The sequence below is a fragment of the Hippoglossus hippoglossus genome, chromosome 11, assembly GCF_009819705.1.
Source record: "Hippoglossus hippoglossus isolate fHipHip1 chromosome 11, fHipHip1.pri, whole genome shotgun sequence".
In the NCBI taxonomy this organism is placed as follows: Eukaryota; Metazoa; Chordata; class Actinopteri; order Pleuronectiformes; family Pleuronectidae; genus Hippoglossus; species Hippoglossus hippoglossus.
In genome coordinates, this window is record NC_047161.1 from 1,784,041 (window position 1) to 1,854,043 (window position 70,003).

Here is a 70,003-nt window from a genome sequence, read left to right on the forward strand (position 1 = left end):
TGGCTGATGGAAACATGATGAGAAACAAAGGTCACATTTAAAATACACTTTAAAAACACAACTTTAGATCATCACAGAGAAGAATGTGATAGAAAGCTTTAAAAAACAAAGGGTATTGGTTTTACCAGCCCATGAAGTGTTTTGGAGACTTGCACCAGCTTCTCCCCCTGATGGATCATTGGTCCAAACATCGTACAGAGGGAGGAGGTGTTGGCGGGACGAGACGATGACGGGACAAACAGCTCAGCCAATAGCAGCAGGTGGAGAAGACACGGGATGGAGTCATGAATCACTGAAAACACAGATAGAACACACAAAACTTTACTTGATAGTTTTAGTTTTAGTTTTAGTCACATTAACCCGAAGATGTTTCATTCTTTCTTCATTTAGCTTTCAGGCCCTAAATCCAACCTTAACCCACAGCAGCTCTGAGGCTCGTGGAGAAGGGAAAAGGTCTGAGAAGTTCAAATCTGCAACTTGACTCCATCCACCATCTTTATGGATTGAGGGTCGTGGGGAGAGTGGGAGCAAATCCCAGCTGACGTTGTGTATCACAGCGCTGAGGCTTAAGACCTGCACTGAACTCTGGATAATGTCCGGAGAAGCTGAATGTGAGGACACTTTGAGGGACTTTGAGGGCCTCATGTGAAAGGAACCTGGGGTCCTACATCAAACCAAACTGAATTTAAGGGGGTTCTGACAAAACTGTCTTTGCTGTGGACTAATGTCTTCATCTGTCCTCCGGGTGAGCGCCTGCTTTAGCTTCTGCGTTGTGACGCCTCACAGCTGCAAACAGGTGGCTGCGGAGCTTCATTCATGTCGCAACAGGAAGTGAAACAACTCTGATTTCCTCCTCGCTCATTGACCTGCTGCCAGTGAATTACAGAGAAAACCCACAAAGCTGCGTGGACACAGTTTGATTTCCAGCCGAGATCTGGACCAAGTGATACGAGGCCTGAGATGAATCCTGAGGCAGCTGCACCAGCGTCTGAGATTAATGCTTCGACCTGGAGGAAAGATTTTGATCCGGACAATCTCCTGCTGGGGAACTCTGGAAAAAGTGCCGACCCAATTTGATCCAGAGTTCATGTCTGAAAACAGCTGTAGAGAAATGAATCAAATGCTCCTGCAGCACAAGCACCAACAAAGTGAAGTGAACCAGTGACGAGTGTCTGAATGTCTGAAAAGCTCCTACGGAAACGAGAAGCATCATCTGTTTGTCTTTTGGATCCTTTCACTCAACCCGACAAAGAATAACAAAGATCATTATTCCCTCAAATCCTCTGTGGTTTGTTTTGTCTTGGTCTCTATTCAAACACTTGACACCTGAACCATTAGTTCACGTCTGTAAATCTATCCGCCGGTTTATGCAACTTCAAAAGTCCCATTACGCCGCTCAACAAAGAAGAGAACTGTGCGTTAGGGTGAGATCAGGCAGAAGGAATGTGAGGTATGCTGTGGGTTTTTTCCTTTTTTCCCAGCCTGCTCTGGGCCTCCTGTCGGGGAGAGGGGAGCCGGCGGAGCGGCGTGACTCAGGCGGATCTCACTGCGGTGACATCAGCGGGCAGACGCCTCAGGCTGCACTTCACCGAGGAAACGTCCACTTTGTGTCTGACACTTTAGACTAAACGTTGAGCAGTTGTCTGTTTGATTTAAAGACTCTGAATCTCTGATGTTTTACCTCCTTCTGATCATTTTCACCGCTTGGTTGATCACCGCCTCATCAGTGTTTGTTCGTTTGTGAACAGGATTACACAAAAACTACACAACTGATATTCATGGGACTTAGTGGAGTGGTGGGACGTGACCTAACATAGAATCCATTAAATTATGGTGATTTATGTCTAAGAAATGTGTCATGCACATTTGTTTTTCTCTCTTTAAACTCATCAGAAGTGTCCTGTCACTTTTCATTTTCACCCTGAGCCAAAACGAGTAGTTTGACCAAAACATCCTTAATTAAAGTTTAATCATATTTTCCTCCACAGCTTTAAACTGCACCTCTCTGTCTTCAGCAGACGATTCTAGCTGTGATAAACATTTTAGCAGCTGAGGACTAAAACATTTCCAAGTGACTTCAAATGGTTTTCTGGAAAATTACTGAACAAGACATCAGCAGAAATCCTCTGTCACTGTAATAAAAACATGCCGTGCAGTGCAGAGTCCAGTCATGAGCTTGGCAGAGTAAAGGCTGCGGCAGCAGAACAGCTCAGCACAAAGCTGCTTAAGAAGCAGCAGTGAATGGTTCATCTCTCATGTATTTAACAGGTCATTTCGTCAGCACGCTCACTCACACACACTCACACACACTCACAAACACAACACATCCATGCACACACAGCGTCTCACACACTTCCACAGTTTTGGTTCCAGTTGGCCTCTGTGTTTTTGCTGAGTCAGAATCTGAGCAGAGACGCTGCAGTTTCCTGTGTTTTTCTCTCTGACAGCGAACGCCTCTTTGCCTGAGCGGGAACTTTTACTTTTAATCACAGTGAACTACTGGGTGTCTGTCAACTTCCTCCAAAACCAGCAAATCAAGAGAAGCTTACCAGTCTGTGATCTCGTTGAATGTGAGTGCTGAGTTTTAAACATTTGTGTTTCAGGATCAAAGTGTTTTAAAATGACATGTGAGGAACTTTATATATTATTTAGCTTTATAATTATTATGCCAGACTGATGAGATCAAATTCAAGCTGCACTTTAGTTTCATATGTCCAATGGATGAAATGATCAACGTCTCACGTCGGCTTTACGGAGAGTTTTACTGACTTTTAGCTCAATGTTTTGGTTTTTACAGATTTCAACATAAATGTTGCATATACATCTTGTGCTGCCCCGAGTGGACGATAAAGAAAGTGAATTAATAAAGGTTTCAGTTTTTCCATAGCTCTTGAAAGGCTGAAGATATGTTTCTGAAGAAGCAGTGAGAGAGACACCTTGTTTTGCAGCTAAATATTAATGTTCAGAGGTTTATGTTTTGATGAGTTTAATTAACTGAAACGTCTGATTCCGGGATCGTATGTTTTAGAAAATGGTTTTAAATAATATTAAAAACAACAATAAAGGATTATCTCATCTATTATCTTATAAATACAAACTTTCCAAAATATTTGCAGAAGGAAGTAGGAAGTGGCTTCATTTGTTGGAATCCACCTGTAACTTGGCAGCAGATGCATGTCCTGTGTTTCAGGAAGTGTAATCTAAGCCCGTCTACATCACACTGAGATAACTTTTTTTTTTTTAAATCAATAATCAGTGACAGTGTATGAGTCATAATAATCTTGTTTGTTGTCCATGATCCTCAAAGTGTTTAACTGGTTTACTTTGTGAAGGTTCATGAATAGAAACTAATAGAATAGGTTGTTTGAGAACAGGATCAGTTCACATGTTACATCTCATCCTGGACACACAACACTTCCCCTGATGCTGCAAAACACACAAACGCCACAAATTTTTAAATAAAAATGTTCATTGATTAATTAAGAAATCAAGTACTGAGCAGCAACCTCTGTCCACACTAATGTTGATATTTAGCAAAACATTTTGTTCCTATGTTTGAGCCTCTGGTCAACAGATTTTTACAAACACCTTTCAAGAGATTTTGCACGCTCACAATACTCTTCTCTTTTATTAGGCGATTCATCGATATACAATTATCGCCACCTACTGGCCAGACATGCTAGTTTGAGCGATTGTGGTTATTTTTGTGTATTTTCTAAAACAAAGCTCGTTTGGATGAATATTTTTTCACAAACCAAGATAACAATATCTGTCGTAGTGTAGAAAAGACCTTAATCATGACACATTTCTCAAGTACTTGTATATGTGCATGAACCACCCTGTGGCTGTGATGATTTATAATGATTGTTGTCTGTTGTTATCTGGTTTGGTTTGTGTCGCTCGTCTGTATGTTGCTGATGACGCTGTTTCTATTTTGTTATGTAATTGTGAGACATGACGGGACCCCTCAGATACGAGATGGTACGTCTCAAGAGGTTTATCCTTTGAAATACATTGATCTTGTTGTTCACTGCGGCAAACTGGCATCACCGCTGACTCACTCGCTCTCACTCGCTCTCACTCGCTCTCACTCGCTCTCGTCTGATCAATCAATGATTTGCTCTGAACTGTGACTCTGCAAATTACAGCAGCGAAACAGATAGAGGCCCCGGTTGTGTGCGATGATGACATCACCGTCTGCTCACCTGACTCACCCACAGGATCTCACCTCACTCTCCCTCTCTGTCTCACTCTCTGTCTCTGTCTCTCTCACTCTCCGTCTGTCTCTGTCTCTGTCTCCCTCTCCCACTCCGTCTCTGTCTCACTCTCTGTCTCTCTCACTCTCGGTCTCTGTCTCACTCTCGGTCTCTGTCTCACTCTCATTCTCTGTCTCTGACTCTGTCTCTGTCTCACTCTGTCTCTCTTTCTCTCTCTCTCTCTCTCTCTCTGTCTCACTCTCTGTCTCACTCTCTCTCTCTTTCTCTCAGTTTTTGTTAATCAATCACCAAGTTTTGTCAAAATCAAGAAGTTATTGAAGTGGGACAACGCAATGTGAGGATGATGGAAATGATCGATCACATCATAATCATAATCATCATCATGATCATCATCATGATCATCATAATCATCATCATCATCATCATCATCATCATCATCATTGTTATTTGCCTTAGTCCTGAAGTGTCCTAATCTCTGTTTATTCATGCAAAGCACTTGGAAATTTAGTTTTTAAAATTGCTGCATAAATAGTTTATTATCCTTATTACCATTAATATAAATATTATTATTATTATTATTATTATTATTATTATTATTATTATGCACCTGAGCTTTTAAAATAAGTCTATTATTCAGTGTCTCATGTAAAGTGTTAGGAGGACTTCAACTGGAAGAACAGACATACACAAACACACACACACACACACACGCACGCACGCACACGCACACGCGCACACGCACACGCACACGCACACACACGGAATCAACCAATCACAACCCAGTCTGACACCAATCAGTGGGTTGTTGGCGAAATTCAAAAGAAACTCAAACATTTGTCACTTTAAACTGCAGCCACAAGAGACACACACACACACACACACACACACACATAAACACACACACAAACACACAAACACATACATACAAAGCCTTTCCAAACTCTCAGACTGAAAGTAAAACCACGTGCAATAGACCCCCTCCACACACACACACACACACAGAGCACAAACACACACACACACACACACATTATTAAAGTGCCATAAACAAACTTACATTTCATCTTTCTTCTTCTCCTGCTGCAGTGAACCGACCTTCTCTGACTCCAGTGTGTGTACAGTGTGTGTCTGTGTGTGTTTGTGTGGACAAAATGTAAAAGTTCCCTTTTATAGCTCAGAGTATGACACATCACCTGAGTCATCAGCCATCGTCGCCATTCAAAGCATCGACGCCCACGCTGGACAACCCCCCCCAATACACACACACACACACACACACACACACACACACATTGGAAAAGCTTTGAATTTCTTTTGTTTTTTGAATGAAGTTATTACAAATAATCAGAAAACACCAAATTGAGCAATCACCAACTCATCTTCCTCCTCCCCTTCCTCTGAAGCCTTATCTCATCACCTCTGTCTCTTCTTTTTCTTTAACCACATTAGGTTTATAAACTTTTTCTGACTATAAACTAAATAAAATGAAAAGGAGGAAAGACCCTTAAGAACTTTTAGTTTCTATAGGCCTTTGTAAGACAAATAGAAAAATGTAAAACTTATCTGAAACATACAAATGAGGCGACGCTACATATGTAAAAAAAAAGCTCTTTCTAAACTCTGAGGAAGTTTGACATAAATCAAACCTTCTTGGATCAATAATCAGTAATTATTTGTGTGTGATTAAGGTTTCCTATCAAGGATCAGAAAAATGCATCCATCACATTTTACACCACAAAAGTTTTTGGGGGGCTAGAAAAGAAATGAAATGAAAACACAACATGAAGGAAAGTCACAAAGAGGAGGAAATAGTATTTGGATGATAAAACCCTCTTATGTACTTTCAGAAGGCCTATTTCAGAAGGTGAACAAAACAGAGGCAACCCCCCGGCAGCTCAGTCCGTTAATAATAAACGTCTGAAAGATGAAAACGTGGAGTAAACAAAGAGCCTTTACCCACATCACATGCTCCTGAGCCGCTCCAACTGTCACTTGTAACAAAATGTAATGACTTCCTGTCTCCTTTCCAAAGAGATGTGATCCTTGTTCTCGGGAAACTGACTCCCAGCTGAAGACATTTCTGCAGAGATTCCTCTTCACGTCACTTCCCCATGAAATCATCACGGTAGAAAACTAGTAATGAAGGACTCGCTCACAGAGTGAATCACCTGGATCCGCAGCTCCACTCGGCTTGAGTTGTTTTTAACACAAGTATCTAAACTTCTACTTGTGTAGGAATGTGTGTACTTTTACCACCGCTTGAAACCAGGCAGCCACTAGAACACTTGGACTGGGAGAGATTGTGGTTTTGGTTTAATACTTATTGCCTCGTGTCAGTGTTAATATTTAACCGAGACCACAATCATTCCCTAACGTCCACATTGATTTCCTTAAACACTCTGGAAATATGAATCATGCTTCAGGAGGAGCTGGCGCAGAAAAAATGATGTAATCAGTTGTTAGTTATTTTGCAGGTGCACATTGTGCTGTGACAGAAATATTTAGCCTACTATGTTATGTTATAGTAAAACCTTGCAACTAAACCTGTTTGCGTTTGCAAATCGGAAATTAGTGGCAACAGGGTTCAGCTTCTGTTCAGTATGTCACCACTTACTCATTCTGTTTCTGTCACAGAGGGAAAGTGTCAGCTGAAAAACAAATAGTAAGTAAAGTGGAGCATCATTATCTTACTCACTTCATCCATTAAACAGCGGTTTGGCTCAAAGCTGCATCGTGATTAAAGCTGAATCTGACGTTTCAGCGTTTCCAAGAAGTTCAGGTTTCCTGCTTCTTAAGAAAAACTTTTTTGAGGTAACGTCCACCCACCAGGATTCAGAGGAGGTGACATATCCAAGAGGATGTGACATATGACCACTGCACCACTTCCCCCCCCCACCCCCTCCAAACCTTTTTTCTTAATGTATATGTTATAATCATCATCTTTACTGATCACATGTGTGTGTCTGACATCAGATGCTGAAGTTGCTGCTGGTGAAAGTGATGCATGGAAACAGGAGAACGTCATAACAGTCTCAGTCTGACTCGATCGCCCTCCTTTTGTCATCAGAAATAACACCATATGGGGTAATGGAGAGGCTGTGTGTGTGTGTGTGTGTGTGTGTGTGTGTGTGTGTGTGTGTGCATGTGTGTGTGTGTGTGAGAGGAGGGGTTGAGGGTGGCTTATCCTCAATAGTTGTTTTCACAGTCCCACCCACTTGTTTCATCATTTCCACAACCACCCACGTTCCGGATATCTCCTACTTTTATAATCTCTCTCTCTCTCTCTCTCTCTCTCTCTCTCTCTCTCTCTCTCTCTCTCTCTCTCTCTCTCTCTCTCCTGACCTCTGCACTCACTCCCTCTCTCTCTCCCTCCCTCTCTCTCTCTCTCTCCCTCCCTCTCCTGACCTCCGTTGAACAGAGGAATGTGAGGAATGCAGCAGTGAAGGGCAGAGTGGGAGCGGCAGCCTGTAAATGACTGAAGGATGCAGGTTTTTCTTACTGATTTCTTTGGCTCGCTGAGTGCGTCGTGACCACACAGAGATCTGCTGAGGGCGTGATCATATTGCATCACGTCATCTTATTCCATTTATCACTGGCACCAACAGAGCATGCTCCGAAAGAAAGAAACACGCAGCACGTAAGAAACAAGCCGGCACCTGCACCTTAATGTACTGTTAGAGGACGTATTCTAATCTTTAACTCAAAGAACCTACATCACCACGAAAAATGTGACTGGTCAGGTGCAATATAGTAACTGCTTTAACTGTTAATACTGACTCATCCATGTGTTTTCACACCTGCTTCTCTTGGTTCAGAGCTTCAGACCTGAACATCAGGTGTGAAAGGTTCCTCAGAGCAGAAGAGGTGTTCTGGGTCTGGAATCAAACTGAACCATGCAGAACATTGGTTTGCAGAGCGAAACACTTTGTTGGAGAGTTTGGACTTTTGGACCAATCACAGGAAGTAGAGACAGAATTAAACTAGAGAAGAAGAAGAAGAAGAAGAAGAAGAAGAAGCAGCTGCAGTCTTCGCCTCCAACGATATGTTTAAACCACGAGGACGTTCATTTAGTAAAACCATCAAGATATCACTGTGGCAACAAATTTAACAAAGTATAAATTTTCTCCATTTAAATAGGTAAAACTGAATGCACTTTATTCAACAGTTTGCAAACACAGCAGCCAAGTTGACAAAGTGCACGTCGACCACGTAGGTGATGACGACAGGACGCACAGATGTGAGACAGAATTCTTTAGTCCCTAAATTCAACGTGAAACCAAAACTAACCAGAAACAATGAAACATGGAACAAACACATGAAGCTTGTTCAGACTTTCATCTGAGAAAATGTTCCAAAGTGCAGACGATCCAACACCAAAACATCCAGAAAACACACATTTAACAGCTGTTTTTTATGGTTTATTTATCTAAATTGAACAAAAAACATTTTTTCCTAAATATAATCATGTTTTTGAAATCCAACCACAGATGGTCTCTTGTGTGAATCTTGTGCTTTGTCATCCACTTCCTGTGCATTTGTTTATTCATTAAAAAATTCCTGCTTCTGGATGTTATCCAGTGATTACATTACCACCACTACAGTGTAGTGAAGGTCATGTGAAGGTCATGAGAAGCATGTTGAGCATCTGGTGCAGCCGTGGGGCCAAGAACATTAAAATCCCTCCAGACAAATGAGCCACATTTGAAAACTTCTGAGACAGAGAAGATTATATACATGTGCTTTAGTTTGGAAGGAACGACGACTGCATAGCATGACTCTCTATGTGATGATGTAAACCTCCCCAAGCAACCGTTAGCATGAGATCAAAGATGGTGTCGGAGTCTCAGACCAGAAATTCCACAGGAAACACTCACACGTCAGTTACTTCAAATCCCGGCTTTGATTTCACGCCTCACTTCTCGTCTATAGGGAGCTGAGCTGTTGTCTGGCAGCCGCGCCACATTCCTGCCTAATGTAATTGGTTAAATTGGCGGCGGTTTCGTCTGATGGTTGGAAACAAACCAAGCCACCACCGGAGGTTTGATCCCTAAAAATAGCTCAGTGTCAAAACAACCGCGAGCCCCAGTCCATCAGTGGTGCCATGTAACTAAGTACTTTTACTTTACACAACTCAATACTTCTACTCTACTACATCTCAGGAAGAAGTACACACAGATATCCCACACAAAAGCAGCTGTTAGAGAAAGTCTGAGCATGGTGACAAACTCATTATTATTATTAATAATAATAATAATGTGGCATTATTAACGTTTCACCTGATCACATGATGAAGCCTCTGATGGGGCTTTAATGTTTTTAATTCATGGTCACAACTTATTTGAATCACCAGGCGGCTGCGTATTAATCATCTCATGACTCCTTTCCATATCAGTTGAACATGATCTAGGTCAGGAACATTCTCTGTGGTCCATTATTACTGTCTGCTGATTGGTTGACACCATTACATTACAGAGGCTTTAGAAAAAATGTTCCATTAACCATCAGCAGCGGTAAATTCCCCAACACGGTGTCACAGATAACACAACCTGCACGTCTCAGCTTTCGTGTGTTTATTTCTCAACGGATGGAAAATGACAGTTAACGTCATTGCTCAGCATCATTCTGCGTTTTTAAACCTGATCTGCAGACAATGTTGTGAAGGTGATTCATGCCTCTAAGGTAAGAGGTCAGCGTGTGGCTACACGAGCACCGTTTCAAACCCTCATCAATAACCTACAAGGCAGTAACATTGAAAGATATTAAGAATTCAATCCTCTAAAGTTGTTATTGTTTTCTTAGTGAAGAAATCTCCTTCCGTACGACTTCTGTTTTACAAAATATCTCAAGGTCAAGTCCGTCAAACATATGATGAATGTGTGCAAAAGAATTCTACAGCAGAAACAAACAAAACCGATGTAAATCTGAAGCCACTTAACAAACACGTATATTTATACATTTAAAAACACGTTGACAAAAGCGGTAACTCGTCCTTTCAGCGTCTGTTGGGCTGCGGCTGATTTTTGACTTTGACCTGCATGATGCTGCTGTTCTCATACTCGGGAACTTCAGGAGGAGGCTTTGGTTTCAGCCGACAGGAAACAAAAAGACACAGAATGGAATAAAACACAGGACATAAGAATTCAGATATTTAGATGAGACAAAACATAATGAAGACACGCGGAACATTGAGTTGGTCCAAACATCTCTGACCCATCGATTAGAAACAAGGCGGCTGACGTGTCTCCACTTCCTTCACTTCTCTCTTTAATAAAGTACTTAAGATGACTTAGCTACCTTGTATTTACTTTATCTGCTGCAGAATCGTGGGCAACATATTCAAAAAGTTAAGTTTTCTAATGATAGGAGACTTTTAGATAATTGTAGTGACCCAACTCATTATTCTTGGAAGATCCCATTTAACACACAATGTCGAATGAGGAAATCCAAATGTTACACTGGTAAAAAAGAGTGAATAGTTTCCAGATACCTGGAGTTGGTCGTAGTCAGAGTTGACATGGATGGTCTTCAGATCAGTGTAGGTGGGTTCCCCCTTCAGCTCAATCTTCTACAAAATATATATAAAAACATTTTGATATATTATTGTAATTTATATTTCTACGTCTTCCTTGATTTCTCAGAATATTGTGGTTTCATAGGAGACTGTGGGGCCTCGTGGGCGTTTGTGCTTGAGCACCACCTCATCTTCCCATTTCAACCTGCTGCCAGTTCCTTCTCATGTTTCCTGCATGTGCTCCAGGGAAACTGTTTATCCCTCTTATCATGCAGTATATTTATAATTGCCTTTTTATGACACTTCACTCTGACACTTGAAAATGAGCCAGATGCAGATTGATTCGCTCTTTAAAAGGAAAATTGACCAATTACATGTTTAAAGGTTAGTCACTTTGACTTCCTGCCTCCGTGGAGCAGAGACGACGAGGGCGTCGGCGTGACGAGACTCTGACTCGAGCGTGACGTGTTGAGGTCAAAACACCTTATCTAGTCTAGTCTACTGTGTGTCAGTGTCGGACAGAAAACAGTATTTCACTTCGCCTGTCTCACACTTTCTCTGTCTGAAGGGAAAGAAAGAAAAACTCTTACCTTCAGCCTCGTGGAGAGACTTGTCAGAAAAAGAAAAACAAACAGAGCGAACATTAACCAAGGTTACCAGGAAGCACAGAGGGGATAAACTGGTACAGCAGCGGTGTGTGGGGATTTCAAGAACAGAGCGTTTCTGAGAATTAATCAACAATATCCTGATCTAATATTTAGCTTGGAATGAAAAGTGACACCTCGAAAACAGAAGTAATAGAGATGATATGAAAGGAGGCGGTGACGGCGGAAAAAACCCCAAAAGATACCCAACTCTACTCATGATGCAGGAAACTTATCTTTACCTGTGGTACTTGTACAAAGCGACAACGACCGTCAGGATGTAGAGGACGGACACCACTCCACACAGGATGTAGGGCATCATCACCAAACCATTACTGCGGCCTGCGGGTGCCACCAGACAAAGAGAAGGTAAAGGAGTTTTCACTGTTCCTAAAATGTGTCTCAACTTGTTTACATAAGTCAGCAATAGTCTTCACGATAGACGCGCTCGACCAATCAGGAGTCAGCTGTCAATCATGATGCTGTTTTAATACCCTTACTCAGTACAACCAAACTTTTCACTTGAACATACATCAGCGTGATAAGAATTAAAATGACAGAAACCATCTTTGAGAAATATGTATTTAACGTCTACTTTACTTTAATTCTTTGGTCTGGTCCATGTCCCATCTGCTCACATGGAGGAGGCAGTTTTTTTTATTTTTTTTTAAACCACATCCAGCCACAGAAGTTCATATGTGCCCAGGGATCATCTGGGAAACAAATTACTTTCTGTATCTTCATGTGATTAATTACTCTGTCTCTGTGTTTGCAGCCTCACTCATTTCTCCGAGGTCGGATCGAGACACTCTGGCTTTGATCTCGGGAGCTGCCATGTCGTCCATTCTTAACTACGTCAGTGATGCACGTAGAGAAGTTTACCTTGAGTGGCGCCGTCCGCCAGAAAAACAAATGTGCTCCTCTGAGATCCTCTGGGAGATTGAGCCTGACACTGATACGCCCTGCTGTCCAGCAGGCTGACCTGCAGCTCCAGAGTTTGTCCTGGTGCAATCGCTCTGATCTGGGATGACGACAAATGTGAGGAGGTGAGTAAATGACTCGGTTAAAGCAAAAAAAAATAAAACACAGATATGTCCTCAGTGTTCGGTGTCCGATAGCAGGAGTATGAAGAAGGTTACATCCACACATAGTATTAAAATGCATCACTGTTGCTATGGTTACATCGGCATAAAAGTGGCGGATCCTGTATCGTGTTGGCATCTGATAGTGGTGGTGGACCACGGCCGAGGTGGCAGCTGATGGTGGATCCTGATCGTGGTGGCTGCTGACCATGGACTATGATTACAACAAGACTATTTGATATATAATATTTCCCTCAGATACTCGACCGTTACTGACAATAATCCATCAATTCATTGACCTTCAGTTATGCTACAAACTGTTTATTCTAACCAATGCTGTAAATACTCTGATCTTGATGATGTTCTCCTTTACACGTGACATCTATTGCACTTCTGTCCGTCCTGGGAGACGGATCCTCACATGTCTCTCTGAGGTTTCTACCTTCTTTACCCTGTTAAAAGGGTTTTAGTAGTTTTTCCTGACTCTTGTTGAGGGTTAAGAACAGAGGATGTCACGCCTCGTTAAAGCCCTATGTGACAAATTGTGATTTGTGAATATGGGCTATACAAATAAAATTTGATTGATTGATTGATTGATAAAAGTGTGTAAATGCTGGTGACCCCGTTTTAGTTTAAAAACGGACAGAAACACAGACGTATGATCAATGACGAAAACACCCGCATCCACTTCCTGATGGATGAAGGCTTCAAAGAAACCTTGGGTCCATACATCACACATTATTGCAAAAAGTATGTGGACACTCAAAGTTCCAGAAACGTCCGTTTCCCCATCACCTACTGCACAGGAACTTGCCCCAGGGGTGAAAAGCTCCTGCAGCACATTGTGTTGTAAGTTTTCAGCGCCGGGCCAAAGCCACAGGAAGATGAAGTGAACTCGATGGATGACAAGTGCAGCTTCATCCTCGTCCTAATCTGTCAGAAACTACAAATATTACAATGTGGCCCGGACCTATAACAATGCTAGTAGGAAAAGCCAGGGCCCGTACTTTGCAACTACAACAGCTTCTGCTCTTTCATTCGTCTTCATTCATAACAACATAACAACTCTTCACCTTCCCTCGGTCGTCTCTGAACCAGGTGTAGCGCGTCACTGGAGGGTTTGCGTCACTCGAACACGTCAACATCACGGTTTCTCCTTCGAAAACCGGTCCAGACGGGCTGATTGTTGCCCTGGTGAATCGAGGAGCATCTGTGGGGAGACGGACAGCGACACCTGCAATTTACTTTTCATGTGCCTCAGAAAGTCGTCTCCGGATCTACGAACGCTGTTGTCTGTGTTATTTTTTCCTCTTTATTCCAGAGCATTGTCTTTTAGTTCAAGAGCAGGACTTGTAGATTTTTAGATTTTGCAGAACGTTCACTCAAAACCCTGCGCTTGCGATCAAATAGTCCTGCTTGTGCTCAGACTTTGCATCACATAGCATCACTGCCTGCAACACAATGGCAGCTTGTGTTTGCTTCATTCATTTCGTCCGTCAACGCCAAGTTAAGACAAGTTCAGTTTTTCCAACTCAGGATCAAGAAAAACCAACGAAAAAATCCCCCTCAGGTCGTGTCAGGCTGAAACATGTTGACTGTGCAATACATTAAAGGGTAGTAAATAAAAGTGAGTGCTCGTATGAGGAAGACGAAGAAGAGGAAGAACCTGTCAAATGTGTCAGTAATTAAATGAATAAATCATCGATCATCAGATCATCGGAATCAGAATTAAAAGAACGATATTTCCCTCCCAAGAGTAGTGAGGTCCACGTTTAAAGAAACTGATGATTTTTGATACTTTTACTTAAGAAAGTTAAGTTTATCAAAGCGTTTTTTAATGAGTATCCTAAACATGTGGGCCAGCAGAGGGCGCTGTTTGCAGACAACACTGAGTCTCTCACACAGGATGCTGAGTTTTCGACTTGTTGCGGCCGGCGAGCTGCTGCCCCCGTTCGACAGCGGGTAGGAGACAGAACAGATGATGCTCTGGTTGTGATGGTCGGCCGAGGCGATGAAGGTCAGCGTGGACGTCATGATCATCGACCCGTCTGTGCTCTGCTTTTAGAAAAGTAAATAAAACCCAGTGAAACAAAAACACCCAGTGTGGGCCAGTCTGCCGTTTGGATTTCATGATCTGTTGAATTGCACAACGACAAAAGAACTGAATCAGTTCAGTTTGATCCAGACCCAGAACACGTCTTCTGGTCGGAGTTCATTTTGGCCAGTTGGTCTGGACCCTGGTTCTGAGGAATGAATGAATGATGGTTCGTCACCTGCTGCATGTGTGACTCCTCCTGGCTGGAGGCGTCCCGCGGCGACCAGGTGAGGGAGGGGGGCAGGACGGAGCAGGACACCGGGGTCTCACACTGCAGCTGGGCCTGGCCTCCCTCTGACATCTGACCCATGACGGTGAGCTGAGGAGGAGACGGCTCTGTTGTTGCAGAGGACATCAAACAGCGAAGAGCCAGTTAAAGAAAGAGGGTTTTTACACAGACAGGAAGTTAAACAGTCATCGATCATTCAGAGACGTATTCTACTTATCTTCAGGTAGATCATTTAAAGGATCAACTAGAAAATCCCTCAGTAGAGCACATCCTCATCAGTCCCATTATTAAACATATCCAGGCCTCGTCTACACGATTTCCTCCAGTCGTACCTGTTTGAGTGATGATGTCGACTGCATCAGGGAAAGTGAATTGGACCTTCAGACAGTTGAGTCTGAAGAAGTACGAGTCGTTGTGGATGTTTGAGGAGCCGCTCATCACCGTGGTGCAGTTGTTCTTCGTTAAGTCGCCGATTATTTCTCCCTATGAGAGTTTTGGGGAAAATAAAGTTTAAAATGTGATCCATCCACCCAATGTTCGATCCTTTGATCCACCAACCCATCCCTCCACTTATCTCTTCATCTATCCACCTAGCATCCATCTATTGATCCTTAGATCTATCCATCCACCTATCCTTCCATTAATCTAGCCATCCATTTAGGAATGTTGTCATATTTAATTCAACTTAAGTGATGCTCATGAGTTTTGTGAAGTGAAAAAATAAAGAAAGACTTCCTACCTGTGCGGTGTTTGGACTTAAATGTGTTCCTCTCCTCCAGAAAGACTTGTTGGAGCAGTTCAGGATGTTTGCCTCCTGGTTGTCAGGGACCTCGAAGTGACATGGGACCGTGACACAGGAGTTAGTGATGCTCACGATTCTCCGAGGCACCGTCAGAACCCAGGTTTTACTGAAGACGCCTGAGACGCAGAACACAGGACTTTAGATTTATCTGCAACAGCTCAAACTCTCCACCACCGACTCTCCTCCAACTTCATTTACAACACACATCTTGATGGAAAGTGTCTTTGTACATTCACCCAAGTACAAAAATTCACTGCAAATATGAGAATGTTTTCCTTTAATGCTAAAGCTAAATATCGTACATCTTAGCATAATTTAAACATGTTTGTATATAAGGTAGAATATGCAAGAAAAGAAAGGATAAGAAAACATAAGAAAAGATTTGATATGAAACAGTATTAAAAACCATATGTTTATAGTATGATATTCATATTTTTACTCCGTCCACCACTGTTTTAACTTAACTTCCGCATCTACAAATACCTGAATTGAGTAAAATCCAGAAACTACCAACCTTGCATCACAGCGAGGAGCAAACCGACGTCCGTCACACCAACACCCATCTCAGCTGGATGAGAAGAAGCGTTTCCACGACAACATAAAAACAACAACTAACAACTACTTTATAAAAGAATCACAATTTGCATGTAATGAAATAAAGATTGTATGAGGACAAAAACTAATATCCCCCTACATTTACTGACACAACGGTTTAAAACTCGGGGAAGCAGATAAAAACAAGACATTTTGAGTGAATGCTGCCATCTAATGCAACTTTAACACTAAGGAATCGAACCTGTGACACAAACAGACACACACATTAACTTTACCTGTCCAGTGATGGTGAGCAGTTCCGTGTGTGAGTTTGCTGGGAAAGAGGAGAGAATATTTAAAAAGAGGAAGAGTTCACAGAACTTCTGTTTGTGTTAAAGTGATGAAATTTGTCGAAGCAGCGTCGGGGGTGAAATGTTGACAGAAAGATTCTGCAACAGATGTTGTCACGTTTCAAAGTGTTGCAAAAACACACTTTGTAAAGTTTTCATTTTATACTAAATTCTTATTGTGATTATGTAGAGATGCAGGGACACAGTGTTTGTGTGTGGGGGGGGGGAGTTTTGTAGCTATAGAAATATTTGTGACATGGGTAAAAATAAGTTTTGACTCTGTAGAAATATTGTTTGTGTGTAAATAAGTTGTGCAGCTTTAGAAATATTTGGTGTATGTGTAATTCACATTTGTCCAGAGATATTTTCAAGTGAAGAAGTATCTTCTGGAACGTCTGGCGTGCTTCTGTCTCCACCAACCTGTCGTCCATCGTCCACGTGTCCAATCACAGTCGTCCTGACGTCCTCCATTTTGTCTGTCTGGTAACGAGACTGAAAACACCTGGGCAGGATTTTTAGCTGCAGTTGAAATCAGCTGTTTGGGATTTAGTTTTTATTGTACATTTTCTGCTCAGACTCTATATTTCTATGTGGTTCCTGCACAAATGTATAAAATGTCATCATTCAATCATTTTGAAAACAGTGTTGAAGCATTTGAAAAACCTAACCCTCGGTGTAGGACGAGTGAGGAAAGAGTTCCTGGGTCTGTGTTGTGTGAAAACACTGAAACAGGATTCACAGTTTGGTTCTGATTCACTCACTGTGTGAACAAAACACATGATGAGGGACACACTTCGAAATCAGAGGAGTCCCAAGAAAACCTCAAAAACAAATTCACTTTATGACACTAGTGGGCAGCATAAGCAAGAGGATCTGTCTGTCTCTCTCTCTCTCTCTCTCTCTCTCTGTCTCTCTCTCTCTCTCTCTCTGTCTCTCTCTCTCTCTCTCTCTGTCTCTCTCTCTCTCTCTCTCTCTCTCTCTCTCTCTCTCTCTCTCATACACACACACACACACATAAAGACACACACCTGTCCCACACACCAAGAGACACACTGACGACGAATATATTTTTGTGCACATGCTCGATTCACATACATGTTTACCAGTGACGTCACTGATGACGTCATCAGTGACGTCATCAGTGACGTCACTGATGACGTCACTGATGACGTGGTTCATGATCTTGAACCACACACTGAAACTCAACCTTCATCTTCAGGTGCATCACACCAGCTCTTCTCCATCTTACTGTAAAACCCACATCAGACCTTCTCAGAGCCTTTTCCTTGAAAAACTTCCTCCTCAGTGGTCAGGGGATATTTCTGTCGTGACCCTTTGCAACATCAGTGACCTGAGGGCCAGAGAAAGGAACTGGTTGAAGAAAATTATTCAACGTGAAGTGAGTGGAGCCGAGAATTAGCAGCAACAGTTTGATGATAAAATCGAGTAAAAGTCCAAAAAAGGATGTGACTGTTTGTAGAAGTTTGTTCCCTGTGGAATAATTAGAATTATTTATGAGGTCTTTGACCCAGTTCAGAGAAAACACATGTTACTCATGAGCTCTGTGTGTGTGTGTGTGTGTGTGTGTGTGTGTGTGTGTGTGTGTGTGTGTGAGAGAGACAAGGACAGGGAGATAAAGTGAGTGTCAGAAAATGCGGAAGGCAAAGTCAGATACAAATGAAACAAAAAGGAAGGAGAGAAAGAGGAAGGGTCTTTGTCTTTGTGGGTGTCTGTGTGTGTGTGTGTGTGTGAGTGTGTGTGTGTGTGTGTGTGTGTGAGTGTGTGTGTGTGTGTGTGTGTGTGTGTGTGTGTGTGTGTGTGTGTGTGTGTGTGTGTGTGTGAGTGCAGCCCATGAAGATTCACTTCACTTCTGCCTCTGACCACTGAGACACTGACCTCCGAGCTGTGAGATCCGTCAAACATCTACAAGTAAGTAACCAGGACATTTTCTATTGAGCTTTTTAGTGACGACATTGAAACAGATATTAATTATTAATTAATGCACACACTCATATTTTTTATATTTTGCAGTTTGAAGACAATTCTCAAACGTTGTGTCAAAGAACAGACGTTTGAAACGACCTGTTGAATCACGTTTATTTTGATGGTTGTGTTGTGATGTCAATGCAAACCTGCACATTTCAGCTGAAAGGGACATTTTCACCCAGAGCAGGTTTATCTTCTCTATCACAGGAAACAGAAAGAATCACTGAAGTGATTTTTTATGTTTTTTAATGGTTCTGAGTATTGTCACAGATCAGGGGCGTTTCAAGGGACTTTAGGGGCCACGGGCAAAAGGGATCAGGGGGCACCCTACATCGAAATAAAACAGAATCCCGCGATACCAAACCACATCAATCCAATCTTCAGACGCTTCTTTGAGTATAAAAAATACAAAGAAAGTTCTCGTCTTCAACTCCTCTAAAATTAATGTTTTCTTTGAGCTGTGAAATCGTTGCTGTGAAAAAGTAAAACTGCTGTCGGGTGCCTGAAGAGAATGATATTTTATATTTATATCATATTTATATAATATCATTTAAACCACGTCTATTATTATTGTTTAGTTTGTAGAAAGCTGTAGAATTGTTTTCTGTCGTCGTCTTCATTTCCCCTTTGAGGGCAGAGCCTTCCTTCTGTAAACTGCACAAACTATCGACTCTGTTCTACTGAATCTACTTCCACTGGCATGACTCAGTTTCGATGGATGAAATATCACCTACATCATCTCGGCCTCTCTACTCAGAATTTCTTCTTCTTCGTGAGGCTATGTTTTCACCATTGTTCCTCTCAGAGGTTTAATTTAGTTTGATGTTTTCAGGTTTCACTAAATGTCTGAGGACTGGAAGAAATTCAGCTGTTTCCCATTTTCCTCTATTTCTATTTTTCCACAGACGTGAGGAGACAAATCTGAAAATAGACATGGGTATAGACAGGTTTGTGTGTGTGTGTGTGTGTGTGTGTGTGTGTGTGTGTGTGTGTTGTGGACAAGTCAAATGTACCCAGCTGAGTCATTGTGTCTGAGCATGTGTCAAGGTGTGTGTGCATAGGCTTATAATAAAACTCTGTGTGTGTGTGTGTGTGTATTGTCGGACAGCTTATAAAAAGTGTTGGTGTCATGTCACAGTTCTGTTGTTTACTTATTTAGGGTCAGATTTGTGCATCTAATAAAATGGACGTAATTTACCTCAAGTGAATTTAGAAATCAGATGAAGTATTCAGGAGTTGTTGCAACTGAAAAACAGAAGAAAGAAGAAGAAACAGGAAAACTATAAATGTGTCTTTAATACATTAAAATATTATAAGTCTTAGATATGGTTACAGCTCTGAAGTATGTCAACGCTCCTTCAGTCGGGGTATGAAATAAATATATCTTTTCTTTTAGACATACTCAGTAATGTCTCCATGTATTGCAGTTTTTTCTAGAAGATACAGATATTCACATACTCAAGTAAAACTACAAATAGGACCAGCATGGACCTGATGATGGAAGTTTGTTTCTGTGTCTGCAGCCTCACAATGTCTCCTAACACCTCCGTGCCGCTCCACATCCTCAAGTCCTCTGAGGACGACCACAGGACAACGGTGGACATCGACACCATCATGGACACCGTCAGCATCGTCCTCTACACACTGACTGTGGTGCTCGGCATCACCGGGAACTCCGTGGTGATCTGGGTTGCTGGATTCAAGCTCAAGGTGGATATAACGTGTCGAGGCTATGAGCCATGAGTGTATTTTATATGTGTTATACTGTAGATATACTTACACTCACAAGAACTCTCTGCATTGGGTTCGTCTGCTATAAATACTGTCAACACATTATCCTGAAACTTTTATGTTCATTAACTGAAGTAAGATGCTTCACCTTTATTTTAAATTTACGTATTAATACTTTTGCCTCCTGCACCACAGGGTTTCACGACTCAAGAGTTTTCTGCAGACCCTAAATATCAGTTGTTTCAGTTGAGTTCACTCAAACGCAGAAACTTGAACTTCATGGTTCAGTTGAGAAACCTGATATTTCTGCTCTTTTCTTTTCTTCCTTCTCAGCCGAACGCCATGAACGTGTGGCTGGTGAATCTGGCGATGGCCGACCTGATCTTCTGCTTCACTCGCACCTTCTCCCTCATCAAGAAGTTATTCTTTGGCAAATGGCCCTTTGGCATCTTCCTCTGCAAGTTCAACGGCTTCTTCAAATACGCCAACATGTTCTGCTCCGTCTTCCTGCTGGCAGTGATCAGTCTGGACCGAGCGCTCTGCGTCTGGCTGCCCGTCTTCACCAAGCGACGGCGCACCCTGTGGGCCGCGAGGGTGGTGGCTGCCTGCGTCTGGGCGGCGTCGATCGTCCTCAGCAGTCCGTACTTCGTCTACCGACAGGTCTACCTGGGGAAGAACAACAAGACCAAGTGTTCTTTTGAGGTGAAGGAGACATCACAGGGCGACCAAAGCATCAAAGCTGCTCTTTACTCCATCCGCTTCATATGTGGCTTCATGCTGCCTTTCCTGGTCATCATCATGTGCTACTTCCTCACCGGCCTTGGCATCCGCCGCACACGTCTGTCTGGGAAAAAGCGTCCTCTACGTATATTAGCGTCCTTAGTGATTGCGTTCTTCCTGTGCTGGGCTCCGTACCACTGCCTCCAGCTGGTGAAGATGGTGGACAGTGAGAACAAGGTGGTGAAGATATGGCACCCTGTGGCAAAGAGCATCGCCTACTTTAACAGCTGCATCAACCCGCTGCTGTACTTCTGCATGGGGCTGAACGTGAGGGGGCGGTTCAGGCAGAGTCTGTCGGGGGTGTGCAGAAAGGCTCTGGCGGATGACGTGGAAGGACAGATGACCCAGTCCAACGACCTCTCCCTGGACTACAGTGGAGGATCGAGACAAACCGCTGCCGTGGCGACAAGAAGGAGTCAGGCAGCAGTGGACATAGCTAAAGTTTGAACCTCTCAGACTGATCGGTCAGATTTAAGGACCAAACACGTGACGTGGTTTAAATCACTGTGAAGAGGAAGGGGGAAGTTGGACAGTAAATGTATTTCAGAGTGAAAGTGAAGGAAATATATTCAAATATAATCGAACTTTTGGAATCAGTTCATCGTCTCCGTCTGCAGCTGCGACACGATGTTTTGGCAACAGTGACAGTCCAGGAAATGTCCACTAGAGGTGCTAACCCTAACCCTCACCAAGGACAGACTCTAATTGTCTCATGTTCAAATATTCAAGATAATTCTTAAAAAAGGGATGTAAATAAACATATTTAGAGAAAGGAAACAAAGCAATTAGCCAATTAATTCACATCTCTCAGCTCACACCCCCACTCAACAGGCTCCTTGTTAAACCACGTTTAAATCTTTATTTGGATCTGCACCAATTTCCACACACTCATTAATATCAGTCGTCTGTTACAGAAAGAGAAAAAGAAAAGGATGTGTAGTGTTTGCAGTGTATAATTCAAGAGATATATTTTAAGTTTAATGTACATATCTTTTTGTCATTTAAGATTCATTTAGAATATATGTAGGGTTCAATAACTTGTTAGATTCTGTTGTACTCACACCTTCCACCAAGTTATTGTGTAATCCTGCTTATGAATAATGAAAGGGGGATGAAAACATATTCTCTTTGGCGGAGGTGACAATGATAAACATTGACAGATTTTCTAAAATCAGGAAATAACCCCAAAGAAACGAGGTTACTAGTTTGATGTGTTATGTATAGATCGTGTTTGTGATAATATAACTTCTGTATTCGAACTGACCGAGTGTGAAAGTTGTGATGGAGCAAAAATAGCATTCAGATGTTTGTGTTAAAATGTTGCAAGTAGAAAATCCTAAATAAATACTCAAGTAAAGTACAGATACCTGAAATATCTACTTAACGTAACTTTACAGAAGTATTTCTACGTCTTCTACGTCAACGCCAAGTTAAGACAAGTTCAGTTTTTCCAACTCAGGATCAAGAAAAACCAACGTCTGTGCAAAAAGGAAAAAAATCCCCCTCAGGTCGTGTCAGGCTGAAACATGTTGACTGTGCAATACATTAAAGGGTAGTAAATAAAAGTGAGTGCTCGTATGAGGAAGAAGAAGAAGAAGAGGAAGAACCTGTCAAATGTGTCAGTAATTAAATGAATAAATCATCGATATCATCGGAATCAGAATTAAAAGAACAATATTTCCCTCCCAAGAGTAGTGAGGTCCACGTTTAAAGAAACTGATGATTTTTGATACTTTTACTTAAGAAAGTTAAGTTTATCAAAGCGTTTTTTAATGAGGATCCTAAACATGTGGGCCAGCAGAGGGCGCTGTTTGCAGACAAACACTGAGTCTCTCACACAGGATGCTGAGTTTTCGACTTGCTGCGGCCTGCGAGCTGCTGCCCCCGCTCGACAGCGGGTAGGAGACAGAACAGATGATGCTCTCGTTGTGATGGTCGGCCGAGGCGATGAAGGTCAGCGTGGACGTCATGATCATCGACCCGTGAGTTTTATAAGTAAATAAAACCCAGTGTGGGCCAGTCTGCCGTTTGGATTTCATGATCTGTTGAATTGCACAACGACAAAAGAACTGAATCAGTTCAGTTTGATCCAGACCCAGAACACGTCTTCTGGTCAGAGTTCATTTTGGCCAGTTGGTCTGGACCCTGGTTCTGAGGAATGAATGAATGATGGTTCGTCACCTGCTGCATGTGTGACTCCTCCTGGCTGGAGGCGTCCCGGGGCGACCAGGTGAGGGAGGGGGGCAGGACGGAGCAGGACACCGGGGTCTCACACTGCAGCTGGGCCTGGCCTCCCTCTGACATCTGACCCATGACGGTGAGCTGAGGAGGAGACGGCTCTGTTGTTGCAGAGGACATCAAACAGCGAAGAGCCAGTTAAAGAAAGAGGGTTTTTACACAGACCGGAAGTTAAACAGTCATCGATCATTCAGAGACGTATTCTACTTATCTTCAGGTAGATCATTTAAAGGATCAACTAGAAAATCCCTCAGTAGAGCACATCCTCATCAGTCCCATTATTAAACATATCCAGGCCTCGTCTACACGATTTCCTCCAGTCGTACCTGTTTGAGTGATGATGTCGACTGCATCAGGGAAAGTGAATTGGACCTTCAGACAGTTGAGTCTGAAGAAGTACGAGTCGTTGTGGATGTTTGAGGAGCCGCTCATCACCGTGGTGCAGTTGTTCTTCGTTAAGTCGCCGATTATTTCTCCCTATGAGAGTTTTGAGAAAATAAAGTTTAAAATGTGATCCATCCACCCAATGTTCGATCCTTTGATCCACCAACCCATCCCTCCACTTATCTCTTCATCTATCCACCTAGCATCCATCTATTGATCCTTAGATCTATCCATCCACCTATCCTCCCATTAATCTAGCCATCCATTTAGGAATGTTGTCATATTTAATTCAACTTAAGTGATGCTCATGAGTTTTGTGAAGTGAAAAAATAAAGAAAGACTTCCTACCTGTGCGGTGTTTGGACTTAAATGTGTTCCTCTCCTCCAGAAAGACTTGTTGGAGCAGTTCAGGATGTTTGCCTCCTGGTTGTCAGGGACCTCGAAGTGACATGGGACCGTGACACAGGAGTTAGTGATGCTCACGATTCTCCGAGGCACCGTCAGAACCCAGGTTTTACTGAAGACGCCTGAGACGCAGAACACAGGACTTTAGATTTATCTGCAACAGCTCAAACTCTTCACCACCGACTCTCCTCCAACTTCATTTACAACACACATCTTGATGGAAAGTGTCTTTGTACATTCACCCAAGTACACAAATGCATAAAATGGCATCATTCAATCATTTTGAAAACAGTGTTGAAGCATTTGAAAAACCTAACCCTCGGTTGAGGACGAGTGAGGAAAGAGTTCCTGGGTCTTTGTTGTGTGAAAACACTGAAACAGGATTCACAGTTTGGTTCTGATTCACTCACTGTGTGAACAAAACACATGTTGAGGGAGACACTTCGAAATCAGAGGAGTCCCAAGAAAACCTCAAAAGGGCACCACCCTTCAAAGGAAGGGAAAAGATAGCCAATTTATTGATTAAGTCTCATAAAGGTACTAACTACAAATTTGGAACTCTGATTAACAATTAAATTAATAACTATAACCAAAATTACCATATAGATAGTTAGCTAAGTTGAAGGATATGGAGTTCTTGACAGTGTAGAGGTTGGCAAAATTCACTTATGCAACATTAATGAAAAACATTTGTGAAAGAAAAACATTTATTATGAATATAATAAAGTATCAAAACACAAATTACTAACGGTGTACTTCCTAAACAAAGACAGGTATGTGAGTATGCATGTGTGTGTGTCTGTGTGAGTCAGCGTGCTCTCAAAATGGCGGCTGGCCAATTGAATATAACACCCTCCCCCCTATTGGAATGTTTACGACCTGTAGAGCTAATGAGGTGAAGAGTAATGCGTGTGTCTGTGTGTGTGCCAAATTAGAGAAGGTTGCTAGATGTATGCAAGGAAGGACTGAAGAGCATAACTAGCATTAACTTTCTCAACAACTTGTAACCACAATATCACAACACAAATCAAACTTATAAACATCACACAGAATCGAATAAACAGTCTTGCTTAGCCTAGTATAATTATTAAGCCCAGTTGTGTTATCTGTCCGTGGAAAGGGGAAAAAGGAAGTTGCTGTGCAGTTCGAAGTTTTGTGAAGTCGTCTGGCTGGTTGTGGCTCCCGCCTTAGTGATTCTGTTGAGCTGTGTAGCTCAGTTGCTGGCTGAAGTTTGCAAGCAGGACGTCGAGTCGCTGCTAGGAGGTTGGTAGAGCTTGGAGTACGAGGAGGTTTCCTTGGTGAGATGAGCTGGAAGCTGCACCTTTGTGCTCCTCTCAAAGAGTTGGATGGGAAGAGAAGATGTATATATGTATTTTTGTGCACATGCTCGATTCACATACATGTTTACCTGTGAGGACCATCAGTGACGTCATGATCAGTGACGTCATCAGTGACGTCATGATCTTGAACCACACACTGAAACTCAACCTTCATCTTCAGGTGCATCACACCAGCTCTTCTCCATCTTACTGTAAAACCCACATCAGACCTTCTCAGAGCCTTTTCCTTGAAAAACTTCCTCCTCAGTGGTCAGGGGATATTTCTGTCGTGACCCTTTGCAACATCAGTGACCTGAGGGCCAGAGAAAGGAACTGGTTGAAGAAAATTATTCAACGTGAAGTGAGTGGAGCCGAGAATTAGCAGCAACAGTTTGATGATAAAATCGAGTAAAAGTTCAAAAAAGGATGTGACTGTTTGTAGAAGTTTGTTCCCTGTGGAATAATTACAATTATTTATGAGGTCTTTGACCCAGTTCAGAGAAAACACAGGTCACTCATGAGCTCTGTGTGTGTGTGTGTGTGTGTGTGTGTGTGTGTGTGTGTGTGTGTGTGTGTGTGTGTGTGTGTGTGTGTGTGTGTGTGTGTGTGTGTGTGAGAGAGAGACAAGGACAGGGAGATAAAGTGAGTGTCAGAAAATGCGGAAGGCAAAGTCAGATACAAATGAAACAAAAAGGAAGGAGAGAAAGAGGAAGGGTCTTTGTCTTTGTGGGTGTCTGTATGTGTGTGTGTGTGTGTGTGTGTGTGTGTGTGTGTGTGTGTGTGTGTGTGTGTGTGTGTGTGTGTGTGTGTGTGTGTGTGTGTGTGTGTGTGTGTGAGTGCAGCCCATGAAGATGCGTCTTCACTTCTGCCTCTGACCACTGAGACACTGACCTCGGAGCTGTGAGATCCGTCAAACATCTACAAGTAAGTAACCAGGACATTTTCTATTGAGCTTTTTAGTGACGACATTGAAACAGATATTAATTATTATGAATTAATGCACACACTCATATTTTTTATATTTTGCAGTTTGAACACAATTCTCAAACGTTGTGTCAAAGAACAGACGTTTGAAACGACCTGTTGAATCACGTTTATTTTGATGGTTGTGTTGTGATGTCAATGCAAACCTGCACATTTCAGCTGAAAGGGACATTTTCACCCAGAGCAGGTTTATCTTCTCTATCACAGGAAACAGAAAGAATCACTGAAGTGGGTTTTTTATGTTTTTTAATGGTTCTGAGTATTGTCACAGATCAGGGGCGTTTCAAGGGACCTTAGGGGCCACGGGCAAAAGGGATCAGGGGGCACCCTACATCGAAATAAAACAGAATCCCGCGATACCAAACCACATCAATCCAATCTTCAGACGCTTCTTTTAGTATAAAAAATACAAAGAGAGTTCTCGTCTTCAACTCCTCTAAAATTAATGTTTTCTTTGAGCTGTGAAATCGTTGCTGTGAAAAAGTAAAACTGCTGTTGGGTGCCTGAACAGAATGATATTTTATATTTATATCATATTTATATAATATCATTTAAACCACGTCTATTATTATTGTTTAGTTTGTAGAAAGCTGTAGAATTGTTTTCTGTCGTCGTCTTCATTTCCCCTTTGAGGGCAGAGCCTTCCTTCTGTAAACTGCACAAACTATCGACTCTGTTCTACTGAATCTACTTCCACTGGCATGACTCAGTTTCGATGGATGAAATATCACCTACATCATCTCGGCCTCTCTACTCAGAATTTCTTCTTCTTCGTGAGGCTATGTTTTCACCATTGTTCCTTTCAGAGGTTTAATTTAGTTTGATGTTTTCAGGTTTCACTAAATGTCTGAGGACTGGAAGAAATTCAGCTGTTTCCCATTTTCCTCTATTTCGATTTTTCCACAGACGTGAGGAGACAAATCTGAAAATAGACATGGGTATAGACAGGTTTGTGTGTGTGTGTGTGTGTGTGTGTGTGTGTGTGTGTGTGTGTGTGTGTGTGTGTGTGTGTGTGTGTGTGTGTGTTGTGAACAAGTCAAATGTACCCAGCTGAGTCATTGTGTCTGAGCATGTGTCAAGGTGTGTGTGCATAGGCTTATAATAAAACTCTGTGTGTGTGTGTGTGTGTGTGTGTGTGTGTGTGTGTTGTGTTAGATGTGGGTCAGCAGAATTATCGATATTGTCGGACAGCTTATAAAAAGTGTTGGTGTCATGTCACAGTTCTGTTGTTTACTTATTTAGGGTCAGATTTGTGCGTCTGATAAAATGGACGTAATTTACCTCAAGTGAATTTAGAAATCAGATGAAGTATTCAGGAGTTGTTGCAACTGAAAAACAGAAGAAAGAAGAAGAAACAGGAAAACTATAAATGTATCTTTTATACATTAAAATATTATAAGTCTTAGATATGGTTACAGCTCTGAAGTATGTCAACGCTCCTTCAGTCGGGGTATGAAATAAATATATCTTTTCTTTTAGACATACTCAGTAATGTCTCCATGTATTGCAGTTTTTTCTAGAAGATACAGATATTCACATACTCAAGTAAAACTACAAATAGGACCAGCATGGACCTGATGATGGAAGTTTGTTTCTGTGTCTGCAGCCTCACAATGTCTCCTAACACCTCCGTGCCGCTCCACATCCTCAAGTCCTCTGAGGACGACCACAGGACAACGGTGGACATCGACACCATCATGGACACCTTCAGCATCGTCCTCTACACACTGACTGTGGTGCTCGGCATCACCGGGAACTCCGTGGTGATCTGGGTTGCTGGATTCAAGCTCAAGGTGGATATAACGTGTCGAGGCTATGAGCCATGAGTGTATTTTATATGTGTTATACTGTAGATATACTTACACTCACAAGCCTCTCTGCATTGGGTTCGTCTGCTATAAATACTGTCAACACATTATCCTGAAACTTTTATGTTCATTAACTGAAGTAAGATGCTGCACCTTTATTTTAAATTTACGTATTAATACTTTTGCCTCCTGCACCACAGGGTTTCACGACTGAAGAGTTTTCTGCAGACCCTAAATATCAGTTGTTTCAGTTGAGTTCACTCAAACGCAGAAACTTGAACTTCATGGTTCAGTTGAGAAACCTGATATTTCTGCTCTTTTCTTTTCTTCCTTCTCAGCCGAACGCCATGAACGTGTGGCTGGTGAATCTGGCGATGGCCGACCTGATCTTCTGCTTCACTCGCACCTTCTCCCTCATCAAGAAGTTATTCTTTGGCAAATGGCCCTTTGGCGTCTTCCTCTGCAAGTTCAACGGCTTCTTCAAATACGCCAACATGTTCTGCTCCGTCTTCCTGCTGGCAGTGATCAGTCTGGACCGAGCGCTCTGCGTCTGGCTGCCCGTCTTCACCAAGCGACGGCGCACCCTGTGGGCCGCGAGGGTGGTGGCTGCCTGCGTCTGGGCGGCGTCGATCGTCCTCAGCAGTCCGTACTTCGTCTACCGACAGGTCTACCTGGGGAAGAACAACAAGACCAAGTGTTCTTTTGAGGTGAAGGAGACATCACAGGGCGACCAAAGCATCAAAGCTGCTCTTTACTCCATCCGCTTCATATGTGGCTTCATGCTGCCTTTCCTGGTCATCATCATGTGCTACTTCCTCACCGGCCTTGGCATCCGCCGCACACGTCTGTCTGGGAAAAAGCGTCCTCTACGTATATTAGCGTCCTTAGTGATTGCGTTCTTCCTGTGCTGGGCTCCGTACCACTGCCTCCAGCTGGTGAAGATGGTGGACAGTGAGAACAAGGTGGTGAAGATATGGCACCCTGTGGCAAAGAGCATCGCCTACTTTAACAGCTGCATCAACCCGCTGCTGTACTTCTGCATGGGGCTGAACGTGAGGGGGCGGTTCAGGCAGAGTCTGTCGGGGGTGTGCAGAAAGGCTCTGGCGGATGACGTGGAAGGACAGATGACCCAGTCCAACGACCTCTCCCTGGACTACAGTGGAGGATCGAGACAAACCGCTGCCGTGGCGACAAGAAGGAGTCAGGCAGCAGTGGACGTAGGTAAAGTTTGAACCTCTCAGACTGATCGGTCGGATTTAAGGACCAAACACGTGACGTGGTTTAAATCACTGTGAAGAGGAAGGGGGAAGTTGGACAGTAAATGTATTTCAGAGTGAAAGTGAAGGAAATATATTCAAATATAATCGAACTTTTGGAATCAGTTCATCGTCTCCGTCTGCAGCTGCGACACGATGTTTTGGCAACAGTGACAGTCCAGGAAATGTCCACTAGAGGTGCTAACCCTAACCCTCACCAAGGACAGACTCTAATTGTCTCATGTTCAAATATTCAAGATAATTCTTAAAAAAGGGATGTAAATAAACATATTTAGAGAAAGGAAACAAAGCAATTAGCCAATTAATTCACATCTCTCAGCTCACACCCCCACTCAACAGGCTCCTTGTTAAACCACGTTTAAATCTTTATTTGGATCTGCACCAATTTCCACACACTCATTAATATCAGTCGTCTGTTACAGAAAGAGAAAAAGAAAAGGATGTGTAGTGTTTGCAGTGTATAATTCAAGAGATATATTTTAAGTTTAATGTACATATCTTTTTGTCATTTAAGATTCATTTAGAATATATGTAGGGTTCAATAACTTGTTAGATTCTGTTGTACTCACACCTTCCACCAAGTTATTGTGTAATCCTGCTTATGAATAATGAAAGGGGGATGAAAACATATTCTCTTTGGCGGAGGTGACAATGATAAACATTGACAGATTTTCTAAAATCAGGAAATAACCCCAAAGAAACGAGGTTACTAGTTTGATGTGTTATGTATAGATCGTGTTTGTGATAATATAACTTCTGTATTCGAACTGACCGAGTGTGAAAGTTGTGATGGAGCAAAAATAGCATTCAGATGTTTGTGTTAAAATGTTGCAAGTAGAAAATCCTAAATAAATACTCAAGTAAAGTACAGATACCTGAAATATCTACTTAACGTAACTTTACAGAAGTATTTCTACGTCTTCTACGTCAACGCCAAGTTAAGACAAGTTCAGTTTTTCCAACTCAGGATCAAGAAAAACCAACGTCTGTGCAAAAAGGAAAAAAATCCCCCTCAGGTCGTGTCAGGCTGAAACATGTTGACTGTGCAATACATTAAAGGGTAGTAAATAAAAGTGAGTGCTCGTATGAGGAAGAAGAAGAAGAAGAGGAAGAACCTGTCAAATGTGTCAGTAATTAAATGAATAAATCATCGATATCATCGGAATCAGAATTAAAAGAACAATATTTCCCTCCCAAGAGTAGTGAGGTCCACGTTTAAAGAAACTGATGATTTTTGATACTTTTACTTAAGAAAGTTAAGTTTATCAAAGCGTTTTTTAATGAGGATCCTAAACATGTGGGCCAGCAGAGGGCGCTGTTTGCAGACAAACACTGAGTCTCTCACACAGGATGCTGAGTTTTCGACTTGCTGCGGCCGGCGAGCTGCTGCCCCCGTTCGACAGCGGGTAGGAGACAGAACAGATGATGCTCTGGTTGTGATGGTCGGCCGAGGCGATGAAGGTCAGCGTGGACGTCATGATCATCGACCCGTGAGTTTTATAAGTAAATAAAACCCAGTGTGGGCCAGTCTGCCGTTTGGATTTCATGATCTGTTGAATTGCACAACGACAAAAGAACTGAATCAGTTCAGTTTGAACCAGACCCAGAACACGTCTTCTGGTCGGAGTTCATTTTGGCCAGTTGGTCTGGACCCTGGTTCTGAGGAATGAATGAATGATGGTTCGTCACCTGCTGCATGTGTGACTCCTCCTGGCTGGAGGCGTCCCGGGGCGACCAGGTGAGGGAGGGGGGCAGGACGGAGCAGGACACCGGGGTCTCACACTGCAGCTGGGCCTGGCCTCCCTCTGACATCTGACCCATGACGGTGAGCTGAGGAGGAGACGGCTCTGTTGTTGCAGAGGACATCAAACAGCGAAGAGCCAGTTAAAGAAAGAGGGTTTTTACACAGACAGGAAGTTAAACAGTCATCGATCATTCAGAGACGTATTCTACTTATCTTCAGGTAGATCATTTAAAGGATCAACTAGAAAATCCCTCAGTAGAGCACATCCTCATCAGTCCCATTATTAAACATATCCAGACCTCGTCTACACTGCAGATATCTTTTGAACCGATATTTTCCCCTGTGATATAAAAACAAATCTCCATCCACATGACTTTCGTTTCATAAAATGTCTGCGTCCAGACATTAAATGACTATAAATACTCAATACTCAGAAGAAGCTGTAATCCGAGTAATTTAATTTGATGCCTGGCACCAAAGGCTCAAAGATTTGAGAAATATGAGACAGATCAATAGTGTGGGGAGAAATATTTGCCCATTTGATCACTGTTGATTTCCTCCAGTCGTACCTGTTTGAGTGATGATGTCGACTGCATCAGGGAAAGTGAATTGGACCTTCGGACAGTTGAGTCTGAAGAAGTACGAGTCGTTGTGGATGTTTGAGGAGCCGCTCATCACCGTGGTGCAGTTGTTCTTCGTTAAGTCGCCGATTATTTCTCCCTATGAGAGTTTTGAGAAAATAAAGTTTAAAATGTGATCCATCCACCCAATGTTCGATCCTTTGATCCACCAACCCATCCCTCCATTTATCTCTTCATCTATCCACCTAGCATCCATCTATTTATCCATTTCCCCATCCACCCAACAATCGATCCTTTAATTGATCCATCTATCCACCCAATGTTCGATCCTTTGATCCACCCACACATCAACCATCCATCCATCTATTCATCTATACACGCAATGATTGATCCTTAGATCTATCCATCCACCTATCCTTCCATTAATCTAGCCATCCATTTAGGAATGTTGTCATATTTAATTCAACTTAAGTGATGCTCATGAGTTTTGTGAAGTGAAAAAATAAAGAAAGACTTCCTACCTGTGCGGTGTTTGGACTTAAATGTGTTCCTCTCCTCCAGAAAGACTTGTTGGAGCAGTTCAGGATGTTTGCCTCCTGGTTGTCAGGGACCTCGAAGTGACATGGGACCGTGACACAGGAGTTAGTGATGCTCACGATTCTCCGAGGCACCGTCAGAACCCAGGTTTTACTGAAGACGCCTGAGACGCAGAACACAGGACTTTAGATTTATCTGCAACAGCTCAAACTCTTCACCACCGACTCTCCTCCAACTTCATTTACAACACACATCTTGATGGAAAGTGTCTTTGTACATTCACCCAAGTACACAAATGCATAAAATGGCATCATTCAATCATTTTGAAAACAGTGTTGAAGCATTTGAAAAACCTAACCCTCGGTTGAGGACGAGTGAGGAAAGAGTTCCTGGGTCTTTGTTGTGTGAAAACACTGAAACAGGATTCACAGTTTGGTTCTGATTCACTCACTGTGTGAACAAAACACATGTTGAGGGAGACACTTCGAAATCAGAGGAGTCCCAAGAAAACCTCAAAAGGGCACCACCCTTCAAAGGAAGGGAAAAGATAGCCAATTTATTGATTAAGTCTCATAAAGGTACTAACTACAAATTTGGAACTCTGATTAACAATTAAATTAATAACTATAACCAAAATTACCATATAGATAGTTAGCTAAGTTGAAGGATATGGAGTTCTTGACAGTGTAGAGGTTGGCAAAATTCACTTATGGAACATTAATGAAAAACATTTGTGAAAGAAAAACATTTATTATGAATATAATAAAGTATCAAAACACAAATTACTAACGGTGTACTTCCTAAACAAAGACAGGTATGTGAGTATGCATGTGTGTGTGTCTGTGTGAGTCAGCGTGCTCTCAAAATGGCGGCTGGCCAATTGAATATAACACCCTCCCCCCTATTGGAATGTTTACGACCTGTAGAGCTAATGAGGTGAAGAGTAATGCGTGTGTCTGTGTGTGTGCCAAATTAGAGAAGGTTGCTAGATGTATGCAAGGAAGGACTGAATAGCATAACTAGCATTAACTTTCTCAACAACTTGTAACCACAATATCACAACACAAATCAAACTTATAAACATCACACAGAATCGAATAAACAGTCTTGCTTAGCCTAGTATAATTATTAAGCCCAGTTGTGTTATCTGTCCGTGGAAAGGGGAAAAAGGAAGTTGCTGTGCAGTTCGAAGTTTTGTGAAGTCGTCTGGCTGGTTGTGGCTCCCGCCTTAGTGATTCTGTTGAGCTGTGTAGCTCAGTTGCTGGCTGAAGTTTGCAAGCAGGACGTCGAGTCGCTGCTAGGAGGTTGGTAGAGCTTGGAGTACGAGGAGGTTTCCTTGGTGAGATGAGCTGGAAGCTGCACCTTTGTGCTCCTCTCAAAGAGTTGGATGGGAAGAGAAGATGTATATATGTATTTTTGTGCACATGCTCGATTCACATACATGTTTACCTGTGAGGACCATCAGTGACGTCATGATCAGTGACGTCATCAGTGACGTCATGATCTTGAACCACACACTGAAACTCAACCTTCATCTTCAGGTGCATCACACCAGCTCTTCTCCATCTTGCTGTAAAACCCACATCAGACCTTCTCAGAGCCTTTTCCTTGAAAAACTTCCTCCTCAGTGGTCAGGGGATATTTCTGTCGTGACCCTTTGCAACATCAGTGACCTGAGGGCCAGAGAAAGGAACTGGTTGAAGAAAATTATTCAACGTGAAGTGAGTGGAGCCGAGAATTAGCAGCAACAGTTTGATGATAAAATCGAGTAAAAGTTCAAAAAAGGATGTGACTGTTTGTAGAAGTTTGTTCCCTGTGGAATAATTAGAATTATTTATGAGGTCTTTGACCCAGTTCAGAGAAAACACAGGTCACTCATGAGCTCTGTGTGTGTGTGTGTGTGTGTGTGTGTGTGTGTGTGTGTGTGTGTGTGTGTGTGTGTGTGTGTGTGTGTGTGTGTGTGTGTGTGTGTGTGTGTGTGTGAGAGAGAGACAAGGACAGGGAGATAAAGTGAGTGTCAGAAAATGCGGAAGGCAAAGTCAGATACAAATGAAACAAAAAGGAAGGAGAGAAAGAGGAAGGGTCTTTGTCTTTGTGGGTGTCTGTATGTGTGTGTGTGTGTGTGTGTGTGTGTGTGTGTGTGTGTGTGTGTGTGTGTGTGTGTGTGTGTGTGTGTGTGAGAGAGAGAGACAAGGACAGGGAGATAAAGTGAGTGTAAGAAAATGCGGAAGGCAAAGTCAGATACAAATGAAACAAAAAGGAGGGAGAGAAAGAGGAAGGGTCTTTGTCTTTGTGGGTGTCTGTGTGTGTGTGTGTGTGTGTGTGTGTGTGTGTGTGTGTGTGTGTGTGTGTGTGTGTGTGTGTGAGTGCAGCCCATGAAGATGCGTCTTCACTTCTGCCTCTGACCACTGAGACACTGACCTCGGAGCTGTGAGATCCGTCAAACATCTACAAGTAAGTAACCAGGACATTTTCTATTGAGCTTTTTAGTGACGACATTGAAACAGATATTAATTATTATGAATTAATGCACACACTCATATTTTTTATATTTTGCAGTTTGAACACAATTCTCAAACGTTGTGTCAAAGAACAGACGTTTGAAACGACCTGTTGAATCACGTTTATTTTGATGGTTGTGTTGTGATGTCAATGCAAACCTGCACATTTCAGCTGAAAGGGACATTTTCACCCAGAGCAGGTTTATCTTCTCTATCACAGGAAACAAAAAGAATCACTGAAGTGATTTTTTTATGTTTTTTAATGGTTCTGAGTATTGTCACAGATCAGGGGCGTTTCAAGGGACCTTAGGGGCCACGGGCAAAAGGGATCAGGGGGCACCCTACATCGAAATAAAACAGAATCCCGCGATACCAAACCACATCAATCCAATCTTCAGACGCTTCTTTTAGTATAAAAAATACAAAGAGAGTTCTCGTCTTCAACTCCTCTAAAATTAATGTTTTCTTTGAGCTGTGAAATCGTTGCTGTGAAAAAGTAAAACTGCTGTTGGGTGCCTGAACAGAATGATATTTTATATTTATATCATATTTATATAATATCATTTAAACCACGTCTATTATTATTGTTTAGTTTGTAGAAAGCTGTAGAATTGTTTTCTGTCGTCGTCTTCATTTCCCCTTTGAGGGCAGAGCCTTCCTTCTGTAAACTGCACAAACTATCGACTCTGTTCTACTGAATCTACTTCCACTGGCATGACTCAGTTTCGATGGATGAAATATCACCTACATCATCTCGGCCTCTCTACTCAGAATTTCTTCTTCTTCGTGAGGCTATGTTTTCACCATTGTTCCTTTCAGAGGTTTAATTTAGTTTGATGTTTTCAGGTTTCACTAAATGTCTGAGGACTGGAAGAAATTCAGCTGTTTCCCATTTTCCTCTATTTCGATTTTTCCACAGACGTGAGGAGACAAATCTGAAAATAGACATGGGTATAGACAGGTTTGTGTGTGTGTGTGTGTGTGTGTGTGTGTGTGTGTGTGTGTGTGTGTGTGTGTGTGTGTGTGTGTGTGTGTGTGTGTGTGTGTGTGTGTGTTGTGGACAAGTCAAATGTACCCAGCTGAGTCATTGTGTCTGAGCATGTGTCAAGGTGTGTGTGCATAGGCTTATAATAAAACTCTGTGTGTGTGTGTGTGTGTGTGTGTGTGTGTGTGTTGTGTTAGATGTGGGTCAGCAGAATTATCGATATTGTCGGACAGCTTATAAAAAGTGTTGGTGTCATGTCACAGTTCTGTTGTTTACTTATTTAGGGTCAGATTTGTGCGTCTGATAAAATGGACGTAATTTACCTCAAGTGAATTTAGAAATCAGATGAAGTATTCAGGAGTTGTTGCAACTGAAAAACAGAAGAAAGAAGAAGAAACAGGAAAACTATAAATGTGTCTTTAATACATTAAAATATTATAAGCCTTAGATATGGTTATAGCTCTGAAGTATGTCAACGCTCCTTCAGTCGGGGTATGAAATAAATATATCTTTTCTTTTAGACATACTCAGTAATGTCTCCATGTATTGCAGTTTTTTCTAGAAGATACAGATATTCACATACTCAAGTAAAACTACAAATAGGACCAGCATGGACCTGATGATGGAAGTTTGTTTCTGTGTCTGCAGCCTCACAATGTCTCCTAACACCTCCGTGCCGCTCCACATCCTCAAGTCCTCTGAGGACGACCACAGGACAACGGTGGACATCGACACCATCATGGACACCTTCAGCATCGTCCTCTACACACTGACTGTGGTGCTCGGCATCACCGGGAACTCCGTGGTGATCTGGGTTGCTGGATTCAAGCTCAAGGTGGATATAACGTGTCGAGGCTATGAGCCATGAGTGTATTTTATATGTGTTATACTGTAGATATACTTACACTCACAAGCCTCTCTGCATTGGGTTCGTCTGCTATAAATACTGTCAACACATTATCCTGAAACTTTTATGTTCATTAACTGAAGTAAGATGCTTCACCTTTATTTTAAATTTACGTATTAATACTTTTGCCTCCTGCACCACAGGGTTTCACGACTGAAGAGTTTTCTGCAGACCCTAAATATCAGTTGTTTCAGTTGAGTTCACTCAAACGCAGAAACTTGAACTTCATGGTTCAGTTGAGAAACCTGATATTTCTGCTCTTTTCTTTTCTTCCTTCTCAGCCGAACGCCATGAACGTGTGGCTGGTGAATCTGGCGATGGCCGACCTGATCTTCTGCTTCACTCGCACCTTCTCCCTCATCAAGAAGTTATTCTTTGGCAAATGGCCCTTTGGCGTCTTCCTCTGCAAGTTCAACGGCTTCTTCAAATACGCCAACATGTTCTGCTCCGTCTTCCTGCTGGCAGTGATCAGTCTGGACCGAGCGCTCTGCGTCTGGCTGCCCGTCTTCACCAAGCGACGGCGCACCCTGTGGGCCGCGAGGGTGGTGGCTGCCTGCGTCTGGGCGGCGTCGATCGTCCTCAGCAGTCCGTACTTCGTCTACCGACAGGTCTACCTTGGGAAGAACAACAAGACCAAGTGTTCTTTTGAGGTGAAGGAGACATCACAGGGCGACCAAAGCATCAAAGCTGCTCTTTACTCCATCCGCTTCATATGTGGCTTCATGCTGCCTTTCCTGGTCATCATCATGTGCTACTTCCTCACCGGCCTTGGCATCCGCCGCACACGTCTGTCTGGGAAAAAGCGTCCTCTACGTATATTAGCGTCCTTAGTGATTGCGTTCTTCCTGTGCTGGGCTCCGTACCACTGCCTCCAGCTGGTGAAGATGGTGGACAGTGAGAACAAGGTGGTGAAGATATTGCACCCTGTGGCAAAGAGCATCGCCTACTTTAACAGCTGCATCAACCCGCTGCTGTACTTCTGCATGGGGCTGAACGTGAGGGGGCGGTTCAGGCAGAGTCTGTCGGGGGTGTACAGAAAGGCTCTGGCGGATGACGTGGAAGGACAGATGACCCAGTCCAACGACCTCTCCCTGGACTACAGTGGAGGATCGAGACAAACCGCTGCCGTGGCGACAACAAGGAGTCAGGCAGCAGTGGACGTAGGTAAAGTTTGAACCTCTCAGACTGATCGGTCAGATTTAAGGACCAAACACGTGACGTGGTTTAAATCACTGTGAAGAGGAAGGGGGAAGTTGGACAGTAAATGTATTTCAGAGTGAAACTGAAGGAAATATATTCAAATATAAATTAAAGGGGAATCGAGCTTTTGGAATCAGTTCATCGTCTCCGTCTGCAGCTGCGACACGAAGTCCTGGCAACAGTGACAGTCCAGGAAATGTCCACTAGAGGTGCTAACCCTAACCCTCACCAAGGACAGACTGTAATTGTCTCACGTTCAAATATTCAAGATAAGTCTTAAAAAAGGGATGTAAATAAACATATTTAGAGAAAGGAAACAAAGCAATTAGCCAATTAATTCACATCTCTCAGCTCACACCCCCACTCAACAGGCTCCTTGTTAAACCACGTTTAAATCTTTATTTGGATCTGCACCAATTTCCACACACTCATTAATATCAGTCGTCTGTTACAGAAAGAGAAAAAGAAAATGATGTCTAGTGTTTGCAGTGTATAATTCAAGAGATATATTTTAAGTTTAATGTACATATCTTTTTGTCATTTAAGATTCATTTAGAATATATGTAGGGTTCAATAACTTGTTAGATTCTGTTGTACTCACACCTTCCACCAAGTTATTGTGTAATCCTGCTTATGAATAATGAAAGGGGGATGAAAACATATTCTCTTTGGCGGAGGTGACAATGATAAACATTGACAGATTTTCTAAAATCAGGAAATAACCCCAAAGAAACGAGGTTACTAGTTTGATGTGTTATGTATAGATCGTGTTTGTGATAATATAACTTCTGTATTCGAACTGACCGAGTGTGAAAGTTGTGATGGAGCAAAAATAACATTCATATATTTGTGTTAAAATGTTGCAAGTAGAAAATCATAAATAAATACTCAAGTAAAGTACAGATACCTGAAATATCTACTTAACGTAACTTTACAGAAGTATTTGTACCTCCTGCTTGACCGCTTCAGACAGCCGACCCTCACAGACACATCAGATTTTCCTGCACATGTTTGATGCGTGTGATTAAAGTGTTGGATGAAAAGTGGAACTGAGTCTGGAGATGCAGGGAAGGACGGTGAAGGGAAGTGAGACACTTCTGAGGAGACACAGTTATAACTTTATTCCTGACGCTGAATGCAGACAGACGCTCAGATAAGGTGAAACTCAACAGTCCATGTATATTTTCATTTTCTGCATCAGGAGCGTTTCCTCGACTGCGTGTGTCACTGACTTCAAGCTGCATCTTTACAGGACACAAAGAGAAGAAGCTTGATCCTTATTGACCGGCTCATAAAACACACGTGTGCTCTGCAGGCGACTCACACATCAGCAGGACACAACACAATAACGCTGGTGTGACAGATATTAACAGAAAGAAAAGACAAAAAGTGAAAAGAGGATGTGATCGTCTCACTAGCAACTGGATGACTTAAGAGGTTGTGAAACCATCGAATTAGAAGTTTCATTGTCAGAAACATTTCAAAACTTAAGTCAGAGGAGCTCAGAATGAAAGTGGCATGATTTAATTGCAACAGGAAAAGAAAATAGAAGTTTCTACTGCATCTGAATTGCCATGAAACCCAGATATTAAAGAGGAACAAATGAACAATCACCTCTGATGTGACTTTTCTCTGAATTTTACTTTAAACAAGTTGCTCTTTGTTTTCAGCCAAATTTAACCTGATATATATTTCATATTTAAATCAATTATCGATCATGTCATTTGAACAGTTTTTGCCTTAAGGGTGTTGGTGAATTAATTTACACACACACACACACACACACACACACACACACACACACACACACACACACACACACACACACACACACACACACACACACACACTGTGCGTTAGTCTGCGGAGGTGCAGCTGCAGGTGAACTAAACCTAAATCTAATGTGTGAAGAGTTAAGGGGTAAATTAAGGTTAAGGGACAGATTCTGTGATTTTCTGTCACTCTGTGTTTTCCAGGTGTGAGCAGGTGAGGGCGGAGCCAAAGTCAGAGCCACACACACACACACACACACACACACACACACACACACACACACACACACACACACACACACACACACACACACACACACACACAGAGAGTTGTGTCTCCATTACTCAATAAGGACACTACATTGACTTACGCTGAATTCCTGGAGACTTCTCTAACCATGGTTAGTTACCATAGTTACTACTTGCCTAACCTTAACCTTAACCTTAACCTAAACCTAAACCTAAAACTTAACCTGACCTTAGACCTGAACTTAACCTTAACCTAAACCTTAGCCTTAACCTTAACCTTAACCTTAACCTTAGCCTTAGCCTTAACCTTAACCTTAATCTAACTGAACCTAAACCCGAACCTAACCTTAAACCTAACCAAACATAAACCTAGACCTAACTTAAACCCCTTAACCTAAACCTACATCTCACCTTAACATTAACCTTAACACAAACCTAAACCTAAACCTAAACTTGACCTAAACCTTATAATAAACATAAATCTAATCTTAAAACATGTCTTCACTTAGAATCTAATGATGTTGTGGGGACTAACGGTTACACGTGTGAATTTTGGTGAACCTTCGAAGCCCGTTCATGTTCAATCTGCGTGAGCGAGGAGGTGAATAAAACTTCTGCTTCCTGTGGCGAGGGAAATCAAAGTGTGGACTTCAACTTTGAAAAAGTTGTACCTGCGACATTAGCTTTCACTGTGTGAACAGCTTTGAGTCCCCACAACATCAGTAAAACCTGGACCCCACATACACACACACACACCCACTTTCTTTACTTCCATAAGCATACTTTAGAAAATGACCTTATCTGCCTCATAAAATAATTCAAATGAACGAGGACAACTCGCTCCTGCACAAGCTCCGGCTGCAAACAATCTGAACAAAGATGATTAAACTGGAGAAAATGTTTTTCCTTGTTAGAGTCTTGTCAGATTTACAGGCAGGGCCCTAATGATTTCCTGTTCCTATTGAGAATGCTGACATGCAGGGGCCCCACCTTGTCCTCAACCACCCAGTGATTACTGCACCGTTTAGTCTTCCACTAATTCCTCCTACAATGGAGCTGCGTGGATGTCACTTCAAACTACGCAGCCGCTGATGTAAGTGCAGAAACCATTAGTAATGAAGATAATAATGGTAATTAATGGTTATGCAACAGTGTAATGCAAACAGTATGATTAATACATTCCTAAAATACTATCACCTTATAAAAGAGAGGTCATAATAACAAACATGAAACACACCTATTAACATTCACTCATTCATAGTGTTGTAGTTTGATAATTCAGATTTTGTTACCTCTGCACCAGCCACCAAACTAAAAGACAACAACACAGCCTCGTTAAAAACTGTTAAATCCTCACAGACGGATTTAGCTCCTGTCCACTTCTATCTGATGACGTCATGAAACTGACACGTAACAGCTTCTGTTCTGTTTTATGTTCTTTACTTTAACGCATAAAAAACTAGACCAAGGTTCCAGTTGAGTTCCAGCCGTCGCTGCTACAGATTTCTGGATTCAGGAGATATATATAGAGCAGATGTAGATATAGATATAGATGGATTCAGTTCAGTTTCACCTGGAGCTGGTTGTGACAGTTGAAGCTGACTCTCAGTCAGTTCTTCTCACAGGAGATGGAACCCACTCAGCAGAGTCACAGAGAACAGACGCTCAGGGAGTGAAGGAGGAAACTTTCTCCTTGTTCACACTCACACATCAGACTCACTTTAACCAAGCTGCTGCTTCAAGGTAGAAAAGTTGTGTAGTGTTGCTAATTGAAGGTGCACGGTTTGACAATTTGACGTCCAATGAAAGACAATGTTGTGTTGCATTGTGGGAAATGCAGAATCCAAGGTCAACTTATAGGAACTGAGAACACATTTTAATCGTATTTTTGATTAACACCAGTCACTTTAATATGTCAACAGTTTCTCACACAAGTGCGTGTTCTTGCCCTAAGAATAAAAGTACTTTTTAATGACATATGTTCTTGTTCTGCTTAATTACGACTACACGCCCTATTTCGAGGCGTAGTCGTATTAAGTCATTAGCATGACAGCTGGATGAGAGGGTTTCCACTGAGCTGATCTGAGAAGAGTCTGACCTTCATTCTTTCATTCATTTAAGAGCGTGGACAACATGTCCTGGAGAAATTTGCATTAATTGTAGTTTGGAAGCAACAGCACCAATTACAATGTGATTCATAAAGTCACGTTTCCACAGGAGGTTATTTTTTCACCTCTGGCCAATAGTTAGTTTGATTGTCTTTCAGCAGGATGACGCAAACATGTCTCGATGAGGTTGAAAGTTTGAGTTGAAACTCGGTGGAAGGATGGGACATGGGCCAAGACAGAACTCAGGAATAAATATTTTTTGCTTTTTTACTTTTTGACAATGTGTGTGTGTGTGTGTGTGTGTGTGTGTGTGTGTGTGTGTTTCAGACATTAAACGTGTGTGTGTGGAGTAACACAGATGTAACTGTCTCTGTGTTTGTACTTTAACCACAGTCAAAAACTGTTTGTATGGGTCTTCAAAAGTTTTGAAACTATATATATATTGTATTTAAAGTTTATTCAACATCGTCTTCATGACAAAGTGCTTTTTTACAAACAGACAGGAACATAAACAGTAACAGACGAATCACATTGTCATATTAAATGTAAAACTGCAAAACGAAGAAACAAAATCCTTTAGTTTGTTAGACTCTTCTTTCTGATTCATTCAAAAATAAATATCAAAAAAAAATCCTAATCTATATTTGATATATTTGCTCTTTACAGTTTTTGTGTTACACGAGAGCAGCTTTTATTTAAAAAAGAAGAGATTTCTCTTTTGAAGGCAGCAAACACTTTCAGCTCACGTGTTTATTCTACACAGACAGAAGTAGAGAAGAAGACTGCACTAATAAATCTTTAGACAATAAAGGCAGTAAAACAGTTTAAATCAGTGTGATTATCAATAAATAAGGGACAAACATAAACCAGACTCCCCTGACTTTTCTTCAGTCAGCGGATACTAAACTTCATTCATTCCTCTTCACATTACAAATAGAAGCAGCAAAGATTTACTGTGTAACAGAACAGATCCTTCATAACAATCGGTTGTGTTGTTCTTTGCTTTGTCGTTTTCTCTTTTCGTGCAAAGGTTCAACAAATCACATGAATAAATGTAGACTTCACATAAATAAAACATGTATATGTAAATACATTTTTAAAATCTTATCTACAGCAGGAATTTCCAAGTGCTAAAAAGGTTTTGCTTGTGCTGAGAGTCTGTGTTCACACCATAGTCCCTCTATCAAGAGTTCCGTTGTAAGAACTCGAATCAAAGTCAATTTCCTCAAAATCTGAGTCGTCCTGGGAGTCGTCGGTGGAGCCGGAGCCGATGGTGGAGCCGGAGTCCATGATGGAGCTGGAGCCGATGGTGGAGCCGGTGTCGATGGTGGAGCCGGTGTCGGCCGAGGAGCCCTGGGAGGAGATTGCATGAACATTAGTGGGTAAAGTAGAAACACCACCACACCTGCTGGCAGCTGACGAAGCCACGGCGGCAGCAGGGTGCGGTGGACATCAATACATCAGTACGTAACGTTTCCACCACTTAGAGCAATTAAAGTGTTTGCCTTCCAATTAGGTGCACCAGCCCCGATAATTAGGTAAATTCAACATGTGGTGTTCTCTGAGCAAATTTTAATTATTTTAAGAATGACAATTGATTTAGGACACATGATGATCGTGAATGCAAAGTGACTTACACTGGTTCACTGCTTCGTGAACCTAAGTAAATAAAAGTGTTATAAGTTGTGCGGGAAAACCTCTCATGACCTGTCAGAGCTCCCATGAAGTTTTTAACTCTACTAGATTCAATGGACTCGTGTAGATTAGTATTAGTAGTGGTTGTAAATACCTTTTTGCCTTTCTTGTATTTAGTTTTTTTGGGTTTTTGTTCTTTGGGCTCGGTGTCCAGGAAGGATACAAAATGGATCAGGGTGTAAAATCTGGATAAACACAAAAAAGAAACAGATTATTATTATTTCAGTTGGGAAGTGGGAACATCACGAGCATCACAAGGTGGAGAACAAAAACAAGTGGTCACCTCTGGTAAATCATGGCGAAGAACTGAATGATGACCGACGAGGCGAATCCCAGAATGAACATGAAGGCGATGGGGTCGATTTGCGCGTCTTCTCCGGTGTATTCCAGGTCGAGCGTGACTTTTGGGAGCCTGATGGCGAAGACGGCGTTGAAGACCTGCAGGGTGAAGGTCGCCACCAGCCACAGGGCATTCGCCATGAAGAAGGCGAAGTTGATCTGTGTGTGATGAGAAAGAAGAGATGAGTATCAGGATTGACTGCACTCTGGTTTCAGGCGGGAGCTGCACTTAACGTCTTGGCACTGACCTTGTTCCTGAGCTCCCGCAGGTCATTGGCCATCTTCTTCTGTTTCTCTTTGTCGTCGGGCAGAGGTTTCAGGTACTTCTCCTGCAGTTCTGTCCAGAACCCCAGCTCTTCCTGCAGGAAAACACAGAAAACCTTTCTTTTAGTTTTTCTCCCGATATATTCACACATTCACTCAAACTCCTTCATCATCACTCTCTCCTGGACAAGGCAGGTTAAAATGTGATATTCAATGAAACCGATCAATCAAAAGAGACATATGCACCTCGTCCAGTTTTTCCTCCAGCAGCTGCATGTCAGTGGAAAACTCCTGCAGTTCCGTGATCCAACCTGGAGATCAGAGCGAGACACGTGTGAGTTAACGTCACATCTGCAAATGTGTCAAAGTATTTTACACAAAAATAAGCTTCCAGGGATTTTTTCGTCAAAACCTACTTTGGCCCGGACAGTCGAAAGCAGGTGTTGCCAGACTGAAACGCAAACAGAAAAAGTATTAGTATCACCTCACGCTTTATAAGACTTTCATGTCAATCAATGTCCGACCCTCAGAACGTACCTCTGCTCTTCCTCTGGGATCCTGTTGTCTTCCACGATGGTGTTTTGGGGCAGAGGCTCGGCCTGTACGGGCTCTGGGACCATGCTCTCCTGGCTCACAGTCAGCTGCGGATCTTGAGACCTCTGTCTGGGCTTTTTACAACATTTCCACCATGTGGAGACACGCTGGTAGGCGCTATTGGCTGTGAGAGGAAAAACAGCTTCAGTTCAGTCAATCAAAACAACAATATTGGTCTTGATTTGTAGTGTAAGTGGCTTGTTAATGAAGTTCACCTTTCTGCGTTGTCAACTGCGGGGTGGGCGCTTCAGGCGCGGCAGCCTCACCGGCAGGTTTCGTCTCCCTGGTGCCCCAGGACACGTTGTTCATGTTGACCATGGTGTAGATGGTGAGCAGGAGGTAAGCGCTGGGAATGCAGAGGATGTAGAGAAAACCGTAGAACACAAGGTGGAATTCCTGAGGATGCAATATTGCTGTGATGACATAAATGCAGGCCATGGCGATGACAAAAATGCTGCTGGGTGTCAGGATGGTTTTGTCCTTGATCATTGCACCTGACAGAAAAAAAAGGCGCAAATAAATGTTAGGATTAAAGCATCTTTAAGCAGCACAATCAAGTAGCTCCACATGTGACGTAATTAGTTATACCGGTTCTAACACAACTTACCGATGATGGACATCGTCACCACCAACATGAGGAATGCATATATGATGCTTAAACCTGCTGCCACATTGATCTGAGTGTCCGCCTTCAGCTTGAAGCAAAGACCCAGGTAGATGGCTGGAGGCATCACAGCGATCACCAGAGCTGCAGCGCCGTGCATCTCAAAGATGAAGGACAGACTTGCTGGATGACACAGAGGAACAAGAACAGACGCAGGGTTGAACTTACTTGTAGCTCTTTCCATTGAGCAAAGGGCTTTTATTGCAATAAATAAAAACCAACCTGCAGTTAAAAGGCAGATGGTGGCAGGTCCCAGAATGGCTGAGACCATGGCAAAGAGCTGGTAGAACATGAAGGGTTTTGAGATGGACGGGTTCTTCTTGCAAATGGTCTTGGTGGAGCTCAGCAGATCCACCACATTGGCCAGTGTGGATGGTCCCCATCGCCGTCGCTACCATTGGGAAAGAAACATTAGCATGATTGTATCCCGTTGGCATCAAAATATTGGTGAACAGGGTTTGACCTGCAGCTCTCACCTGGTTGTATAATTCTTTGAAGTCTTCAGGTGCGTTGGTGTAGGCGTCGGAGGCGGCGTTGTACTCCACCCTCCATCCCTGCTTCAGCAGCAGCGTGCAGAGCCAGCGGTCCTCACCTGCAGAGGTCAGGTATGTGTGAGAGGAGGACGGAGAAAACCTCAGACAGACAGGACGTTCCATCTAACAGCGTCCCTTACCTTGGTCGTACTGGATGTAGTGGCTCGCCTCCATGGACTTGGTGGAATATCTCTTCATCACGTTGTCGTCCATCAGGGCCTCTGCTCTGAACAGGCTGAAGCAGCCGGGGCTGCACAGCACGCAGCCAATCACGTGCTCCGCTGTCTTCTGCAGCCAGTGACTGACAGAGTACTCAAACTTCTGGAACCACACGGCAGGACCTGCGGAGGAAATACAGATACGGTCAACCTTGACTCAAATCTTTCCTATTTCCTCCGTTGGAATTTATCCTTCTTTTTGTTACTAAATGCCGACCTGATCCCGTCGGGTGAATCCTCCCACATGCTGCCCCGACACGTGGGTACATTTTCAATCGATCGATGAGCAGCATCACAGAGGCCGGCTGGAAGTCTGTGTCTCCATCTAAAGCCAGGATGTAGGTGTTGTGCTTCTCTTTCTGCAGGAACACAAACAGTTCACTTGGTTTAAATTGTAAGAGTAAAATCTTTCATGTTTCAATTAGAAATGATCTGCATGAATGTTCAAGATCAACAAAAATAAACAGGTTTCCCTGGTGTCTGACCTGGACCTCTGCTCTCAGCTCCTTCTCTTCACATCCCTTCTGCCAGCGGGCATGATACTTAGTCATGAGTTTCCAGCCCAGGAGATAGTAAAGATACATAACCTAGAAAGCCAGAAATAAAAATGTCATATTTTAATATTCTGAATTTTTAAATATGCGATGTGTGTAATTCTAACTGTAGTTTGTTATTTTCCTACCTGAGACCATCTCTTCCTGTGGCGGATGAGGTCTTTGTCCTTGAAGTGAACGTTGATGTGGTTCCCGTGAGGCATGGTGATGACGAGGCGACCTCCGTACGGTGTCGTTATGAGCGTCTGGTCGGGGAAGTAATGCCGCTTCACGAAGAACTTATCATCAACGTTTGTAAAGATGCTGAGGACAGAGAACGAGAGGAACATTTCGTTTTTCTGGTGGTCTGCCAAACATCACTCTCGGGATTAACACTGAAATTTACTGTTGACCGGCTCTTACCCGTAAACTTCTTTCAAGATTTCCACGAGGTTCTTTGCGTATTTGTTGAGGCGACGCACTTGACTCCCCTCGAACGCATCATCAAAGTATATGTGGGCTTCGAAGGAGAAATCGTCAAACTTGGGGTCTGTCTTTGGTCTGTACCTGTCCAGTCTGCAGTGATCAGAGAAACAAGCAGAGGAGCTATGAGCTTTGCATGTTGTTTTGTTTGTGAACAAGATTACGCAAAATCTCCTGTACAGAGTGCTACGAAACTTGGTGGAGGAAGGTGGCATGGATCAGGAAAGAACTCATTCCATTTTGGTACAGATCCGGATCAGGTGGTGGTTCTAGGATGTTTCTTTGTCACTTTACTTAACATTGCATTTTTCAACGTTTTCCTTGTCTTACCGGAGAATAATTCATGGATCATATAAAAGGGAGATCAAAGTACGGATCTACTGAATTTAAATGTGGCTTCATGAGGAGACTGTTGGGCCTTGATGATTTCCAGTTAACTCACCTGAATATCGATATAATGATGTTCATCATCTCATTGTAGGTCTCGTGCCACATGGTCGCACACAGATACACCATCACTGGTTCCAAGCCCTTAAAACTGCACATGATAGGATTTGCATATTTGAAAATTAGTGACATCGAACAAATTGACGTAATAATGGAACGAGATGGGAGCCTGTTCCCTCGCGTGCACCACAAACACTCACTTCTTCTTCCTGTTTTTGGACTGGATGTCGAAGCGGGTGTTGAGTAGCAAGGACTGCTCGATAAACGCTCCTTCGTACAGCCTCCGGACAAATATGTCCTGGGTTCTCTGGATACGATTCACATTGAGATACCACAGGTGGACAGTGGCCAACACAAGCCCGAGCCACCAGGCCACGGCTGAACCTGAGGGAAGATTCATAGATGGACGATCAAAATTCTGAAAATATTCCCGCACTAAAAATAAATCAATCTGTGCAACTACATCAGGATGTAAGGTTTTTGAGGGTGGGTTGTCATGTGTGGAATAATGGCTCCTGCACACAGCAAAGCACTGTTGCTCTCGGGTATGTGGAACAGGGCGTGGTGCCCAGAGGAACTCCACATTTTGTCCGACATGCAGACAAAACTATGTGTCCCTCTACAGGAACTTCTTTCCTGGAAGTATTGGGTATGTACTGTATGTCTGTGAAAATACATTGCACTGAACTTTAGACAAAGCTCTGGTTCGTTACCTGTCAGTAAGCCAATGTCGGTTATTTTGGACATGTCCAGGAAGCACAGAGTGTGTGTAACATCTAAAACCAGCTGTGGGAACACGCTGCCATTCAGGTTGCGGTTTGTTCCATCCACAACCACGTCGCAGTAGCTGGTGAAGTTGATGCTTGCGGTTCCATTCTGACTGACCCTGTACTGCTGATAGTAAACGATGACGGGGACGACGAGCAGAGCCATGACAGCCAGAGAGGCCAGGTACAAAGGCAGGATGAAGCATCGTCGCAGGGCGTGCATCTTGCAGCCGGCAACCGCGAACCAGTGGCAGAGCGCTGAGGAGATCAGCTGGACCCCGATGATGATGACTATAACCCTGGTCTCACGGCTCGGGATGGACGTCACGATGTCCCAGTCCATTTTGGCCAGAGGGACGTAGGCTCCGAGCACACAGGCGGTCACCCCGATCCTGAGCATGCTGGAGAGGATGTGCAGGATGTTCTGACACCTTGTTGCCTCTTTACAAATATCCTTGAGGAAGACGGAGCTGCTGTCCTTGCTGATCAATTTGAAATAGTTCTCCCACCAGTTGAAGGAGACCAAGAAGGACGCACCGACAGCCAGACCCACCCACATTAGCTTCTTGATGTCAGTAGGATCCTTCATGATGTACAGGACAATGAAGAGGATGTAACCCAGCAGAATGAGGAGGAAGGCGCTGATGGACGGCAGCAGGTAGTGGTTCTTCTCCTTGGCTTTGCACTGAGCGCTCACCTGAAGCAGCGTAGAGAGGACGGCTACACCGTTCAGTATCATCACGTTGGTCACGATGTCCAAGTGTGGCATCGCCACGATGGTGAGGATCGCCCCGCCCACTGACACGAGAAACTCGAAAAACAGAACCTGAAGAAGAGAAATGATGAAATTCAACAACACTGACACCAGCCAGGGTCTGTAAGAGGCTTCAGGGATGATGTTCTCAGATGTTGACTCTCGTCTTACCATAGCAATAGTTTTCTTTCCTGGCATCTTTGACGTTTTGTAGCAGGCCTTCCACAGGCTTTTGAGAAGTAGAAGGACACTGGAGGCGATGAGAGAGCAGCCGATACACAGCAGAGCGACGGGTTTGTGCTCCGATGACAGGACTTGTGTGCCTTCATTTGCCAAAGTGACAAGGAGGAGGAAAGACGTCTGTGGAACAGAGGAAAAGATCGAGTCAATGTGAAATCAGCAGCTGCTCCACAGACATTCACTGGGCCTGTAACTTAGTGAAATGCTTCTGAGTTGTCTCATTACACCAACATTTAATTTAAACTTAACCGTTATGTACAAAAACACTTCTAAAATAAGAATTTAATCAGAAATCCTGTTCATAAACAAAGTAAGTGACCCACTTCCTCTTCATGTAGCAACATATTTAATCATAATTCTTTAGTGTGTAGCTGTGCTCATATATATCATTCATTTCACTTTAAAACATTTATAAAAACAACAAACCTTGCTGCAGAGGGCCAACCCGAACACCATCAGAGCGACTAACAAAAGACAAATGATCTTGAGTAGTTTGATAAGTTTCCACGGCGTATGTTCGTCTTCGACCATGGGGACCTCTCGACAGGTGTCCCACGCCCGGCTGAAGACAAAGAGTTCAAAGTCAAAAAAGCTGATCAAGGAAATTGTGATAAATACACACAAATGCAATAAAAGTAAAAGAAGTATAGTTATGAATAAAAAACATTAAAAGATAAGGTATTGTGTTTATTAATGTATTGTTAAATGAATGCTGGTACCTGACAATATGATACAATATATTTAAATTAATCAACAAGTTGCAATAATGGGGAAATGTTTTCATAATTGAACGATAACGAATGTATTTGTGATTACATCTGCTTAGAAAAACATTTTGAAACATACATTATATATTTTCTGCTTAAACAAGAACAGAACTTGAAGAATTCCAAAATAAAACATCAAGTTAAGATCTAAATGTCTCACTAATATTATAATAATATAATATAATTCGTTATCCTTGAAAATAAACATGAATGGCTGAAAGTTGACTTAACATTATTATAAATACATCATATGTAAAGTGCGGACTTACTTCTGCTGGTCTCTGTCTTCCTCCATGATGATTATAACAAATGGGTTATTTCTGATTGAGTGCCAGTATATAAAGCACCTTGATGACTCATCTCAAACCATCAGCTACGCCCAAAGTGCTGCTGCAGGTGAATCACGAGAGCAGACTGTTCCACAAATTAATCCTCAGTCGTTAGTGTAATTCTAAAAGAGAAAAAAGGACGATTTCTCCTGAGCGGCTGTCACACGAGCATGTTCCGTGTGTTGCAGTATTTGCTGTGTGTTGGGAAAGGAACTCTAACAGAAACTGACTTGGTCTGGGCTGGTGTTCGGGGTTAGTTTTTACATAAAAACAGGTCTGACTTTTCTGCTGACAACATTCCCAACGATGCAGATGTGACGGAGGGGGGAGGGGGGGGCTGTTCACATTATATATTGTCACTATTTTTTTCTCTCATGTAACTTATAACATATTTATTGCTTTTTGTCTTACTGATTCCCTTTTTATTCTTACTCCCCCCCCCCGATGTAGGACTAATAAAATATTTTGTTATGTCATTTTAAAAGAAGGAAGTAGGACAAGAGGCATTAAGGACATGTTGTACAGTTCATATTTGAATAATTGGTTTAATGCGTGTGTGGTAATCATGGCAGCACAAGTGATTGGATTGCTAGGTACTAACTAATTGTCTCCACTTAAACTCCATTAAAACTACCGGACTTTCCACGAAACTTGGTGGAAGGATGAGTTTTGGATCAGGGAAGGACTCATTATTTCCGAAAGAGAATAATTCATGGATCTTGATGAAAACAATCAAAGAACATAAAAACCCAAGAGGACGTCAGGCTCTATAAATCTAAATTTAACCTCAAGTGAATTTAATCCAACAATTAAAAAATGTCACTTGGACTCAAATAACTGTTGTGTGTTCATTATTTGAGTCTCAGTCGTCAGGTTCAAATATTGTCTCGCCCCGTTTGTCTTCACCTCACTCTGCTTGTCACTTTGAAAAATGTGGACATACAAGCTGAAGTGTTTTCACTTGTTTTGCTGATCTGGTGACGGCCTCTCAAAATGCATGATTTATTAAATAACAATGCATGTGATCAGATAACTCCTGTACTTGTTGATATATTTGTTATATATTAGACTTTGACTCAAGAAAAGGCAAGTGTTGGTTTCCTGCTGCGACTTGTTCGACAGCCGGTGATGAAAAGCTCCATAAACAGTTGCCAACAACAAAGGCAGAAGCGTGAAGCTTGTGAGCGTCTGCTGCAGCCGTATCAAATGTCCGTCACGTTACAGCTACTAATTACTGCCTGTGGAGAATGATGTGACATGAAGCAAGTTTATTTTACCCTGCAGACTTTCTCCTCGTCCGCAGACTCACAATCAATATTGTGTTTATTAGCCATTTTTCTTCAATTTGACACATGACGTTCAGCCCTGCCTGCATTCTTCTTTGGTCAAGACAGATGTGATTTAAATGTTCAGTACGAACGCAAACCACACGCCCAATCTACACAGAGGCCATCATTAACATTTTCAGTATTGGATTGCAGAGGGACCAGTACTTCATCCTGTGATTCATACATAATGTTCTGGTCTGTTCTTTTGTATCTGCAGCTGGTCTCTGGGAAATAATAAAACACCCTAAAGCTGATTAGAAGTTGATTTCTTATTAGGATTTAAAAGAAACATTAAGGAGAGTATTAACACATCGTGGACAGAGACACACGGGATCAGAACCTGTAGCTACGCTCATACATAAAAGTAACAGTGAGTACGACACATGATCTAAACGTGTTTTATTGGACGTGTGAGGCAGCAGACGACTGAGGCTTGTCCTCTCCCACACGTCACTGCACCTTCATCAGATGACTCAGTCCACACTGTCAGATTTCTGTGCGTTAAAGGACGAGTGGAAATGAAGAGAGGAATCCTCAGTGTGTTGAGATAGAGAAGGAACTAAGAGAAACTGGACTCGGTCCCGTTTCATTTCTGTTCAGCTCAGTTTTCTGTCCTGTAACTATGTGATGGTGGAGATGTAATTTTTTATTCTAAATTAAGTTACGTTAATTGGTAAATATTCTGTGTACCACCGAGGACGGGACTGAAATATGGTCTCAAAATATATGTAAAAAAAAACTACTGCTGTTATAAGACGAAGGGCGAAGATCTTTATTTATTTTTTAAGTACCAAAATTTCTATGTTAACAAATCATTTATAGAAAACTACAATTTGTACTGAAACTGTCAAACGAGGGAGGTTTGTTATTGTTATATAGATTTTTAGTGTTGTGAAGTTGTTGATATTTTGATAATGTGCATAAGAAACTGGACATTTCACAAAATATTTATATCCAACAATTCTATTTCTCTAGAATTGTTTTATTAAATAACCAGTTGCATGATTATTGTTTCTTTGCTTTTCTTGATTTGTCCATATGAAACTTTTACAAGTTGCTCTTCTTTTCTATCGGAGTCTTTAATTCACGTTCAGAGCCTCCTGTCAAACTGATGTATTTGATGTATTTGATGTACACAGTGATGATACTAATATTTCTTTTAGCTCCAGAAGCACAAAGCAGCAATTCAAAAACTGCTGTGAAGCAATGACGCCTCTCACATTAATCATAAGGGTAATTATCAGGATGTCCCGAAATAAAATTTCTGTATCTTGTTTTCAGTAAGTGGAAAGGACACATGAGTCAAAGTGTAATTTCTGCTTCCACCCTGTGGAATTCATTTCATTGTTTTTCATGTTGATTATTTTCTGATGAAGCTCGAGACGAAGTCTTGAGTCATCATTTTGTGGCTCCCACTTAAGATTTCCTTTGACGACGAGCACAGACAATGACGATCGAACCCATGTGTCCTTTGTCCAAGCCACTTATTATGTTGCATTCATATAGACGCCCTCTTACAAATGACTTGAACCCCAACATGAGCTCTTCCAGGCGTGTTCTCAACTGGATTTTCTCCTTCATATGCAATTAAGGATTGGATGACGCTTCTCCACTTCCTGCTGTTGTACAAAAGTGAAGCCTAAATATCCCGGATGAGGGCGCTGCCATCTTGTTTGATTTGATTGGGAGTCAGTCTCAGCTGTCAATCATGATGTTTCTCTACCATAAAATAACAAATTAAAACCAAACTTATCAGAAACATGAGCACAAACATCAGTGTGATAAGAACGACCTAAAATGACAGAAATCACCTTTTAAAAGAGTTTAGACTTTGGCTCTTTAGTTTGGTCCGTGTCCCTCCTGAGCCGCTCCTCATGTTAGAAAGCACAGGGGCAATAAAAGGTTTGTGTCTGACTGCAGTTTGCTTGCTGGGCAGTAAGGGCAGGACAAGCCGGTGAAGCCAAGACCAAACGCCCTCCGTGGGCTCTGAAGGACGCAGCCCCTGAATTGAAACACAGCTAATTTCAGCGTCTGTGCTCATGAACATTTTGCTTTAAAGTGCAGACACCTTCAGTGTCTTCTCTGTGTCGCAAGAGACCTGAAGCGTCGCAGGTGCATCTGAAGAGATTCTGTGGGATCTAACAAAGCTGTGACTCTTTTCATTAAACAGACACTGGGATTCATTCAGGTCAAATAAGGGCAAACTTAATAAACCTCTCAATCACACTTAAAAGTTTGCGGCGGAACTTTGCTGTGGCAGAGGAAACCACGTCAACGCGAGGGTGTGATACCTGTCGACATTGTACAGCTCAGGTGAGATGTTTTAAAGGGGACATAGCATGCCCATTTTACCACAAGTTGATATGGTTCCTTGGGGTCTTAATGACATGTCTGTAACATACTTTGGTCAAAATACCACAAGGATCATTTCAAACAGCCCTCCACAGAGTGACCTGTTTTGAGTGCCTGTTCCTTTAAATGCTAATGAACCCCCCATGATTTTAAACGATATAAATTACATATTTTATATGATATAAATTATCAAATATGCATCCCATACTTTGTATTCCCCTTCTGTTGTCCTGGAGTTTTAATTTTCCCAATCACATAATTAAATGTCCCCCTCTGCCCCCCCACTACAAGCACACAAGCAGGCAGACAGAGAGAGAAAGAGAGAGGGGGGGGGGGGGGGGCTATGAAGACCACAACAAGCGGAGAAAGCAGAATCGCGGGCTGACCTTATATATACAGGACTGTCTCAGAAAATTAGAATATTGTGATAAAGTTCTTTATTTTCTGTAATGTAATTAAAAAAACAAAAATGTCATGCATTCTGGATTCATTACAAATCAACTGAAATATTGCAAGCCTTTTATTCTTTTAATATTGCTGATTATGGCTTACAGCTTAAGAAAACTCAAAAATCCTATCTCAAAAAATTAGAATATTTCCTCAGACCAAGTAAAAAAAAGATTTATAACAGCAAAACAAAATCAAACATTTGAAAATGTCCATTAATGCACTCAGTACTTGGTTGGGAATCCTTTTGCACGGATTACTGCATCAATGCATGGAGGCAATCAGCCTGTGGCATTGCTTAGGGTTTATGGATGCCCAGGATGCTTCAATAGCGGCCTTTAGCTCATTTGCATTGTTGGGTCTGGTGTCTTTCAGCTTCTTCTTCATAATACCCCACAAATTCTCTATGGGGTTCAGGTCAGGGGAATTGGCAGGCCAATCGAGGACAGTAATGCCATGGTCAGTACACCAGTTACTGGTGGTTTTGGCACTGTGGGCAGGTGCCAGATCATGCTGGAAAATGAAATCCTCATCTCCATAGAGCTTTTCAGCAGACGGAAGCATGTAGTGCTCTAAAATCTCTTGGTACACAGCTGCATTTACTCTGGACTTGATGAAACACAGTGGACCAACACCAGCAGCTGACATGGCTCCCCAAACCATCACTGACTGTGGGAACTTCACACTGGATTTCAAGCAACTTGGATTTTGCTCCTCTCCAGCCTTTCTCCAGACTCTGGCGCCTTGACTTCCAAATGAAATACAACACTTGCTTTCGTCTGAAAAGAGGACTTTGGACCACTCTGCAACTGTCCAGTGCTTCTTTTCCATAGCCCAAGTCAGACGCTTCTTCCGTTGTCTTGAGTTCAGAAGTGGCTTGACCATGGGAATACGGCTATTGTAGCCCATTTCCCGGACACGTCTGTGAACAGTGGCTTTTGATACCTGGACTCCAGCTTCAGTCCACTGTCTTTGAAGCTCCCCCAAATTCTGGAAGCGACCCTTCTTCACAATGCTGTTAAGGCTGCGGTCATCTCTCTTGGTTGTGCAGCGTTTCCTGCCACATTTCCCCCTTCCAACAGACTTTTTGTGGATGTGCTTTGAAACTGCACTCTGTGAACAGCTTGCTCTTTGAGAAATTTCTTTTTGTGTCTTACCCTCCTGATGGAGGGTGTCAATGATGGTCCTCTGGACAGCAGTCAGATCAGCAGTCTTCCCCATACTTGTGATTTAGTTTACTGAACCAAGCTGAGTGTTTTTCAAGGCTCAGGAAACCCTTGCAGGTGTTTCGAGTTAATTAGACGATTCAAGTGATTAGTTGAATACCCTACTAGTATACTTTTTCATGATATTCTAATATTTAGAGATAGGATATTTGAGTTTTCTTAAGCTGTAAGCCATAATCAGCAATATTAAAAGAATAAAAGGCTTGCAATATTTCAGTTGATTTGTAATGAATCCAGAATGCATGACATTTTTGTTTTTTTAATTGCATTACAGAAAATAAAGAACTTTATCACAATATTCTAATTTTCTGAGACAGTCCTGTACAGTCTATGGGGCTGACCAGCGGAGAAATGCTCGTCCCGTGTGAACAGCCAGGCGGCTGCGCGCTGGAGACCGGCGCTGCCTCGCTGCGGCGCTTCCGCGTCCGGTGTTAACACGAGTGGGGGGGCTCTGTGTGTGACAATGTTACAGTAGTGCTGAACACTGCGGAAGTCTTCCACACTGCTGGCTGTGTGGCGTTGACACAAATTCCAGCTCACGCACGGGAGAGCGAGCGGTCGCGCCCGAGCAGCTGCTGCAGCCTCCCAGTCCCAACGATCCAGACAAATGCCACATGTTTCCCAGAGTTCTTGGGTTGGTAGACATGTCAGATACACACATTAACGTGTAGAAGCACTAACAAAGTGGAATTTGCATGATATGTCCCCTTTAATGCATCACTCACTAACCCTTCACTGGAATTGTTCAGGCATGTGGGTGAGTCGGGTGATAAGAGGACGAATCACTTTCAGGAAACGGTTTCATCTCAATCACACGACATATTCTCAGGTTTTGGAAAACAATCTGACAAAGTAATAATCATCACAAGATTTTAAAGCTTTATTGGGAGTTTGTGTCAGTCAGAAGAAAATAGAATTAGGAATGTTTAAAGTTAAAACAAAATTAAAATCTGAATGATTTAAGAGTCAATATGTTGACATTTTGAGCACATCTGTAGAAGCCACATTTATTTGTATTTTGTGGAATGTAAAAATATCAACATTCATAATTAAACATGTATAACTGAGCTTTCTCTTGTTTCATCGAACCAACTCTGAAATGTGGATTGAAGGAGCAGCCACTTGTTAAATGACAGATATATTTCCACAGTTTTGGCTGTGAAATGAATTGACGTTAAGCCACTTTTGGAGGGAATTAAAGCTGCAGTCACACTGTCGATGATCCATGTAGCCAAAGTGTCGAGTGACTTTTGGGGCCGATGGACAGACGGAGTCCACCTCCTGTCCTGATGAAGGCCCCCAGCGAGCAACACAAACGTTTCCACCAGTTTTCTTTCTTCCCAGCGCTCAGTCTCCACAGCTGATCTGTTTTCACGACACAAATTATTTTCCTCTCAAAAAGAAACAGTAAAAAAAAAACAGGATGTGACCGTGAACTGCTAAAAAACAAACTAACACAGGACAACAAAATTCACCCATATGCCATCAACGGGTGGCGTTTGGTCCTAAATCGAACAAGAAAAAACACCCTGACAAAAATAATCCACCTGAATCCTACTTAAAAGCGCCTTTTTCAACCTTTTTGACCTTTTCCTGGTCCGTCCCTTCCTGTCTCACTCTGCGAGAAGTCGTCTCTGCTGCGTCTCACTCGTACTCTGCGATCAGCACCATCATGCCAACTCCGAACAGCAGCGCCAGGATCTCCAACAGGGACTGGCCGAAACTGGAGCGGCCCGCCAGCAGCTCCGGGAGCACCGTCACCGTGGCGATGTAAACAAACCCTCCGGCCGTGAATGGCAGGATCCAGGCAGTCGCCGCGGCGCCCACACCTTCGGCCAATAGGGAGCAAGCTGTGCCAGCCAAGGCTCCCAAGGCTGTCAACAGCTGTAGACACATGGCCTGATGGGAAAGAGGGAGAGGACGATGATGGCAACACATTCAACATATTTGAATTCGTAAGGAGGCCATGACACAGTTTAATAATACCTTTTTTTTGGTGCAGCCAGACTGGATGAGGATGGCAAAGTCCCCGATCTCATGTGGGACCTCGTGCAGCAGGATGGTGAGAGTGGTGACAGCGCCCACTGCTGGACCCACCAGGAATGAGGCTCCGATTGCCAGGCCGTCAGTAAAATTGTGTGTGAAGTCCGCTGCCAGGTTCAGGTAAGCCGACACTTTGATGTCTGCATGATGGAGAGAAAAGAGAATAAGTTAGTTTAAAGAGAAGAGTGAGAATAAACACTGTTTGCCGTCAGTCTTTAACAAAGAGGTTTTTTTAAAGTGGGTTAAGGAGTGAGTCGGCAGTTTATGATCTACGATGCCAATAAGGAGAAGCCAAAACAACGCGTCGACAGGAAAATTATAAGATTCTGTCCCCACAGGCACCGAGGGACATGATCCACCAGATGTGGACTTTAAATCAATAATTTACAATCGGAACATCAGTGTGGAAATGTTTCCACCAGGTTATGAAATAATAATGGTGGTTATAAGAGTTATAAGAAAAGAGGGCCTTTTTATAAAAAAAAAAACACTTGTTGAGGGTTTGATTTATGACGTGAAAAAACTGCTTCATTTTCTTAGAGATATTAAAGGGGATTTTTCTTGTTTGACGTTTGGACTCTACACAGACGGGGACATGGTTTTGATTTGCAACAATGTATCATCAATTCACCTAGCACACACATTAAAGTACACAAACTCTTGTATAACCGTCCACACACGTGTGGCTTTGTTTCAAACAAACACAAAACTGTATTGCTTAGATGCTACAGTCGTTAAATGACACGTAGAGTTCTCTCTGGGTCCTTTGACACCAAATCATCCACATCATGGCAGCGTCAGACCAAGTGTCGAGACATTTTAAACAGTGGAGTTGTTTTGTATAAACGTGGATGCAACAGCTGTTACACAAATTGAACTGAATAGTTTTTATGTTTATAATGGATGGTTTGGCAGGTGGGTAAGTCATGTAATCGGTATGTGCCTGAACACCTTGTAATACCGGTAACGCAGACTACTGCGGTAACTCTAATTGATAAGGTCTTTGACATTTTTACAGCTTCAGACATTGTGATCCGAGACCGTCCCTCCCTCTGTTCCAGCCATAACTACTTTTACGAGATACCCCTGAGCGAGTTGTAAATTATAATCATCGTTTCACGGCAGTACAAACTGGTCCAGTCAGGTTATTGGCTGATTAAAGAGCTGATTTGAGCTTTTTAGTTGATGACTCACCACGCTGCAGTTCAGTAAGGAACCAGCAGGAAGCAGCGTTTAATTATAAAAATGAATGTATTGTTCACCTGTGCTCATTAGCTCCTCCTTCGTCGCCACCTTCTTGTCTTTGCTTCCTTTCTCTTTCTTCTTCTTGTCCTTGTCTTCCTCTCCATCACTGTCCTTTTCCTTGGCAGCAGCTGAAAGTGTTTCACAGAATAAAGGTCAGCTCCAGGCCCCAGATCAGATTTAACAATACAGGTGCTAATACATTATGTCTGAGCCCCTGGAAAACATGATGATACATCATATGACAAAAATATTTCCAACACACCAATGGTTTCTTGGTTGTTCTATTGGACACACTTTATTCTGTTATTTTTAAACTGAAGTCTATCCTTAATGTTTAAATAAAAAATATTATCTGCCGGTGAATTTACTACATCGTACCATGCGAGTGGCTGTGGGAATGCCCTCCCTTCAGCAGACGCACAAATTTCTCTACAACCAGGAAGGCGATGATCCCACCGAGGACCCACAAACCCACCGACATCATGTGGTCGTGCGCAGCTCCTGTGCAGATAGAGGATGAGGAACACTGGTTGGAACTGGGATACACGAGTATGATTCTTCCACTGCGTACAGCATAGAACTAAACGTTGTACGTCACAATAGAAAAGATGATTAAAGGTATTGTCTTTGGGGAAAGCGCACCGTGGGAGTGACCATGGTCATGTGACTCTTCACTTGCATGCGAGTGTCCGTGATCTTCGTCTCCTTCTTCGTGATGAGAGTGAGGCTCTGTGAGAGAAACAATGTAAATTCAATTAAGCTGCACCAAATTTCACACATTCATTAATACCAGTCCTGTAAATTTCCCTGATTTTTTTTTTTTTTTAATTCTCAGAACTATACGCTGACAATTTGTTTTGTCTCAGGTTAGCCCACTAAGAGGGAAACCAGACTTTACTGGATGGACTTCCTACCCAGAGCGTGAGGTATGAGGTGAAGGAAGGCGTCGCCCAGTAGTCCACCGGAGGCAAAGCTGAGCAGCACCTTGAGCAGGTTCTGGTGCTGGTCGCTGTTGGACTGGACTGGGATCAGGAACAGGATGAAGAAAGGAGCCGCGCTGATCAGCAGGGTAGCTCCGATAGCCTGCAGACAACGACAGAGGAACGTTTACTTTTCATCCGTGTTTCATGGGAGGTGTCATAAGGCTTCAAGATGGATGACAATGCAACCCGAGTGTAAAACTGGAGCTGGAGAAGAAAGAATGGGAATAAGTGTTGATTTGTTTGCAGACAGGGTGTGAACACGTCGTCAAACAGGACACAGCAGACCAACATGTGGATACAGACTGCGGCTCCAGCTGTGTTTGATCATCTTGTACTTTTGTGAGTCACAGTCAAGAGAAAAAACATTGATAGGGAAGGAACCATTTATGCAAGGCCAGCAAAAAAAAATAAAAAAATCACGATACTGCTAAAAGCTGCTGGTGAGTTCCTGGATGTACATAAAAAATTGACTGTGTGTAAACACTGCAGCGATGAAAGCTAAAGGTGAAGCCTCTTTCTGCTCGTACTGCTCTTGTATCTGTCGGCCAGTATGATATGATAAGATATTAGACCCCTAAATGTGCCAGATTCCTTTAAACCAGATCCATGAATGAATCCCTGAGAAAACAATGAAAACGTTCTTTCTCGCAATGTTAGAGAAAGTGAAAAAATTCCTGAATCTGCCCCGATCCGGCTCTGCAACAAAATTGTGCCGGACTACTTCTTGGCCACCTACGGTGAGTGCCAAAGATATTGATTTGGTATTGACTCTCAAATAATTAACCAAGAATTTCCCATTGCAATTTCTTTCTTTAAAAGATTGATTGGTTGTCTGACTGAATTCATGGTTAGTGGTTCACACCTACATCTACATTTATTGCGGCACGTCAACGTATCCTGATTTAAAATGTGTCGCTGGAACGCGAGCAAACAGATGTTCATACTTTCTAACCTACAGATTTAAAGTTCGTAACCCATCAGTCTGATTTTAGCCAATGAGCACACCTGCGTCCAGAGCTCCATCGTGTCCCTCTTCTCTCCGTCGGCCTCCCTCTTCACTCTCTCCTCCTTGTGCACAAGAACAACATCTTCATGATGAGCATGTCCGTGGTCGTGTCCGTGTCCGTGGTCGTGTCCATGGTCGTGTCCGTGGGCGTGTCCATGGTCGTGTCCGTGGTCATGTCCGTGATCGTGTCCATGGTCGTGTCCGTGGTCGTCCTCAGGCACGTTAGCCTCTGCGCTCCACTTGCTTGCTCCGTGGAACATCTTCACCTGATCGCCGTGAGAGTGTCCATGGTGATCATCTTCTCCGTGGGTGTGGCCGTGGTGATGGTGGCCATGATCGTGGTCGCCATGGGAATGACTGTGAGCGAATGTTGAACGGGAGGCTAACAGTAGTAATGCTGATGTGGCCAGTGCCAGCAGACGTACACAGCCCATATTATCCCCTGGAGAGAAAGAAAAGATGACAGAATTAATAGAAACTCACAGGCTGGATGATGATTAAACTCAGAGACCATGTTTACACCAAACTCACTTCATGGAGACGCCAGATAACAGAAGATTTGTTAATGTTCTGTCTTTCTACATCGTAAACATTATCTTGGTCATGTAAACAAACCTCTAGCTTCATCTTCCTGGTGGAATTGAACATTGTCTCTGGCTAAATTAATCTCTCTTTCTATAAATGTAAATATGGACACGTCTGTCAACAGAAGACTAGTGCACCATCTATCTCATGTCGCAGTAAAAAGCTAGTGGGTCTGAAACTGTGTCAGATATAAAAGCAACAGGAGGCAAAGAGTTTAAGCCAGTGAAACAGATGTGAAGGCTCAAGTTAAGAGAAGAGACACAGATCAAATCAAATTATTGATATGAATAATAATTATGTATGCAATAACTTCCTTTGATTTGTCCTTTCTTTTGGTGCATGTAATGCATCTTGTAAGCCCAACCAGGGGATGGGCCAAATGCATCGTCATCATTGCAGTTTTGAAATGATGTGTGTGACATTGAACTGTGGGAAAAACAGGAGTGTGATTTTGGGGTTAGAGGTTTGACTCTTTCAGACCTCTTCCAGAACTGACCAGTGGAGTCACTGGGGGGGTTTCCCAGTCAAACACAACAACATTGCACGGTGACTCTGCAGCCCAGTTAGCATCTCGGTGTGTTGAGTTAGACTTGTGCTATGCTAACCATGAATTAGCTGCTTTGCCCTGATTAACAGCTGAAACCCGGTCCGCAGGACGGGACACCGTGCACGAAGCCTGGCGAGGGGAGCTCACAGTACTTTATAACCGAGTGGGCTAACTTTACCCATTAGCCTGCTAGCTCGGATGTAGCCTCGCCTGGTGGTGGTGTTGTGTTTGCTGGTGTGAAAGTGATGCGGATAATCTGCCCGCTTTGGGTCAAGTGTCCGCGGTAATCTCACAGTCAACAGTAGGAGCCGGGAATCGAACACCGGCCGCTGCTTCCACAGGTGGCGCCTGCAGCTCGCTAGCAGGCTAACTAGCTAGAGTAGCCGCCTGCTAGCGCGTCGCCGCAGCGGGAAGAAGGTGATACGGTGGGAAACGCGATAAGAGATGAATGGTTGCGCCTCACCGGAGTGTGTCTGGTGCCGGTGCCGGTCGGGCCGCTCGGTACCTCTCCGTCTGTCCGGCTGTGAGACCCGTGAGGAGCAGAAACCCGCGGAGCACCAGGAGGCTAATGGAGGCTGCGCAGAGGACGTGGCGTTTACTCAACTCCGGGAAGTCTCGCGAGAGTTCGCTTCATCTTCAACCCTTCTGATAAACAGACGTCTGTTTTCCGAACGGGTTCCAAACTGGTTCCTCCCGTTCACATGAAAGTGTGTTTGGTTTTTAATGACTTTCATAGCGTCATGTCAACACACTTTATACTTTCCATGATGCAAAACATGATTCACAATGAAGGACAATGAGAACTCAAGTATTTTAACAATCACTGACTGTGAGCACACACACTCATATACACACACTAATACGCACTCACTTATAAACACACACATACACACACAGACAGACACGCCCACACTTGTACACACACACACACACACACACAAATACACTCTCACCCACTTATATACACACACACACACACCCACACTAATACACTCTCACCCACTTATACACACACACACACACACACACACACTAATACACTCTCACCCACTAATACACTCTCACCCACTTATACACACCCACACTTACACACTCTCACCCACTTATACACACACACACACTAATACACTCTCACCCACTTATACACACACACCTGCCTATGAGCGATAGAAGACTGACTGTATGAGTGTAACTGCCACTGTCACCTGAAACAAATCTGTAATCAGAAGCATTCACACTAACTTTTATTTTGAAAGTATATATCACTGATAGAAATATCCCAGAGAATATTTCTGTATAGTTTTATTAGACCAGTGTCAAAGCTGCAGCATCACCAGGACAGTTATTCTTCTTATATAATGTTAAGGCCGATATGATCTATCAATCAAACGTTTCACTGTGACATCAGAGCTCATCAGGTCGGAGCCTTGGACCCTAACACCACCAGAACATTTTCTACACTTAAATAAACTGTTTCACTACAAAATAGATTTAACAACTGACTCAACACCAACCAGATTTTTTACCAGTGGAGGACGTGATGCTAATCTCAGAGGAGCCTTATGAACACGATGCTGGACATTAAAACTTCCTGAATGACTTTTTCGTGGATTGATAAAGATTTTTATATTTTTCACCAACAATATCATTTTTTTTCTGGTCTCTACTGGAAAAGAACAGATGACAAGTCTTTAAATACCAGAAGAATGAAAAGTAAACTCATGGATTCTGTTCCTAATGAAAGTGTTGACAAAATGGTTTGAATCTTGTCCAAAAGATCTTCTTTCTTTGAAGTTTCCTGTTTGTACACATGCTTTATTTTCCTTTCCATGGTAATTAGAATATATGACATAGAGGAGAGCCACAGTCACTCTGACCTGTTGATTATTGAATGAGTTTATCTTAAGTGCAGTGAGAAGATGTTTGAAGACGGAGCTGCAGCTTCATCCTGGCTGCAACACACTCAGCTGGAAAAACAATGAAACACCCCAATGACCACCAGGGACCACCGACACCAACATCAGCATAATATCATGTTCATAAGTGTCACAAGTGACGACTCGTATCCCGACAACTTCAGAGTTCAGTCCTGATACTTGACATTCTTGACTCTGCTGTGGATCAAAAATAGAAACAGGTTGAGCAGGATATTTTCCAGGGAGATGTAAAAAAAAGAAGATGAAATCAAAAGACAGAGAAGAACAATAATTAAAATCATCTTTCTGCAGTTCTTAGAGTACAAGGGGCAAGTTACTGAGGTAATGACACAGACCTTTATATTCACTGTTAATCAGTGTTTTCAATGATTTAAGAGCTTTATAAATAACGATCATTATTATGAGGTGAAATATTGCATCATGTCTAATGTGTGACTCTCACTTATTATTCTGACACCTCACAGTAATTCAAACTCGGATTGTAATATGAATGTAAAGCTGAGACCAATTATGCATTTTAGTGTTGATTATATATTATATATTATCCACAGATAACTAATATTGATTAAAGGTGTGTATTAAAAGTGTAAATGTGGGATTAATAATCATTTACAGGAAGTTAGATATTTTTAGTTTGAACCTTTTCAGGGAGGATTTCAACCACTTATTTAATCACCTGCTTTTGAATCATCACCAGGAAAACAAATCACATTTACTCAAGTACTCGTTAACACATCGAGTGTTTTCATTTTGTGCTGTTTTGTGCTCTGACTCCACAACATTTCTTTCAGTCAATGAAACGTTTCCTCGTTCATTCTCTCTCCTCAGCCTGAACATGTGTTCTATGTAACTTTGGTAAGTGGGTACGATCTCCTGTGGAACTGACTGAAGACAAAAACTATCTGCGTCTACTTTGACTTTTATGTTTTGTCCATATCCCATCTATTAACATGGAGGAGGCAGAGTTTATGATGTATACTGCAGCCAGCCACCAGGGGTTGATCAAGATCATTTGGTTTCACTTTAGGAGAGTGGTCACGCCATCCATCTTTATTTACGGTCTATGGTACAACCGGTTACATTGTATTAGACGTGTTTACATGTGTTTACATGTGTGTTTACATGTGTGTTTACATGTGTGTTTACATGTGTGTTTTAATGTGTTACCACTAGAGAGCAACATAACCCAGAAATGCATCGTGTGTGACAGAAAGTTTTCAAAGGTTTTCTTCACACAGCCTGTTTCTCTGCCAGTTTCAGTATATGTGTACTATATATTCTAATGTGATGCATTTTATATGTGTTAGTTATTTACTTTTATTTACTTTATGTTTTTTTACCGATAAAAAGTTTCCCTGAGCATAAGTCATCCATCCCTTTCTAGCGAGTCATTTTACATATAAAAAAAACGGACAACTTCCCTCTTCCCTCTTTTGAATGCATTGTAAGTTTATTTCTGGTCTGTGTTTCTCTGTTTCTTTTTCACAGCTTTAAGTTAATTAATGAAAAGAAGGAGAAGCTGTTCCTCTTTAGAAAAGAGACAGAGGTTCCTGCAGCATCTAGACTGGAGTTTGTGTAACCTCTGTCTGCCTGAAGGTCCGGCTGAGTCTGGAACAGAGGAGAAGAAAACCTTTCCATGCTCAGCTGTAGATGAGGTTAAATACTGTCGATACTGATTGTTTCAATTATATACTGTTGTTATTAAATAGATAATAGGAAACTGAATAGAATCAAATTGAGGCAGGACAGGATGTGAACATAACACGATCAAACACTTTGGCCGTGTTCAAGGACGTTTTTTCACGAGTCTTGAATTTGTCATATGACCGTCAGTACTTAACATCTTAATACTTATTATCAGTCATGACTATAAAGTGGCAGCATTTGGTTTTAGGGGATTTTTTGAGCCAAAATCGAACCTGTTCCATCACCTCAGTAGCTCCAAAGTAAAGTTCTCTCCAAACATGAACAAACAATAAATACATATATATTTTAAACATCATACTTTAAGAGAGACAGATGTCAGACACACTCCCAGACAGACAGACAGATATTTGAATCAATCAATATCCCTGTCATTGAGTAAAGTCTACTTCAAGTTCACACGTTCTCTGGGGCGTCTGCAGCCGGCTGCTCATTTTGTCCAGGGGAACTCCGCTGACCCCTGAGCCACTGCCGGGGATTGTCCTGATGCAAATCAGGAGGGGGAACCAATTCATCGTCGCACAATTCGATTAGACATCTGCATATTGAGCATCTGCACCACAAGAAAATCTGCCAATACCTACCCTCCCTCCCCCTGCTCCCCCACATTCTCTGGCCCCCCACGGGGGTAGCGCCCCACGACCCCAGGGGCGGCCTCCATCCCTGCTGCCCTCCTGCCTCCCCCCTGTCTCCCCCCTATCCCCTCCTGACCCTGTCAGGCCCAACGACAATACCTGACCCCGCCCCAGAGACGGAGCGATTGGAGTTCAAGGTAAATGTCCCTTTCTCTGCGTCCGTCTGCAGGCTGCCCTGCCGGGCCCCTGTCCGTCCCCTGTCCGATAATCACATGCACCGCTCTTTTTTTCTAATACTTTCTCACACTCACACACACTGTTGTAGAAGACATGACTTTGGCCTGAAAACGAAGGCGTCCCTTCTTCTGCAGTGTTTCCATTGTGATCACTTCTGACCACTGGCTCTTATTCAGACGTCTCTGCCACTCACACGATTTCCCTCCTTTTTTATCGCTCTTATTGATTCATCAGGCTCTCATTCAGCGTTGGGAAGAGAGAGCCATGTCAAGAAGTTTAAAGCAACATGTGTTGAGCTTTACCACACACAATGCAAAGCTCCCAGCTCCATCCAGACCTTCACTGCTCCCTTATATTTTGGAAATTCACCTTGTGTATGTGTGACATTGATGATTTGAGAAATGTTCTGTCTTGTAAAATATAAAATACTGGCCATTTTCTTCAAATATCGATCATTTGAAGGCACCTCTCATACCTTGGGATACATTTATAATATAGGCCAACATATGACAGAACCCTCATAATGAACAATATCCCAACAACAGCTTTATTTATCTGCTTTTTTAAATGTCTCTTTAATGCATGGAATTTCCCAGAAATTCAGCAGAGAATCCATTAATTGATTTTTCATACAGAAAACTTCAGCCCCCGGGTGTGAATGAGAGTGACTGTATATGATGTGACACTGTGAACCAGCGGCTGCTCCACCAACATAAATAATAGCTTGAAAATGTGCAGTGTAATTTTTCAGCATCAGATCAGGATCAAAGCAGCAAAATCCTGAGAGAATTAAAGTGCTGGTGAAGGAACGAAGCCACGATGGAACTGAGTTGGGAAATAAATGTGATTTTTATACCTTAAACAGAATCTTATACAAAGAAGTGTTACTGTCATTTCCCCTGTCATCATTTATAGACATTGGGTGGACAAAATAATAGGAACACATGCTCCACAGTTAGTCAAGTTGAGTCAAAGTTTATTTTATAGCACGTTTCAAACAACCACAGATTTAAAATACGAAAATAAAAGAACATTTTTAATATTCAAAAATTGGCTATGATGTGATATGTTACATACTATTTGTTTCATTAATATGAATTAATTGTTAGAGCAGATTTAGTTACTTAAGTAGAAACTCCTGAAGGACGAGAGCCTTTTACACCAAGTTTGATTTGCTTTAAATTGTAAATAACCTAATGTAAGTGTCTCTGCCTGAATTAAAGAGCATCAAATACATCATGAAAGAACAAGAGCCTGTTTGGTTTTAGCCACAAACATTATCCAGATATCCTGTTCACATGGGGATTGCCAGCATTTGCGTACAATCGTAAGTGATACTACTTCTGCTGCAGCTCGTCTCAAAGATTCACACTATTTTAGAATCTTAGTTCTGCTCTGTGAGGTGTTCACACAACCAGAGACCATGTTGATTGATATTCAACTACGTTCTCATCTGCTTCTGTGTTTGACAGCAACAAATGAACCAGAAACAGGATCATGAAATCTGATGGCGTCAACACGTCCAGAGCTAAATCCTCTTTGCACGTGTGTCCGATGTGTGCGGCCGGTCACTTTGAACCTCGTTTCTCTGATTCTTGGCAGGAAGTGAATGTCGGCAGCTCTCAGTCATAAAACTGCTTTTGGTCACTTTCCCAGAATGCACTGGGAGGGGAGAGGACAGAGAATCTCTGTGTCGCCTCACCGTCGCATGGGATGTGAGGAGATCGCCGAGAATGTCAATAATCGCTCGAACCGAGGATGAGCCGCTGCCTCCGACAGAACCCCCCCGAATGTCAAGTTAAGAGAAATACAAATATGTATCATTCAGTTTTCAAAATAATGCAATGACGACTTGTTGCAGCTGTCCACAAGCTGAGCAGCCGTATAAAAACAAACCACAAAAACATGTACGATAACGTTAGTCTTTAGAAGCTACCGTTTTATAGAATAAATGTGTTGGTAAAAGTTTGTTGCATATTGTTCCATTCTTCCTGTTTTGGATTGAACAGCAGCTGTAACATCTGCACATGACTCAAGATCAGCCTTTGTTCTACAAATAAACAAACAAAAACTCAACTTATTTTCAATTTAATATGTTTATCAAGACTAAAAGTGAAAGTTCTCAGCTGTCACTGTCCTCTGGGTTTCATGGGCTCGGTCGCAACATCTGACTTCTTCCACTCAAATAAATATTGTGAATGTTATGACATATGTGATCATCTTTAAAGGATGTGGTTCATTAGCAGGCAGGTGTAACGGTGAATATATACAACTTTGGTCAGTCTTGTCCAAATTGTCGCTGAGTAAAGATTCAATAAACATTTTAAAAACAAATCAGACTCAAGTCTTCGCCGCTAAAGGCACAAGACGATGTTTGACAGATTCAAAAGGAGAGCAGGGTTTTTCTGAAACACTCCATCCATGTTCAAAAATTGATTGAGTTGTCAAAATCGCTGTCTGTCCGTTTTATCTGCTTTGGAACTCGGGGCTCAGCGTTCTCCCGTTGGGAAATATTTGTAGCTACAACACAATGTTCAAAAGCCTTTGTCCCTCATCCTATTGCTGTGATCTGTGTCTCAGGGCTCGTGGACAAAAGGTGTCAAACGGAGCGTTGGACTTGGTCTGCCATGTCCTCCCGAGGCTGCTCCTAATCCTATTACTGTGGCCCAAGGAGGAGTTGGGATCCTGCACTCCCTTCATCCCAGCAGCTATTAAAGTCTATGGGAGCCCTGTGTGTTTACTCTGTGTGTCTGTGTGTGTGTGTGTTCTTGTGTGTGTAATTGCATTGTCAGCGACTTCTTATCCACGTTGTCATAATGTGTTATCCAGTGATGCGGCTCAAGGTTTGCCGTCTTTTTCGGTTTGCTACGGGACAGGTGGACATTTCAATCTCTCACTGCCGCCACATGATTCATCTATAGTGAAGCCTCAACCTTTAACTTTGCATTTTGAGAAGAACCAAAGGTTTAATGGAGGGAAACGTTTTCAAGCAACGTCTCTGTGTCGTCTGATGTCTTCCAAACAACTGAACTTTTTACTTTGTCTTGTTTAAAACATTTAAAAAAAAACAAGTTTAGGTCAAATTGCTTGGATTCGATCACACAGTAGTTAAATGAGTGAGTAGAGTCAATTTGAAGACTCAAGTCATCATCAAATCCTAAATATGACAGCTCTATCAATGTGATTTTAAAAAGTAAGGAA

The 70,003-nt window shown here is 42.5% G+C and overlaps 7 protein-coding genes across 11 annotated transcripts in view; 3 read left to right on the plus strand and 4 right to left on the minus strand.

Moving 5' to 3' along the window:
• Positions 1-5,351, minus strand: part of il11b (interleukin 11b) — a 7,123-nt gene extending 1,772 nt beyond the window's left edge. The window contains exons 1-3 of the mRNA XM_034600995.1: positions 5,275-5,351; positions 126-292; positions 1-3 (exon numbers count right to left, since the gene is read on the minus strand). The exon at positions 1-3 is cut by the window's left edge and continues 90 nt beyond it. Coding sequence (XP_034456886.1) covers positions 1-3; positions 126-292; positions 5,275-5,281 — 177 coding nt within the window. The 5' untranslated portion in view covers positions 5,282-5,351. The remainder of the gene's footprint in view (positions 4-125; positions 293-5,274) is intronic.
• Positions 5,352-10,074: 4,723 nt separating this feature from the next.
• On the minus strand, positions 10,075-17,643 carry si:ch211-171h4.5 (sialic acid-binding Ig-like lectin 13). The gene is made up of 13 exons (XM_034600307.1): positions 17,568-17,643; positions 16,095-16,148; positions 15,518-15,696; positions 15,111-15,261; positions 14,728-14,885; positions 14,356-14,512; positions 13,528-13,664; positions 12,897-12,899; positions 12,255-12,393; positions 11,615-11,714; positions 11,319-11,337; positions 10,705-10,782; positions 10,075-10,305 (listed from the first exon to the last, which is right to left on the minus strand). The coding sequence occupies exons 1-13, from the start codon at positions 17,641-17,643 to the stop codon at positions 10,210-10,212; spliced, it is 1,347 nt and encodes a 448-aa protein (XP_034456198.1). The 3' UTR covers positions 10,075-10,209.
• Positions 17,644-18,349: 706 nt separating this feature from the next.
• LOC117770982 (C3a anaphylatoxin chemotactic receptor-like) lies at positions 18,350-21,883 on the plus strand. Of its 2 annotated transcripts, none has more exons than XM_034600952.1 (3): positions 18,350-18,393; positions 19,974-20,160; positions 20,515-21,883. In XM_034600952.1, the coding sequence occupies exons 2-3, from the start codon at positions 19,981-19,983 to the stop codon at positions 21,406-21,408; spliced, it is 1,074 nt and encodes a 357-aa protein (XP_034456843.1). In that variant the 5' UTR covers positions 18,350-18,393; positions 19,974-19,980; the 3' UTR covers positions 21,409-21,883. The 2 variants fall into 2 exon arrangements, with proteins under 2 accessions (XP_034456843.1, XP_034456842.1); XM_034600951.1 differs by lacking the exon at positions 18,350-18,393 and adding an exon at positions 19,359-19,397.
• A 4,188-nt stretch (positions 21,884-26,071) lies between these two features.
• LOC117770984 (C3a anaphylatoxin chemotactic receptor-like) lies at positions 26,072-38,634 on the plus strand. Of its 3 annotated transcripts, XR_004615472.1 has the most exons (4): positions 27,201-27,239; positions 27,898-28,084; positions 28,438-29,408; positions 37,885-38,634. XR_004615472.1 is itself a non-coding variant. In XM_034600954.1 (3 exons), the coding sequence occupies exons 2-3, from the start codon at positions 27,905-27,907 to the stop codon at positions 29,329-29,331; spliced, it is 1,074 nt and encodes a 357-aa protein (XP_034456845.1). In that variant the 5' UTR covers positions 26,072-26,231; positions 27,898-27,904; the 3' UTR covers positions 29,332-29,806. The 3 variants fall into 3 exon arrangements, 2 of the variants coding, with proteins under 2 accessions (XP_034456845.1, XP_034456844.1); XM_034600954.1 differs by lacking the exons at positions 27,201-27,239; positions 37,885-38,634 and adding an exon at positions 26,072-26,231 and having other exon boundaries at positions 28,438-29,806; XM_034600953.1 differs by lacking the exon at positions 37,885-38,634 and having other exon boundaries at positions 28,438-29,806.
• Positions 34,547-38,634, plus strand: LOC117770981 (C3a anaphylatoxin chemotactic receptor-like). Of its 2 annotated transcripts, none has more exons than XM_034600950.1 (3): positions 34,547-34,692; positions 36,373-36,559; positions 36,913-38,634. In XM_034600950.1, the coding sequence occupies exons 2-3, from the start codon at positions 36,380-36,382 to the stop codon at positions 37,804-37,806; spliced, it is 1,074 nt and encodes a 357-aa protein (XP_034456841.1). In that variant the 5' UTR covers positions 34,547-34,692; positions 36,373-36,379; the 3' UTR covers positions 37,807-38,634. The 2 variants fall into 2 exon arrangements, with proteins under 2 accessions (XP_034456841.1, XP_034456840.1); XM_034600949.1 differs by lacking the exon at positions 34,547-34,692 and adding an exon at positions 35,662-35,700.
• A 4,490-nt stretch (positions 38,635-43,124) lies between these two features.
• On the minus strand, positions 43,125-50,005 carry LOC117770655 (chitin synthase chs-2-like). The gene is given in 21 exon segments (XM_034600308.1): positions 43,125-43,313; positions 43,750-43,840; positions 43,939-44,153; positions 44,243-44,353; positions 44,505-44,569; positions 44,675-44,709; positions 44,796-44,976; positions 45,068-45,346; positions 45,460-45,639; positions 45,739-45,907; positions 45,993-46,108; positions 46,190-46,390; positions 46,485-46,747; positions 46,811-46,854; positions 46,950-47,124; positions 47,224-47,376; positions 47,726-47,821; positions 47,931-48,114; positions 48,444-49,323; positions 49,423-49,611; positions 49,918-50,005. Coding segments are annotated over 21 exon segments (3,846 nt in total). The 5' UTR covers positions 49,948-50,005.
• Positions 50,006-56,806: 6,801 nt separating this feature from the next.
• Positions 56,807-62,968, minus strand: slc39a7 (solute carrier family 39 member 7). The gene is made up of 8 exons (XM_034600911.1): positions 62,813-62,968; positions 61,217-61,659; positions 60,143-60,311; positions 59,871-59,957; positions 59,607-59,729; positions 59,246-59,356; positions 57,927-58,123; positions 56,807-57,839 (listed from the first exon to the last, which is right to left on the minus strand). The coding sequence occupies exons 2-8, from the start codon at positions 61,649-61,651 to the stop codon at positions 57,585-57,587; spliced, it is 1,377 nt and encodes a 458-aa protein (XP_034456802.1). The 5' UTR covers positions 61,652-61,659; positions 62,813-62,968; the 3' UTR covers positions 56,807-57,584.
• Between the last annotated feature and the right edge of the window lie 7,035 nt (positions 62,969-70,003).

What these genes read in the sequence shown, in the direction of transcription:
- si:ch211-171h4.5 (XM_034600307.1), bottom strand. Translation starts at nt 17,643, where the DNA reads ATGAACCACGTCATCAGTGACGTCATCAGTGACGTCACTGATGACGTC. An exon ending in CGTCATCAGTGACGTCACTG is followed by an intron (nt 16,149 to 17,567) that starts GTAAACATGTAT and finishes CTTCTCATCCAG; the next exon opens with CTGAGATGGGTGTTGGTGTG. An exon ending in GCTCCTCGCTGTGATGCAAG is followed by an intron (nt 15,697 to 16,094) that starts GTTGGTAGTTTC and finishes TCTGCGTCTCAG; the next exon opens with GCGTCTTCAGTAAAACCTGG.
- LOC117770982 (XM_034600951.1), top strand. An exon ending in TTGCTGGATTCAAGCTCAAG is followed by an intron (nt 20,161 to 20,514) that starts GTGGATATAACG and finishes CTTCCTTCTCAG; the next exon opens with CCGAACGCCATGAACGTGTG.
- LOC117770984 (XM_034600953.1), top strand. An exon ending in TTGCTGGATTCAAGCTCAAG is followed by an intron (nt 28,085 to 28,437) that starts GTGGATATAACG and finishes CTTCCTTCTCAG; the next exon opens with CCGAACGCCATGAACGTGTG.
- LOC117770981 (XM_034600949.1), top strand. An exon ending in TTGCTGGATTCAAGCTCAAG is followed by an intron (nt 36,560 to 36,912) that starts GTGGATATAACG and finishes CTTCCTTCTCAG; the next exon opens with CCGAACGCCATGAACGTGTG.
- slc39a7 (XM_034600911.1), bottom strand. Translation starts at nt 61,651, where the DNA reads ATGGGCTGTGTACGTCTGCTGGCACTGGCCACATCAGCATTACTACTG. An exon ending in CGATGGAGCTCTGGACGCAG is followed by an intron (nt 60,312 to 61,216) that starts GTGTGCTCATTG and finishes CGTTGTCTGCAG; the next exon opens with GCTATCGGAGCTACCCTGCT. An exon ending in CTGGCTGCACCAAAAAAAAG is followed by an intron (nt 57,840 to 57,926) that starts GTATTATTAAAC and finishes CTTTCCCATCAG; the next exon opens with GCCATGTGTCTACAGCTGTT.